The following is a 70,763-nucleotide window of genomic DNA, read 5'->3' on the forward strand; positions in this document are numbered from 1 at the left end:
TTGAGCATACCTAAGCTTTTTTTTTTTTTTTTTTTTTAATGAGACAGAGTCACACTATGTTGCCTTCAGTAGAGCGCTGTGCCATCACAGCTCACAGCAACCTCAAACTCTTGGGCTTAAGCAATTATCTTGCCTCAGTCTCCCAAGTAGCTGGGACTATAGACACCTGCCATAATGCCCAGCTACTTTTTTTTTTTTTTTTGGCCAGGACTGGGTTTGAACTGGCCGCCTCTGGTATATGGGGCCAGGGCCCTACTCCTTGAGCCACAAGCACTGCCCCTATTTTTTTTTTTGTTGTTGTTGTTGCAGTTGTCATTGTTGTTTAGCTGGGGCCTGGGCCAGATTCGAACCTACTAGCCTAGGTGTATGTGGCCAGCACCCTACCAACTGAGCTACAGGCGCCACCATACCTAAGCTTCTTAAAAGGATGTTTAAGACAATTCCAGTTCTTGATAAAGATTCGTTCAGATGAGGAGGGGGAAAAAAAAATATATATATATATATACACATACACACAAACACATATATACATACACGCTAGCCATGTGATATGAAAATAAAAGGCACATACGTGGCTGGATACTTTCCAAACAGCCCTTGTGTGTGTGTGTGTGTGTATGTGTGTGTATATATTTGTCTTCTCTAAACTTTTTTTTAATTTTTTTTTGAGACAGAGTCTCACTTTACTGCCCTTGGTAGAGTGCCGTGGCGTCACACGGCTCACAGCAACCTCTAACTCTTGGGCTTACGCGATTCTCTTGCCTCAGCCTCCCGAGCAGCTGGGACTACAGGCGCCCGCCACAACGCCCGGCTATTTTTTTTGTGGTTGTTGTTGCAGTTTGGCCGGGGCTGGGTTTGAACCCACCACCCTCGGCATATGGGGCCAGCGCCCTACTCACTGAGCCACAGGTGCCACCCTTCTCTAAACTTTTTTAGTTTGTATGCCTGGTATTTAAAAGGGTTTGGAGACAGATGTTTATTTTATATTATGGAGTAGAACTTGAAGAATAATATCTCTTCTTTCTTTTAGGTTCTGGTTTTAATTTGGTGTTGATTTTTGCTGGCTCCGGTTCCCCTCTGGATCCCTGGGTTGCCATGGTGACATTTTGGCCTTTTTCGTGTTGTTGTTATTTTTGGGCAGGAGCTCCACTGAAATGAGTTCTTACACGCAGGACTAAGGAGTTTGGCACCAGGTGCAGGGAAATCAGTGTTCGTGTGCCACGTGAGTAAGATGTGGGGTAAACTGAATATATGGCAGCCTGGCTAGTGGGACTTAAAAAAATGGACAAAGGAGAAAGGATGCCCAGTGCCAGGGAGCTAAGAGCTCTCCCAGAGGGGTCTTGCTCCAGTTGTCCCTGCAGAACCTGCCAATGGACTTTGTCTAGATCAAGGGACCTGCAGTGGTTGGAACCTTGTCCAAGTGTCAGTTTCATATCATGATGTATTTTGACAGTATAAGGTGCTCCAATTTCTGATGGCATTAACTGTGGTTTTTGCATCTTTTTGGTGTTTTTAAATTATAAAAGTAGATGAATTCACAGCAGCAACAACAAAGAAAACCAGAAATATGTCACAAGGACAGCAACAAAAATCTTCCTTTCTGGATTAAATTTTGAAATAAAGTTAGGATGTTCACAGTGATTAGTGTGCTCATTTTGAAAAATAATTATAACAAGACATAATAATTGCAACTCCGACCCCAAGGGAGAAAAAGAAAAAACCATAAAGAAGTAAAATCTCTGCTCTCCTTACACCTCCCATCCTCCAGCCCCATCCTACTGCCTGTGTGTAATGTGCTGGCCTGTGTCCTTTCAGATACTCTAGTAGCAGGGTCATACACTGCGCATGTGTTGCTCTTAGAATGGAATAATATGGGCTTGGTGCCGGTAGCACAGTGGTTATGGCGCCAGCCACATACACTGAGGCTGGCAGGTTCGAGCCCGGCCTGGGCCAGCTAAACAACGGTGATGACAACTGCAACAAAAAATAGCCAGGTGCTGTGGCGGACGCCTGTAGTCCCAGCTACGTGGGAGGCTGAGGCAAGAGACTCCCTTAAGCCCAAGAGTTTGAGGTTGCTGTGAGCTGTGATGTCACAGCATTCTATCGAGGGTGACATAGTGAAACTCTGTCTCAAAAAAAAAAAAAAGAATGGAATAATATGAATGATCAAAATCCTAGTTACACCTCCAAGTAAAACTAATTTTCCCTGCATTTTAAAATTTCTGCCTATGAGTTGCCCCAAGAGGCAACTTAGGAGTGAATGCTTAAACTTCTCTCAAACTGTAGTTGGGCTGAAATCACACTCTGTTTTGTGCAGTGTAAAAATCCGCATTTCTTTCTATGGATGCCTCTGTCATAAAATCTTTGTACATTTAAAAAAAATATGCCTTTGAAGGCCATTGGGCACAGAGAAATTTGGGGGAGTGGTTACTACCAGGAGGGGTTGAAGGCTTCTGTTTCCATGCCACTCTTTTTTCTTTTTTTGAGGAATCTTGTAAAGGTTTTCAGTTCACCTCTCTGGGGAGGAGGCTGTTTGGATTGCCTGGGCAGGTCTTGTGTGAAAACCAGGGAGGACCCAGTAAGGAAGTGCAGCTTCTCTGTAACTCTAGTTTCTTTCCCCAACCTGTCACGGTGATCACAGTGGGGCCCATGATTTTAAGCTTATGGTACAGTCAGCAATCAGCATTTATTTCTGTGTTTACAGTCAGAAGACTGTATTTTACCGGGCTGGTGTGTGCGTGTGTGTCTTTAACCTAAGTATTTTGCCTCTTCCCTTAAGGCAAATACCATGTGATAACCAAGGTACAAAGAAATCTTTCTGGCACTGGAGGAAGACCCCTTCCCCAAGCCCATCCTCCCTTTTTCTACCCCAGAAAATTCACTGCCTCTGGTTCAATTTTAGCTGGCCCCGAATCCCTCCGATGGAAAAAGAGGCCTAATAATTCACTGAAATATTAATAGTTCTGATTTTAGAAACTAAATTTAAAAAAAGGTCGTTTGCTAGTAAAAGATGTAGACTATATTTAAATAATTTTTGATGGAATGAGTCCTATGAAGTGCTTGTTATATACATATGTAAAGATCATTTAAAATACTAAGGAAGATCCCTTTCAAATGGAAAGTTTATCGTTTCCAAGGGGAGGAGGGCAGGAGGGCCAGGGAGGAGGAATGAGGATCTTTCAGGTGAGTCTTCCAATCGCGATAGCTCGTTTTGGTAGCGAATTCCCCCCCACCCCTCCCCCTTCGGTTAATTAAATAAACGCTGGAAGGGAGTGTTTACAGCACAGGACTCGGCCCTTGGGGAGCTCTTTTCCGCGTTGCTCCTTCTGTTAAAAATCCCTAATTCACAGGCTGAAGAGCTGGCACCATGAGTTTCCAGTTCCTGAGGGTGAGAAGGGAGGTGTTTGGGTGGAGGGCAGATGCGATTCTGGCTACTGGCCGGGAGGGAGGATAGACGTGCGGGTGGACTGGCTGTAAAGGGTGACGATGGCCGCTAGGTGGGACGCGCGCCTGTGGGGGATACAAGGGGTCCCGAGCGCTGCCCCGGGCTGCCTCTCTCGTCCAGTGCTGGCGCAGGAAAACGCATCAATGCGGCGCAGCGCCGGGCCACAGTGGGCCTCCTCCTCTCCTGGCGGCGACCAAGATAAGTAAGTTGAAGCCGCTGGGCTTAGCTAGCCTGGAGGTGCAGGTGACCCTGGACACCAAGCCGAGAAAGCCTCCGGGGACATGGAGCTCCCGCCTTAGTCCTGGGGCCTGAGCTCAGAGCGGTTAGGTTGCGGTCGGATGAGCCCAGGGATGTTAGTGGAGTGGTGACAGGTAACTCTGCAGACGTCTACCTTCCTGCCACCAAGCGTGCGTGGTCTATGGCGGGCGGTGGTCCCTCGGGGCAGGGCAAGCGAAAGCCAAGCCTGTCTCTAACGGGTCCCCGAGAACTGCTAGGATGGTATCCTTGAATTCTAGGTAACTGTGACTTTCAGGTAAGTTGGACAACTAAAAATTCACCTTTGGTTGCTGTGAAATGGGCCAGATGGTTGTCAGGTTAGAGACTACGCCTGAGAAGTCTCCGTTTGGGGAGCGCTGTGCAAATTAGCCAGGACGGACGGGCTCGGGCCATATTCGGAAACTTGGACCCGCTCAGCCTCGCGCCACTTTTGCCCTTTTATAAAAAGTAAAACCTAATGGCTGGGACGCCACTTTAAGCACGCGGTCTGGCGCGGGACGCGGAGAAACGTGCTGTGAATGGAGTTGGGTCACACTAAGTCCAGCGTCACCTATGTGTGTGCAGCCGCTGGGCACGCTATTTACTATTCTCGTTATTATTTTGGAGTAGTTGTGAATAGACCTCTGCGGTGCCCCAGGCCGTGTACCTTACTGGAATTAAGATAGTTCTGGGTGCTTTTTGACACCAAGTATCTTTCCAGCGGTTGCCAGCGTCACCAAGGGAGAGTAGGTGCAGGAATGGCAGCCCTCCTTCCTGATTTTGTTACTGGCCTAGCTTATCCGTCCTGCTCGATCCTGGCGGATCTGCCACTGACCGAGGTCCCTACGTGAGCCCGACCTGATGTTGTCTCGAGGGTCGGGATAGTGGCCCGCGCGTGGAGCGGCGTCTGAGAAGGCGCTCGAGGGCCAGCACCTTGAGCTCGGGCGCCCCCTCCCTGGGGCGGGAATCGGAGTCGCAGGTCAGCCCTAAGCCAGCTCCACCCGCCCAGTGGCCTTCTTAGGCCCGGTGGGTGGGATTGGAGTGGGGGTGGGGGCAGGGGCGGCGGACTACGGCCTGGGGTGGGGGCGCCTGGTTTCCAGAGGCAATCGCCCGCGTCTCTTAGGAGGTGGTGCACTGCGGGCCCTGCTGTCCTTGCAGACACGTGGTCATCTCCTGTGTTTTGGGGGACCATCCCTAGACTCCTAACGGGCTAGGGCATGGAGCCAGGAGCTTCGAGAGTGTGAGTGCAGGCTCCCTAGGGGGCGGCAGAATGGAGCCCCGGTACAACCTTCCGCCCCCGTAATCCTGCTTCCGTTAGGCGTGTAGCGAGGCTGGCCTCGGATCCTTACTGTTAGGTGGCTGTGAGGCCTCCGGGGGTCCTCGAGGGGCACGCGTCCCGAGGCGCACGCAGCCAATGGGCGCAGCCACGCGGTCCTACGTCCTCACGTGGGCAAGGGGCGGGGACACTGGCGGGAGGTCTGTCTCGGGTGCCTGAGCCATTGGTTCCCTCCTGTCGGTGGAGAAGAAAACTTGAGCTCAAGGAAGGACTGAGGTTTCCTGGCAAGGGTACGCGCGTGCCTGGGTTTCCAGCCCTGAAGCCGAGAGTGTGCGTGTTTGGGCAGGGTCTCCTGAGCCGAGAAAAGCGAGGATTTATTCCATTTGTTTCCTCTCCGGTGCGCGGAGGTTGCCCTCTATTTGAGGGCGTGTCCCTTGTAGAGAGACCAGCGCCACGGTCCAGGGCTATACTTCAGGAATGAATGGCCTTGTCAAGCTAATCCGAAGCCTCTGGATCCTTGGGAGCTCCCCAAGTGGCGGAGCACGGACCCTTCGTGCTCATTGGCTCCCTTCCCCTCCTCTGGAGACGCTCCCGGGCAATGAGGAATCTCGGTTCCTCCGGGCAGCATCGGTAGGAGCTGCTGCAAGAAGGAAGGACAGCCAGGGCTTGGGGTGAGGGGTGTGCACCTCCTGGCCCCAGCCTGCGGGGGATAAAGTTGCCGCCACAGACGCGGCAACTTGCTCAAGTTGCACCCCGGACTGAGTCTTGGAATAAAACCTAGGGCTAGAAGGCCCGGTATTAGAGAGCTCAGCGTCACCCTCCAGGGAGTCCGACGCTCCCGAAGGAGGCGCCGCAACCTCCCTCTCGCGAGAGCCTGGGACCCCTGTGGCCCGCGTTCGATTTTTGCGTCCGTCCAGGTGTCCCCCTCCCTTAATAATACCGGGAACGCTGCTTCCGCAGTTATTTCTTAATTTTATTTACTGTAGACCTTGTGTTTTGAAAGCGAGCTGTCAGAGTTTTGTGTTTAAAAATACACTGTCCTCGGGCTGCGCCTGTGGGCTCTGTGGGTAGGGCATCGGCCCCATATACCGTGGGTGGCGGGTTCGAACCCGGTCCTGGCCGAACTGCAACAAAAAGTAGCCGGGCTATAGTCCCAGCTACTCGGGAGGCTGAGGCAAGAGAATCACCGAAGCCCAGGAGTTGGAGGTTGCTGTGACCTGTGACGCCACGGCACTCTACCGATGACGATAAAGTGAGACTGCCTCTATTAAAAAAAAAATATATATATGTATATATATAATATGTATCTATGTAATATACACACACACACTGTCCTCGGTGCTTAGCGCAAAGCCCCCCGAAGACATGCTTGACCCGAAGTCCCAGTGATTTCAACTTCCAGATTTTGTTCTCCCGTCTCATCAGAAAATCACCTCGGATCTGGCTGCTCTCTAAGGGAAGATGGCTATTTTTATTTCAGTTATTTCTTTTAGGCCCATTTGGGTGTAAATAACTGCTAACCTTCAAACAAACCCGGGGAGAAACAGGGAGGCCGTTAACCCCACCATTCTGTGAATGGCGGGGAGGGTCAAGTCCACTCTGGGTTGAGGGTGCAGTACCGATAGGTATTGATTATTGCAAAATCGGGTTCGATATCAAATAAAAAGCCCCCCTTCTCCAGTCCCGTCAATGTTAAAATTCAGCCCGGCGAGCCAGTTGGGACGTCCCCAAAAAATTTGCCCTTGAAAGTTTACCAACTTTGTGCGTACAATGAAGAGAGCAATTACTGCATAATAATTGGGCCAATGGATTTCGTTTAATTTTTTTAAATCAACAGGGCATTCTGCTTTCGAGTCTGACTGGCAAGTACACAGGTGGGGGCGGGGCGGCTGCGTTTACATGGAAGGTTCCGTTTTCTGCCTCCACCTGTGGAAAGGGGGTGTCCACATCTCCAGCCGCGGCCTCTCTGCGCCCCTCACTCCCCTGCCCCGCGGCTGTCTTGGTTTAGTCTCTGCCCGACCCTTGTTTCCCAGGCTGAGTTGAGGTTTCTGAGTGACCGGCTCGCCGGGAGGCAGCTGTCTAGCCTGCGCTCCCCAGGGCAAGGCAGGGTAGTGGGCTGGGCCAGGGAGCACTGGTGCCCCCGGTCGCAGTCAGCCCTGCGGGATGCAGCTTCGGGCGACAGCGGCGAGACGCCGATGTCCCCGACTTCAGGGCCAGTAGAACGGTCTGCTGCCTCCGCGGTGCTTGGGGCAAACTCCCTAGAAGGCCTTTCTTCCTCCCCTCCCTCCCAGGGGCCGGGATCGTGCAGTTCCGGCAGAGGGAAGAGGGGGGCCTTTGTGGCGGGTTAGGGCTCCCGCTGCCAGATCTCAGTCTCTGACCATGGATGGGGAGGGTACGTGTTGTTAGCAGATAAGGGGAGGCCCCCCTCCCCCAGCTGTTCAGACACCTGCCGAAAGGGGAGTTTCTTAACTCTAGGTGTCATCCGTCTTTTGGAAAATAAGGTGAAGCCTCTTTAGGCGAAAGAGAGGCTCTTCGTTACTTGAATCCCAATCCTCAGCTTTGCCAATCTCAGGTGTGTGCAAGGTGGGGGTAGCAGCAGGCAGGCTCGTCGGGGTACGCAGGCTTCGCAGGTCTGAGGCTGTCAACGAGGTACCGCCCACTGACTCGCCTGCTGGCCCCTGGAAGCGTGGGGCTGGGCGCGGCGCCAGGCCAGGGTAGGGGCGGAGCGAGGCTGGGACTGGCTGGGGGCGGCCCCGCCCGGCGCCGGGGCCTTCGCGCGGGCCCCCGGGGAGGAGTTATGATAATTTCCTTCTCATTAAGCGCTCGGGTCTCCCGGCTATTGCCGGGACGCACAGTTCGGGCGCGGCTTTCCCGGTCCTAGGCAGCGGCCTCTACACTTGCGGCGGGAGCATCTACGCTCTCAGAGACGCCGATGCGCGTCCAGTGACCAGGCCAGCAAGGCCCGCGCGCGGCCGGGGCAGCGGCACACGCCTGGTCACCGTGACCCCGATTTTGGATTTACCGCTCGGGGGGTGGGGGGAGCCTGGATTTAACTGGCGACTGTTTTGGGGGACGCCGGACGCCATGTTGTGGAAAATAACCGATAATGTCAAGTATGAAGAGGACTGCGAGGTGAGCTGGGGCGCAGGGGCGCAGCCCCGCCCGGCAAGGACAGTCCGGGAGGCCGGGGCCACTGCACCGAGGTCAGGGACCAGGGTGCAGGAGCTGAGGTCTGTTGGTGGGACGGGAACCACTTGGACACCCCTTAGTCCATTTTTTCCAGGCCCCCCTTCCTGTATCGGGCCTTTTACTCTTTAAATATCCAGCCCTCGGGAACAAGGCCTGGGAGGAGAATGGCATATCCACCCAGAGAGCTTACCGGTCGGTTTCATAAGAAGCAAACAGCCTTTCTTCCCGTTTTCTCGGAAGAGCGCCCAGTCTTCAACCCTTAGACGTGGCTTTTACGCACGAAATCTCTGTCCAAAGGGGTCAAATGAGGCTACCTGTCGGCGACACCTTAGCGGAGTCTGCTCCGAGACGGGCTTGTCACCTGCCCCGCTACCTCCTCGGGAAAGCACGAAAACAACTGAAGTTTGGCTTTCAAGAGAAATGGGGGCTGGGAGTGTTGGGGGGGCGAGGCCAGATGGGGCCGTAAGCGCTCCCGAGTGCTCCAGCCTGTCTGACAGGTTGAGCTAGAGTTTCGGAGAGTGGGAGGGAGGGAGGCGGCGAGCGGGAAGAGGAAGAAGACGCAGGCGGCGGAGGCGAGCTCCAGGGCGCTTGGAGAGGGGAGCCCGAGCCGCTGAGACGCTGGAGCTCGCGGCGCCTCGGAGACCTCCAGGGGCTGCCCCTGCTTGCAGAGTCTGGCACTTCCGCTAGGGGGCGACAGTGCCATGTAGCTCCTGGTTCCGGCTACCCACCCGTGTGACCCCCTGGGCAGAAGGAGGCAAGGCGTTTAGAAGTTAAGTCGGGCAGGCTTGGGGCAAGGGGGACATACGCAGGCGAGGCTGCCCAATTTTGAAGGCCCTGCAGCATTCACACTCTGCGCCCCGATGTGTGGGGACACGGACAGCCGTGCAGGGCACGGTTAGCAGGGAGGGCAGCCCGAGCCGCATCAGATTCCCTCTGCAGCCTCCCGGGCGGCGCCGGGTGGCAGGCACTGCCTGGGAGCACCACCCGCCCGGAGGTCTTTGTCCCAAGGGCGTGGACGGGAGGGCCCCTGGGGCGGGGGAGATGCGCACTTACCTCGCTGTGCTCTTTATCCGCGCCGGTTCCTCGCCGGGCTCCTCTCGCCGCGCGGCTCCAGCATGTGCGGGCTGGTGAGCGACCGCGATCTGCGCGGAGGGCGCTTCAGGCCGACCTATTCCTCCGGTCCGGGCTCGCGTTTTTCCCGGCACAACACCTGGGATTGGGGCTTGGCGCGTCTGAACGCCTCCGGCGTCCGAGCACCCAGACCTTCGCCGCCGAGCTTTGAGGACTCGTTCCCCCAGGTCTTTCGTTGGCTTTTCCTTCGCGGGCTGGAGGTTTACAACGAAATCCCCCAGGCCCATTGCCCCCGGGTGCTTTCCGACTCGGGCACGAGCCCCGCGGGTAGGCCAGGGCGGCGTCCCCGGGGCGCGCCGCGCAGCCCGGCGCTGCCGGCCGGTTCGCGGTAGCGGGGTTTCGCCCTAACGGGGTTTCCCATTTTCCTTCCCCAGGATCGCCACGACGCGAGCAGCAATGGGAACCCGCGAATCCCCCACCTCTCCTCGGCCGGGCAGCACCTCTACAGCCCCGCACCGCCACTCTCCCACACTGGAGTCGCCGAATACCAGCCGCCACCTTACTTTCCACCGCCCTACCAGCAGCTGGCTTACTCGCAGTCGGCCGACCCCTACTCGCATCTTGGGGAGGCATACGCTGCGGCCATCAACCCCCTGCACCAGCCCGCGCCCGCCGGCAGCCAGCAGCAGGCCTGGCCAGGCCGCCAGAGCCAGGAGGGAGCGGGCCTGCCCTCGCACCATGGGCGCCCGGCCGGCCTGCTGCCCCACCTCTCCGGACTGGAGGGCGGTGCGGTGAGCGCCCGCAGGGATGCCTACCGCCGCTCCGACCTGCTGCTGCCGCACGCGCACGCCCTGGACGCCGCGGGGCTGGCGGAGAACCTGGGGCTGCACGACATGGCGCACCAGATGGAGGAGGTGCAGGTGAGCAGCGCCGCGCCTCCGCAAGGACCTGTTTGCCCCTCCTTTCCTCCCCATCCCTGGCCCCTCCAGGCTTTCCGTACTTAGAGGAAATTTTGTCATTTGCCCCCGCAGAATGTCGAAGACCAGCATTTGCTGCTGCATGATCAGACTGTTATTCGCAAAGGTAAATAATCATTTTCTTTCCTCTGGCCACACGCAACCTGGACTTGCTAGGTGGGGGTATTTGGTGGCGAACGTGGGACATTTGTGATGGGGGGTGTCGGTGGGGACACAGGTAAGGTTTTTAGGAGTGAGAGGAGGGAATTTCTGAAGAATTCTCAAGGGAATTCTTGAGTTGTCTCTTAATCCCCGGATTTGTTACTGCCTAGTTCACTACTGAGAAAATGTTACTCCGGAGACAGTTTTACAATGTTGGAGAAAGTTTTTCAGAGCGAGTTAAGGCTGATTTAATTTGGGGGAGGGGGGGAGACGCAAATACCATAGTTGAGGTGTTGGTTCTGTGACAGTTTTAATGGTGGAATGAGTTGCGATTTTTATTTTTAATTTCAGACGTGGTTGTGGGAAAAGATTTTTAATTCTGAATGCAAGAAAAGTTTTGAAACTGTTTGGCCTACTGAATTAACAGCTGGAGTGATCTGTCAGGTTGGAGTGTGCAGGATTAGGGAGGGGGGATTTGGAAAATTGGATTACTTGATGAGTGAGTGAATCATGAAATTAAGTTACATACTGATAGGATTACTAGCCTGCCTTTTTTTTCTTTTTTTTTTGGTGAAATGTAATGGATCTAAAGGTTGTTACTTGAATTGCTTAAATAGATTGGGGAGATGGATTTTGAAGAAAAGTCTAGAAAATAGATTTTTCAGTAAGCTTTTGACAGAATGGGTTGTTTTATATTTTTAAGTTTACTGTGATCAGTTGCATTGAAGGGTTTTGGCAGAAGATCTGAATATGTCCTGTGGTTTGGGGGTAATCCTTGAGTGAGAAAATCTCACCATTTATTTAGCATTAAAGCAGGCTTCTGGAAAAAAATTCTAATTAAATAGTTTCAGCAGTGGTTAGGAAATGAAAAAACCTGCAAGCTTGGGATCTTGATTAATTAACTTCCCAAGGTGTTAACCTGTGAACTTCAGATTCGATTTTTCTTGAAAGAGAATATTGCTTTAAAAAACCAAAGTCTGCTTGGAATTTATGGTCCAGCATGAAATGTTATTTGTCCAAAGTTCTCTTTTCAGCTGTGGGTTAGTGGTTTTGAAAAGGTCTTTTGCTTGGACGTGGCTCTCGCGACTGATGGTCCCAACCTCCATTCACTCACAGGTCCTATTTCGATGACCAAGAACCCTCTAAACCTCCCTTGTCAGAAGGAGCTGGTGGGAGCCGTGATGAACCCTAGTGAGGTCTTCTGCTCAGTCCCTGGAAGATTGTCCCTGTTAAGCTCCACATCTAAATATAAAGTAACAGTGGCTGAAGTACAGAGGCGATTGTCCCCTCCTGAATGCTTAAATGCCTCATTACTGGGAGGTGTTCTCAGAAGGTACCAGGGGACCTATTCTGGACAGGGTGGCTGGGTAGTTGAAGGTGAAAGTATAAAAAAGGGCTGAGAGGTATTTTTAACACTTATGTAACTTTATGCCTAACACTGAATTGTAATTGGCTCCGAGAGAGATTTTAGTTCATTTCTTTTCTTTTAGAAAGTGCCAAATGAAGAAGGAAGTGCTAAAACAGTGCTAACAAGTTATCATTTGGTTAGAATTTAGTTCCACGAATGAAGTGGTAGCATTTGCAGGAAGGATGGGGGGATACACCGTGGATTTTGTTGCCCCCAGGAGTTTCTGTGGGGCTGCTGCACTTTTATAAGTGAATATTTGTCTGCTCTGATACCATTCAGGATGCTTTGTGATTTAAAGAAAAAAAAGTTGATGGTGCTAAAGAAAAGGTTTTTGATTTTTGAATTTTGTAAGGATTAATTGAATGAGTGTACCTTGTCACTTTTTTTTTTTTTTTTTTTAAGACAGTCTCACTCTGTTGCCTGGGCTAGAGTGCCCTGGCATCAGCCTAGCTAACAGCAACTTCAAACTCGGTTCAAGCAATGCCTGCCTCAGCCTCCTGAGTAGCTGGGACTACATGCCCCAACCACCATGTCTGGCTAACTTTAATTTTTTAGTAGAGATGTGGTCTGTTTTGTTTAGGCTGGTCTTGACCATCATAGTTGGCCTCCCAGAGATCTAAGATTAGGCATGAGCCAACCACACCCATATCACTTTTGATTATAGTTCTTAGAATATTTGATGTCTTTGATTGATGAATTTCAGGTTTGACAGCAGCATTCTAGGAATTTAGAATTTCTGAAGTGTGGTTTCTTGAGAGTAGCCAGAATCAATTTTTTGTTTTTCACTCAGAGCCAAATCAAAAAATGGAGGCCGGTCCTTGCGGGAGAAGTTGGACAAGATTGGGTTGAATCTTCCAGCCGGCAGACGGAAAGCTGCTCACGTGACTCTCCTGACATCTTTAGTAGAAGGTCAGTGGGGTTTTGTTTTCGTTTTGTGTTGTGAATTTGTGCCGTGCCTTTAATACTTATATATGTAGCCGGGCGTTGTGGCGGGCGCCTGTAGTCCCAGCTACTCGGGAGGCTGAGGCAGGAGAATCGCTTAAGCCCAGGAGTTGGAGGTTGCTGTGAGCTGTGTGAGGCCATGGCACTCTACCGAGGGCCATAAAGTGAGACTCTGTCTCTACAAAAAAAAAAAAAAAAATACTTCTATATAGAAAAGCTGGAAATCAGTCACAAGTAGAGAGATGAAAGCAGTTCATCATTTGAGTTGTCCTAAGTTCATTGCAATGAATGACAATAATTTTCTCAAATAAGTAAACATGTAAATATCTGCCGTTCAAGTATTCTGTTCTGGATTCCCCAGAAAAATCACTGTCAAATTAATGGTTCATCTGAAAGATGAAAGGAAACATAAAAGTCCACAAGAAAATAGAATAAATCAAAACAAAAGAAAATGGTTTTTCTAAGAAATCACATGAAAAGGGTGTTGACATTTCCTGTTAAAAAGTTGCTACAGGTCAGTTGGTGGCACTTTAAAAGAGCTGGGTGCTTCTTGGTGGGCAGAAGGGCTATTTCTGGATTTTATAGCTGTGGATTACTCGGATTATGGTCAGTAAAGAAAAGCCCTTGTATATAAAGACCAGAAAGTGTGTGTTGGCCCAAATCACGACTCTCTCCTTTCTGTCCTCTCCTCAAAAGAAAAAAGTATTAGAACCCCTGGGCCATGGATGAGTCCTAAGATAGTAGTACTTGGCATTGCAGTGTCTTGAATGGGGGACCCTTCCCCCAACCTGGAAAGTAGCCAAGAATGCAATACAACCTTTACAAGGGGCTGGGAAAAAAAGTAATTAAAAAACAAAACAAAACAAGCACATTGTTAGTGCTCAGAGAAAGACAGTTGAACACTTGAGAGGCTTAGCCAAAGCCTCCACCAACCTCTCGGCAGTCTGCACCCTCTACAGGGTGCTGGGCTTTTGCAAGGGGCTAGGGAAGCCAATGAGAAGTGGGCTCCTGGTAGGCAGCAATGCCATCTTTTGAAGATTTTTCTTTCCCTGGTCTAATGGCGTGACTGTGGTGCAAAAAGAGACTTGGCAGAACCCCTGCTCTACCTTTTTACGAGTGCCTGTAGAGGTCAGGGCAGGGAGAAAGGAGCTGCCTGTCTGAGACCAGCTGTCCCGCATGGAGAATGGTGGGTTCTGTGTGCAGGGAGCATGAATGTGCCACTGGTAGGCTTTCTTGCTAGCCAGGCAGGGGTGGTTGAATGAGAAAGTGTGTGTTGGAACAATGGCCGTCTGCTGATGCAGTAATCCAGGGGGCCCCTCCACCATCTGGGTTTTTGAAAGGCTCTCCTGTCTTGCATCCTGGATCTAGGAAGGGCACCTTTCTGGTGGGAGGTGACCCCCCTGGTTGTCTCCCACTGCCGTCTAGTAACTGAGGGTGTTCCTGTTGGCAGTTGGAGCTCCTGATGTTCATTTCCAATAGGAAAAGACCACTCCTTTTTCTTTTTTTAAAGAAACATTCTAGAGATTTGCCTCCTTCAGTAATAGGTAGAACATACTAGTTTAAAAAGAACATAGGTATCAAAGACTTAATCACCTTTCTGTAAAGAGGAGTGACCAGTTTGCTTTTGTCAGACATGTTTGCCCTCAAATGGTCCCATGTCACTCAATAATCCTATTATTTATCATTAAGAGAAAGTGTGGTGTGTCTGATTATCAGTTTGTTGAGCAAGAGACTCCTTAAAAAAGTTTTTCAAGTCCAGCCCCTTGGTATCCACAGTGGATTAGTTCCAGAACCCCATAGATAGCAAAATCAGAGAATGCTCAAGTGCCTTATATAAAATGGTATTGTATTCGCATGCAATGTACACAGTCCTCCTGTATGCTTTATTTTTTTTTGTGTATAATTTTTTTAAAGTTCAGATTGATATGGGGGTACATACGATTAAGTTATATAGTTTCCTTTTGTAAAGTTAAGATCCCGGTGGTTGTTGTGCCCTTCACCCAGGAAGTGTGCAAATGTGCCCTTTAGTTTGGAATTTACCCAACCCTCCCCTGCATACTTTAAATCAGGGGTCCTCAAACTTTTTAAACAGGGGGCCAGTTCACTGCCCCTCAGACCATTGGAGGGGCTGGGCTATAGTTAAAAAAAACAAACTATGAACAAATTCCTATGCCCATTGCACATATGTTATTTTGAAGTAAAACAAAACAAAACAAGAACAAATAGAATCACACCACTGCATGTGGCCCGTGGGCCATAGTTTGAGGACCCCTGCTTTAAATCATCTCTAGGTCACTTAAGATAAATAGTTACATTTACATTGTTTAGAGAATAATGATTAGAAAAAGTCAATACATGTTTAGTATAGATAAAACCATCCCTTTTTTTCCCCTGAATGTTTTGATTTGTGGTTGGTTGAATCCACAGATGGCCCAGAACCCACTTATGGAGGGAGGGCCAACTGTACACATTTCAGGGTCTTTATTGTGCACATTGTATGGTCTTCACCCTTGGTCTTCCTGGGGTAGAGCCGGGAAGTTCTACCTATCAGTGAATCATTTGTTCTGTGTCGATGATTACAGTTCAGAATGCAAAGCAACCAGGAGACAAATTGAGGGGGTAAGGGGCAGTTTGCCTGCAGTGACCACGGTCATCCCCAAACCTGTTGCTGATAATTCCAGGTGAAGCCGTTCATTTGGCTCGGGACTTTGCGTATGTCTGTGAAGCTGAATTCCCTAGCAAACCCGTGGCAGAATATTTAACCAGACCCCACCTTGGAGGACGAAATGAGATGGCAGCGAGGAAGAACATGCTGCTGGCGGCCCAGTGAGTATCCAGACTTTGACTTACGGGACACCAGACCCTGAAGTTGAAGATCTGGCACAGTCCTTATGGTTCAAAAAAGAAGTATTCGTGGGGCGGTGCCTGTGGCTCAGTGAGTAGGGCACTAGCCCTTTATACCCAGGGTGGCGGGTTCAAACCCAGCCTGGCCAAACTGCAACAAAAAGTAGCCGGGCATTGTGTCAAGAGAACCGCCTAAGCCCAGGAGTTGGAGGTTGCTGTGAGCTGTGACGCTACGGCACTCTACCGAGGGCGACCAAGTGAAACTCTTGTCTCAAAAAAAAAAAAAAAATCATGAAATTAATTAGGGTGTAGCCAAAGAAAGTGGCAAGGAAGATGGCTTTTACAAAGTCAGGTGCATTCACTTGTTTGTATGATTTAGACAAAGCAAAAAAAGTGTGTTGCTCAGAGTGCTTAGAGTAAGAGTGTTTTTGAGCTGCTTTGTTATTCAGCTCAAAATAGTTGAGCTATCCTTTCATTATTGTTGCTTATCTTACAAAGCTGTGTTGAAAACAGATTTGTTTTGTCACATCCAGTAAAGAGATATGTGTGTCTTCCACCTCCTGATAGCAAGACTGTTTTTGAGATGTGAGGATCAGGGTGGATGTGTGGCAGATATGTGGGCAAATTAAGCTACTTAGCACAGCTGTGGAATTTCTCATAGAAACCAACAATAAGATGATTTTAAAATCATGGTAAATGAAGCTGAACTAGTCAAGTCAGGAAATCGGGCAAAAGAGAGTACAATGTACCGGCCTATGTGAAGGGTGAGAGTTTCGGGGTAGGAGGATGTGTTTCTCTGGAGTCCTGACAAAATTGGTTTATTGGAACCTAAGTATGGACCCAGATGAACTTCACCTCAAGGATTGGAATCCTGCCCCCACTTTAACCAGTCCTGGTGACCTTGGCCAGTAGACTGGGGTAGATAGAGATAATCCTGTTATCTCTTCTAATTGCTATGAGGATTAATAAGATTGTGAAAAGAGCTTAACTCTAGGCCTGATGCATAACGGGGGCTAAGTGCAGCAGTTGGGTATCAGTACTAGTCAAAATTGTCCCTCCTTGGTTAAGGCAAGGGATTCTGACTACCTTCCAGGTGTTGTCATCTGGGTGATTTGTTCTGTAAAACGCTAGCTAGAGAAAACTCAACTGGGGTCCATTGATTTGTGTTTACAGGCAAGTGTGTAAGGAATTCACAGACCTTCTCAATCAAGACCGGACGCCCAACGGAAACAGCAGGCCCACCCCAGTCCTGGAGACCAACATACAGAACTGCTTGTCTCACTTCAGCCTGATCACCCACGGGTTTGGCAGCCAGGCCATCTGTGCTGCTGTGTCTGCCCTGCAGAACTACATCAAAGAAGCCCTGATAACCATAGACAAATCCTACATGAACCCCGGAGATCAGAGTCCAGCGGATTCTAACAAAACCCTGGAGAAGATGGAGAAGCACAGGAAATAAAATTAGGGATGAACAAAGGACCTGAGAGTCAGGAAGGAAATCCTCTCAACCCTTGGCCCGGGGGAAGTTTTTTATCTACCTTACTATTAAAAAGGCCTCCCTTGGTTTCTGGATTCTGGATTGGCAGCGATGGTCTTGCACGCCCTCCTGGATTCCTTAGTTGTTTCTCTAGCTCTGCAGTGTCTTCTAACTTTGAACGTTATCTGAAGGTGACAAGTACTGGTTCTTTTACTCATTAAACTTTTTTGTTTTTTTAAAACCCTATTCTTTTCTCTGAAAGTGGTGCTATAAGTTCTAGAACCTTTTAACATAAATTCTCTGGGCTAACAACAAAAAGAATACACACACACTTAAGTCATTGAAATGTCAGTGTCAAATCGAGGCCAGGCATGGCTCATGCCTGAAATCCCAGCACTCTGGGAGGCTGAGGCTTGTGGCTCACCTGAGCTCAGGAGTTTGAGACCAGCCTGAGCAAGACCTCTTCTCTAAAATTAGCTGGGTGTTGTGGCAGGCACCTGTAGCCCCAGCTGCTACATGTGCTCCAGATCAAACATAACTTTTTTTCAGTGTTAAGGCAACGGCTGGTTTTTATGTTGAGGATATTTACCTAAAGAAAAAGTATTTATCCAGCTTCTTTTGGAGATTAAATCCTCCAGTAGGAGGCAAAGGTTCTGTCTGTTTAGCAATTATTTAATAGGAGGTATCTGACACACTTTAAAACCCGTGTTCAAAGGGGCCCTTCTGGTTTTAGCAAACTTGTAGAAACAAAGCCTGCTGATTTTTTTTTCTTTTCTTTTTTTTTTTTTAACTTTGAAAGTTAACTCCTTAAGTAGGAGACTCTTTAAAATGACATGATCCTTTAAGGTATTGAAGCTTTATTTGAATATTTATTTCAGATGTTTTGAGTAAACTTGAAAAGGGTAGGCATGAAGCATTTTGTTTGCTGCCTGTCGTCCCCAAGTCCCCGTGGAGGCTCTGTATTTTGAGAAACAGTGCGTTGAGTGTACAGATTTTATTTATGCATAATTTAATGGGGTCTGTAAATACTGGTGCACTTCTTATGACTTTTTGAGAAATGGGATTCGATTTTAATATTAAACTTTGAACGGTGTTGGGGTAATCTATAGCACATCTTAAGGTTTTATTCATATGTACACAGGGTATTAAGAATTAGGAGGATGCTGTTTTTGGAATGGAAGATTCTATTTAATTGAAGCTCTCTGTTCAGAAAGCAATAACGTGTCTTGTTCCTGTTGGGGTAAACCCTGAGATGAGTGTGCAGTGTGTGTGGGTGGAGTGAAGATTTGGAATTGAACTCCATACCTGTAAATGTTCCCCCAGTAATTGTTGTGTGTATGATACCTGTACAATAAAAGTATTCTGGATAGAATATGTGAAAGTCTGGTTATAACTTGAGTTTTTGAAAGGTGCAGAGCTAACTTGTGGCTCGAGTAGAGTTTAGTTAACAGACTCGGCAGCCGAAGCAAGTTTCATTTTCTCTCCCTACCAAGACTGTTCAACTGCCCCGGGTTCTTTCACTATCATGAGTGTCTCTCAGCTGCACAGGGAGTCATCCTCCCCACCCCAGGGGTGTTAGGAAATGTGCAAGGGATGGCTTTATTGACATGGAAAGGGCCTCATATTTTGGAAGCAGTGTTTTGTGGAAGGATGCCATTGAGAACAGCAACTTGACTGTGTCACCATCACAATACCGTATGCTGCTCCAAATAAAAATGAAATGATTGCAGGAATTCATGGGCAGATATTCTTTAGGAGGACTAAGTGTTCAATCAAATGCAAGCAATGAAGTGTGGGATAGCAGTGTTTTCAACTAATCAAAATTCTCCATCTTTGGAAGCATGATGGTGCTCTTCTACCCAGGTCAGATTGCCCGGCTGCGGGGTGAATCAGAGATCAGGTCTTGGTCATACAATACTTAGAGCAGAGGAGTCTGGCAGGGGTTATGGGCTCGCTGGATGTTTGCAAGGATCTTGGATGTACACTGTGGGTACTTGATTTCAACTTGAAGTGGCCTGGCATGTCCTCCAGGAAGTGATATGTTTGTAGTTTGGTGTGTGTGGCCAGGCTTCAAAGGGAAGTGGAGCCATAGGATTTTCTACATTGGATAAGGCCACTGCTTGACTCTAGTCATATAATCCTTAATTCATAATTCTCCACCAAATGCTGAGCAATTCCTGACTTAATGTTGGCATTAGATGTTCTTAAGTAATTTAAACTCTGCCAGCTTAATACTTTGCTCTTGGCAGCTTGTCCTTGGCCACTGAATGTTCCCATTAAGCTGGATTTATCTGGTTGATGTGTCAAGCTCACAATTGCTTTGCATTAGAGCAGCGAAAAAGAGGTCTGAGGTTGACAGTTATTTCCCAATCAAGACTTGTGAATAGTGGGTGTTAGGAGGAAGTTAGAGGGGCAAAGGGCTAGAGGAGAAAGGACTGCGTTTTCTTACCTCTATCTTACTTTTGGACAAGAGTCTGGCTTTTAGGAGCTGTGCCAAATTACAGTGCAAAGACAATGTTCTGGAAAGGCCCCAGAGTCAACCAAGGATTGGAGTGAGTCACAGCAGGGCTCTTGCTGCCTGACTGTGTGCTTGCCTCTCTTTCAGCCTTGCTCCCACTGGCAGCCCGAAGGACACCACTGGGTGCTTTGGGTCGGATGCCCAGTAACAACAGGTTTTCTTCTGAGCTGGTGCCGTGGCAAACCCAGTACCTTCAAGAGGATCCTACTGAAACAAGTCCCTTGCAGGTTTTCCACCAACCTCTTGCTTGCTTATGAAAGAAGGGGGCCCTACCCCAGGTTGGCATCAGGTTGGGAAACCTTTGCTTCTTATGGGCTGGGGCAGATTTGTTTCAAGCCCCATGTTATTGAGGATCACCCTTCGGCCTGTGGCATCGTTGCACGCTGGTTGTAAAGGCTGGTGATGTCACAATGAAGATACTGCTTCTGCTGTTTGCATTGAAAGACCCGGTCAGGTGTAGGAAGCACACGCTGTCTGGAAGTCTGTTTATGGGAGAGGCTTTTCAGCAGGATGGTCTATCTGGAGACAGGAGACTTGGCCATCTAGGCACCTTGCACCTGGAAGATACCTTCCTGCCCCATGAAGGGTACACCTGGGGGTCCTCTGAAAGGTCAGAGAGTTGTCGATAGCAGCTTATGATCGTCTTACTGTCCGTGAGTGCACATTTTTTTTTTGTAGGGACAGAGTCTCACTTTATTGCCCTCGGTAAAGTGCCATGGCATCACACAGCTCACAGCAACCTCCAACTCCTGGGCTGAAGCAATTCTTTTGCCTCAGCCTCCCTAGTAGCTGGGACTACAGGCGCCCGCCACAACGCCCAGCTTTTTTTTTTTTTTTGGTTTGCAGTTCAGCCGGGGCTGGGTTTGAACCCGCCACCCTTGGTATATGGGGCTGGTACCCTACCAACTGAGCCACAGGCGCCGCTCTGTGAATGCACATTTTAAGTTGTGGGTTAGGAAAGGGATGGTTAGTATGTTTCTCACTTGGAGAAATATCAAGGTCTCCTGTTTTTGGAAACCTCCTGTTGAAATGAGCTAGGAGACCAAAATTTCCTGGATTTGAGTTAAAAGCCAAGAAAGGGCCGTGGATGATTGGGAAACAAAGAGAAATTTCTCTCACTGCCTGGCAGTGGCTGGGTTTTGGGAGCCTCTTCCCTGGGGAGCCTCTTCCCTGAGGAGATGTTGGCTGGCTGAAGAGGTTGCTGTTATTTCTGAGGACTTTGAGTATTTCTCCAATCTTTTTCTTTTGTAGCTATATGTAGAGTGGTGTCATGACGTGGCAGTTTAATTTGCCTTTCTTTGTAAGTAAGTGGAGACCTTTGAAGTAGCTGCCATTGGCCCCAGTGGGAAGAACAGTCTGAGGTTTTCACAGGTGGTAGGTAGAGCATTGACCCTTAGCAGAGTCTTCTCCAGCCAGCTGAGCTCAGTGGGTGGTAAGGGGTTTCCCCTCTGCTGCAGGTACAGGAAGGCTTACTTTCGACATAGCAATGCTGCAATGCTTATATATGCTTTTCCCAAGAGCTGGTGTTGCTCTTGGACGATAGTGGTAATTGTTGACTTAACCTTTTTCAGATCTTGGTATATACCTGCATTTCTCTTCTAACTGACAACAGTCCTTATTTCCCTCTCTGACATCTTCAGGTCACTACCCTGGGAGGCTTGTGCTTACTTGGAGCCCTCCAAACCTTACTGCTTCCTGGGTTTGCCAGCCCAGCTGCCATCATGCCCAGGGCCCATCCTGGTACAAGGCAAATCACACCTTGACAGTCTTTGTTAGTAACGTGCATGGAACATGATCTTTTGTAGACACTAACTTGACCTTATGATTTTTAAAAATGACTATCACATTAGAGCCCATAGTTTCACGGAGGCTCAATTGTTTTTGGCATAGTCATAAACACTAATTTCTCAGTTTCTTGTAGATAACAACTTGATGGCAGAGATGGGTAGAAGAAAAACCTGGAGACCAATTAAGGTTGAAATGCATAATTCCAGGGACTTGTCCAGGGAACAGCTTTGTTAAGAATATTTACAAGCTCAAATAATCTTAGTGCTGTTTTTATTAAAGACATGTAGTGTTACTTGTGGCTTCTCAACATTTTCCAAGGAGATCTCAGCCTTCAGGAATGACCCTCACAGAGAATGTGAGAGCTGGGTAGGCTGAGGACCCTTTGGCCTCTGATTCTTGATGAGGCTTGAAAGCATTTGAAACTTCATAGGTGTTGAAGGTTGAATTACGTCCCCCCAAAAGACAAGTTCAAATCCTAACTCCTAGCACCCTAGAATGCCCCTTATTTAGAAATATGGTTGTTGTGGGTATTTAAGATGAGGCCATACTGTCAGGGTGGGCCCTAATCGAGTATGAGCATGTCCTTATGAGAAGACGAGAGATAGGAGGGAAAATGCCATGTGACGACAGAGTGGAGTCTGAAGTGACACAGCTGTACACCAAGAAATGTCAAGGATTGCCAGCCACCACTGGAAGCCGAGAGCGGAAAGGAAGGAGTCCCCCCTCCAGATTTGAGAGGGTGCGTGGCCCTGCTGACACTGGGATTTAGGAATCATGGCCTCTAGAACTGTGAGGCAATACACTGCTGTTGTTTTGAGCCACCCAGTTTGTGGGGCAGCCCCAGGACCCTCAGGTAAGTAAACTTTTTGCCTTATTATTTGCTTCCCATTGATCTGTCTGTGGGTCCCTTTTTTTTTTTTTTTATGTGAAGTTCTTTCTTCATGAGAGAACTTCCTCTATGGTACAGCCATCCAGGCCAGGTCCATCTGCCAATGTGGGGCTCTTCCCTGTTAAATGAAATGTAATCTCCCACTGTCTCCCCTTAATGACGACAGACATGTGGTGCCTTTTCCTGCACTAGCCCTTGACCTCATGTTTCCAGAGGAAGTCAGCTTCTCAAGGATGACTCCAGCATCTCTGTCCAAAGCAAACCCGAAACTCTGAGATCCCCCTTTCCCCTGCCTTCTGCTTATTTATTTTAACTGGATACCACTGGGTATCTTCTCTGAGCAAGTTATCATAGGCACTGGAAGGATGATGTACGATGCCCTTCTCTTGGCCTTGACCTATGGAATCAGAAATTTTAGGCAAAGGATTCAGGAATTTGTATTTTATTAAAAACAAATTTCTCTTGATGATCTTGACCATGAGCTGAGTTTAGGAATCCCTGCCTTCTGGTATCTTCTAGTTCAGGTTTTTTTTTTTTTAACAGAATCTCACTCTGTCACCCTGGGTAGAGTGCAGTGGCATCACAGCTCACAGCAAGTTCAAACTCTTGGGCTCAAGAGTTCCTCTTGCCTCAGCCTCCTGAGTAACTGGGACCATAGTTACCCACCATGATGCCCAGCTTGTTTTTCTATTTTTAGTAGTGACAGGGTCTGCTCTTGCTCAGGCTGGTCTCGGGCTCTTAAGCTTAAGCCATCTACCTGTCTTGGGCCTCCCAGAGTGCTAGGATTACAGACGTGAGCCACTGCACCCAGCCTGTATTTTAGTTCGAAAACTGTATTGAGTTGCATCCATTTTGCAGAGGGGTGTGACTTGCTCTGTGTCCCGATATCTTCTCCTGGTCACGTTCTGCTTGTGGGTTCCTACTGCATACAGGAATCACCAAGACCTTGGAGATACTGGGGTTCATCTTTGTGGTTCCTCCAGCAGACCCTAACTGAGCTCCTGAGGGCAAGGCCCATGTCTGGTCTGCTCTCCAGGGCCCACCATGCACTGACTAGCTCAGCACCTATTACTTTGGAGATGCTCAGTGAGACCCATGTTGAACCTCAGGCCTGAACTGGGGCTGGGTGAGGTCCTTGGGGTGGTTCCTACAAACAGCCCTTCTCTGGATCCTCTTCAGAGTTCAGGGCCAAACCACCAAGGCATTTTGTCCTCTGCTTTCCTAAGCTCAGCCGGTGTACACAGGGTATCTCTTCTGGGGGAAGGCCTGTGTCAGAATCACATAAGCAGCACCCTTTTCTTTCCCCCGAAGCATGCTAGACTGTCAGAACCTTGGAGATTAACTGGTCTGATCATGTAATTTTGCAGATGGAGATAATGAGGCCCAGAGAAAAAGGGCCTTCCCAAGGCGCCACACGTCCTGCAATTTTATTCTATTTGGACCCATAGAAGGGCGCAGGGCTGAGTATCATTTTCCTCACTGTACAGAGGAGAGCAGTCTTGCAGGTTCTGTGGCGGATCAGGAGTGCTGGATTCATGTTTTTGTTTTTGTTGTTGTTGTTGAGGCAGAGTCCCACCTTATGCTCTGAGCAGAGAGTGCAATGGCGTCATAGCTCGCTGCAACCTCAGACTCAGGCTAAGGGCATCTTGCTGCCTCAGCCTCCCGAAGCTGCTGGGATTAAAGGTGCGCACTGTGGTGCCAGCTGGGTTTTTCATTTTTTTTTTTTTTGAGACAGAGCCTCAAGCTGTCACCCTGGGTAGAGTGCTATGGCATCACAGCTCACAGCAACCTCCAACGTCTGGGCTCAAGCGAGTCTCCTGTCTCTGCCTCCCAAGTAGCTGGGACTACAGGCTCCCGCCACAGTGCTTGGCTATTTATTTATTTATTTATTTATTTATTTTGGGTTGCAGCTGTCATTGTTGTGTGGCGGGCCCGGGCTGGATTTGAACCCGCCAGCTCAGGAGTATGTGGCTGTGTCTTAGCCGCTTGAGCCACAGGCGCCAAGCCAGTTTTTCATGTTTTTAGGAGTTGGGGTCTCACTCTCACTCAGGCAAGTCTCAAACTCCTGAGCTCAAGCAATTCTTCCTCAGCCTCCCATAATGCTGAGATTACAGGTGTAGGCGTGAGCCACAATGCCCAGCTGGATTCATGTTTCTTTCTTTCTTTTTTCTTTCTTTTATTTTAGAGACAGTCTCACTTTGTCACCCTCGGTGGAGTGCTATGGTTTCACAGCTCACAGAACCTCCACCTCTTGGGCTTAGGTGATTCTCTTGCCTCAGCCTCCCAAGTAGCTGGGACTACAGGCGTCGGCCACAATGCCTGGCTATTTTTTTGTTGCAGTTTGGCAGGGGCCGAACCCACCACCCTCAGTATATGGGGCCGGTGCCCTACCCACTGAGCCACAGGCGCCGTTTGGGATTCATGTTTCTTATAATGTCATTGTTACTTAGGCCCAGGTGCGGTGGCTCCCACCTGTAATCCCAGCACTGTGGGAGGCTGAGGTCGGTGGATCACTTGAGCTTCGGAGTTCCAGACCAGCCTGAGCAAGAGCAAGACACATCTCTACTAAAAATAGCAAAACTAGCCTGGCATTGTGGAGGGTGCCTGTAGTCCCAGCTACTTAGGAGGCTGAGGCAAGACAGTCATTTGAGTCCAAGAGTTTGAGGTTAATGTGAGCTGTGATACATGGCACTCTACCCAGGGTGATAGAGTGAGACTCTGTCTCCAAAAAAGGAACAGTCGTTATTATTGAGCACCCGTGATGGGTCAGGGACACTTCAGCTTTAGGCGCCTGGGAACAAGAGTAGAAGATCCTCATTTCACCTGTGTGGAGTTTACGTTCTACAAGCTGCAAGGCAGCAGATGGGGGTCAGGTGCTGATTAGAGCTATGGGAGGGTCAGGGCAGCCTTGAAGGTCAGGGAAGACATTTTTAAGCTGATGTAGGATAATCAGACCATCCACTCTCGGTGGTTTTGGAGGACAAGTTCGGAACTGGCCTCAGAATTCCCACTTCTGGAGCCCATTCTGCCCCTGCAGCCTCACAGGATAAATTTCCCTGGCTTCCAAATACCCTGTGCCCCCATATGTGTGTTTTTAAACTGCTATTGTGCTTTCTTCAAAGTTTCCATCTTTTTCAGACTTCTAGAATTTTTTTTTAGCTGGTCCCTATGTGCCTTGGTTTCTACAATCTGCCCCTTTTAAAAAATGGTTGGAGAAAAGAAAAATGAGTGTTCTAGATGGAAACACACACACAGAATTGAGCAAAAACCTGAAGAAGAGAAGATGAGCCGTGCTGATGCACCTGGAAGAGCGAATTCCAAGGGGGGCATAGCCTATGCAAAGGCCCTGAGGTGGGGGAAGGGTTGGCACGTTGGTGGGAGAGCCCGGAGGGCCCATGGCTGGGGTGGAGTGGGGTAGGAGTGAGTAGCAGCCGTGGGGAGCGCAGGAGTTCTAAATGTTACTCTCAGTGATGTGGAGAAGGCAATAAGGTCGGGCCGAGAAACTTCCTGAGTTTGCATTTTGAAAGAGTCACTCAGCTGGCGAGTGGCGAACAGGCTGGGTCTGTGTCTGTGTGTGATTCTGGCTCCATCCTCTTCCCCAGTCCTGAGCCCTCTCTTCTTTCTTTATCTTTCCTTTTGTGGAGGGGCAGAGAGGCGTGAAGTCTTGCTTGTTCGGTTCTATTTATTTAAGAAATATTACAACAATGACAGCTGCGACCAAAAAATAGCCGGGCGTTGTGGTGGGCACCTGTAGTCCCAGCTACTTGGGAGGCCGAGGCAGGAGAATCGCTTGAGCCCAGGAGTTGGAGGTTGCTGTGAGCTGTGACGCCATGGCACTCTACCCAGGGCGACAGCTTGAGGCTCTGTCTCAAAAAAAAAAAAAAAAAAAAAAAAAGAGGGGCGGCGCCTGTGGCTCAGTGAGTAGAGCGCAGGCCCCATATACCGAGGGTGGCGGTTTCAAACCCACCCCCGGCTGAACTGCAACCAAAAAATAGCCTGGTGTTGTGGCGGGCGCCTGTAGTCCCTGCTGCTCTGGAGGCTGAGGCAGGAGAATCGCGGAAGCCCAAAAGCTAGAGGTTGCTGTGAGTCCGGTGACTTCATGGCACTCTACCGAAGGCTGTAAAGTGAGCTCTGTCTGTACAAAAAAAAAAAAACAAAAAATTAGTGAATGCCTCCTGGATGCAGGACTCTGTTCTGAGCGTGGAGGTATAGTTGCCTTCTAAGAAGAGCATTTCAGATGATAGTCGGGCTTGGAAGAAAATAAAACAGAGTGATTGGGAAGCAGTCAAGGCAGCTTCCTGGAGGAGGTGACACTTAAGCTGAGCCCTGACTGACGGCAAGAGACTGGTTGCGCAAAGGTCTGATAGAAGCTACTGTGCGTGCACTTGGCAGCTAGGTCCTCATTGGTGGCTAACAGTCATACAGCCACAGCCCAGGGCTCACCTTTGCCTTCCATGAGAACAGCCACAGGTTCACTTTCTCTGCCTAAGGCTCGCTGCTGCCCAGGAAGGCAAGAGGGAGTTGAGGCCATGTGGTACCTGGGCCCAACACTTGGAAGCAGTTATTAAACTGCATTGTAAGAGCCCACATGTTAAATCCTGCCCAGATCAGTGACACGGCTGATCCACAGCCGTGTGGATCAGCCACAAAGGCTTTTAGCCTTTTGTAGATAGTGATGCTGAAAGGAGAAGACTGCAGGGGTCCTCAAACTGCGGCCCACGGGCCACATGAGGCGGTGTGATTGTATTTGTTCCTGTTTCATTTTTTTTACTTCAAAATAAGACATGTGCAGTGTGTGTAGGAATTTGTTCATAGTTTTTTTTTTTTTTTTTTTTAACTATATCGCCCTCCAACGGTCTGAGGGACAGTGAATTGGCCCCTTCTTTAAAAAGTTTGCAGATGCCTGGAGGGGTATTCCACCCGCTGCACCTCTCCCTGCTGGGTGAAGGAATGAGAGCTGTTTCTTACCATCCCCTGAGGCTGAGTCCTTGGTAGTTCTCAAGGGACAAGTTCTTCCCTCAGTACCGGATGAGAGGAGACACCAGAGGCCACTGCAAGACGGTGGGCAGCCTCCTAAGTAGGTCACGTGGCTCCCAGAGTAGCTGCTCCCTCTGGGAAGATGAGGATTTGATGAAACAACAATACATTCCTCCCCATCATTATCTTCATCATACTATTATATAAGCTTTCAATAACGGAGGGTTTACTTTGTACCAAGAGTTTTGTTTTCTTTTTAAAAAATATTGTTCTTTAAGGCCGGGCGTGGTAGCTCATGCCTATAATCTGGGAGACCGAGGCGACTGGATCACCTGAGGTCACAGGTTCGAGATCTGCCTAGCCAGGCATTGTGGTGGGCATGTGTAGTGCCATCTACTCAGGAGGCTGAGGCAAGAGAATTGCTTGAGCCCAAGAATTTGAGGTTGCTGTGGGCTATGACGCTACGGCCCTCTATGGAGGGAGACAAAGTAAGGCTTTGTCTCAAAACCATGAAAAATTAAAAAATAAAAATATTGTTTTTTGAGTAGGTATTATGTTCTGAGGGCTTCAGATTCACAAGGGGCCAGTGAGAAGTCTTCCTCTCCTGGGCCCCAGCCTCCCAACCCCCTTCTTCAGGGACAAGTAGTGTTTCTAGTTTCTGGCGTCTCCTGTTAGAGACATTTTATGCAAATATAAGAGAATACATGTGTGTTTTTCTTCTTTTATTTTTTTTTTTCTCTTTTTTTTTTTTTTGTAGAGACAGAGTCTCACATACCGCCCTCAGGTAGAGTGCCGTGGCATCACACAGCTCACAGCAACCTCTAACTCTTGATTACGCGATTCTCTTGCCTCAGCCTCCCGAGCAGCTGGGACTACAGGCGCCTGCCACAACGCCCGGCTATTTTTTTTTTTGTTGCAATTTGGCCGGGGCTGGGTTTGAACCCGCCACCCTCGGCATATGGGGCCGGCACTCTACTCACTGAGCCGCAGGCACCGCCCTTCTTCTTTTATTTTTTTTTTACAAAAAGGGTAGGGTATTATATATATTTCATAGTTTGCTTTTTGTTTTTTTTTGAGACAGAGCCTCAAGCTGTTGCCCTGGATAGAGTGCTGTGGCATCACCGCTCATAGCAACCTCAACCTCCTAGGCTCAAGAGATTCTCCTGCCTCTACCTCCCAAGTAGCTGGGACTTCAGGCGCCCGCTACAACGCCTGGCTGTTTTTTGGTTGCAGCTGTCATTGTTGTTTGGCGGGCCCAGGCTGGATTTGAACCCACCAGCTCAGGTGTATGTGGCTGGCGCCTTAGCAGCTTGAGCCACAGGTGCCAAGCCTTCATAGTTTGCTTTCTTTCTTTCTTTTTTTTTTTTTTGTAGAGACAGAGTCTCACTTTACTGCCCTCGGTAGAGTGCCGTGGCGTCACATGGCTCACAGCAACCTCCAGCTCTTGGGCTTATGTGATTCTCTTGCCTCAGCCTCCCGAGCAGCTGGGACTACAGGCGCCCACCACAACGCCCGGCTATCCTTTCTTTTTTTTTTTTTTTGAGACAGAGCCTCAAGCTATCACCCTGGGTAGAGTGCTATGGTATCCCAGCTCACAGCAACCTCCAACTCCTGGGCTCAAGCGATTCTCCTGCCTCCGCCTCCCAAGTAGATGGGACTATAGGCACCTGCCACAATGCACGGCTATGTTTTGGTTGCAGCCATCATTGTTGTTTTGGCAGGCCCAGGCTGGATTTGAACCCGCCAGTTCATGTGTATGTGGCTGGAGCCTTAGCTGCTTGAGCCACAGGCGCCGAGCCCATAGTTTGCTTTTTAACAATGCATTACTCAAATCATTCTAGGAGCTTTCTTTCTTTCTTTCTTTTTTTTTTTTTGTAGAGACAGAGTCTCACTTTATGGCCCTCAGTAGAGTGCCGTGGCCTCACACAGCTCACAGCAACCTCCAACTCCTGGGCTTAAGCGATTCTCTTGCCTCAGCCTCCCGAGTAGCTGGGACTACAGGCACCCGCCACAACGCCCAGCTATTTTTGGCTGCAGTTTGGCCAGGGCTGGGTTTGAACCCGCCACCCGGCGCCTTACCGACTGAGCCACAGCTCCTAGCATTCTAGGAGCTTTCAAAAAAACAACAATAATAGGTCCTATTTCTGGGAATCTTCCAGGTACTTAAATGGTGATATATACTATATATTATATTCAGTGATATATCGTATATGATATTAAGATATAGTACCTTGTGTTGTATTACTCACAGTGATACAGATGTATAATGATAATATTTTATTTTTTGCAGTTTTTGGCCGGGGCTGGGTTTGAACCTGCCACCTCTGGCATATGGGGCTGGCGCCCTACTCCTTTGAGCCACAGGTGCCACCCTATTTTATTTATTTATTTATTTTTTTGTAGAGACAGAGTTTCACTTTATGGCCCTTGGTAGACTGCCATGGCATCATACAGCTCACAGCAACCTCCAACTCCTAGGCTTAAGCGATTCTCTTGTCTCAGCCTCCCAAGTAGCTGGGACTACAGGCGCCTGCCACAATGCCCGGCTATTTTTTGGTTGCAGTTCAGCCGGGGCCGGGCTCAAACCCACCACCCTCGGTATATGGGGCCAGTGCCCCACCGACTGAGCCACAGGCGCCGCCCCCTATTTTATTTTTTTGAGACAGAGTCTCACTATGTCACCCTTGGTAGAGTGCTGTGTCGTCACAGCTCACAACAACCTCAAACTCTTGGGCTTAAGCAATTCTCTTGCCTCAGCCTCCTGAGTAGCTGGGACTACAAGTGCCCACCAGAATGCCTGGCTATTTTGTGTTGCAGTTGTCATTGTTGTTTAGCTACCCCGGGCCAGGTTCGAACACGCCAGCCTCAGGGTATGTGGCTGGTGCCATAACCACTGTGCTACCGGCGCCAAGCCAATGATAATATTTTATATGTGATACAAGGTGTATGATTGTGATAGATTTTATGATATATACGGTATAGTGATATATGATTTCTACTGACATGTTACATGTACGATATAGTGATATCGTCTATGTGATATGTACTATAAATAGGGCATATAGTGAGAGCCGCATGTAGCTGTGGTCATGACAGCCTCCTACAGCTTCTCAGGGCCACACTATTTGCTGTGTTGTATGAATAGACACAATTTACTTACTCCTTTGAGCAGAGATTTTTTCCTGTGTTTGACTCTGCTTGATTATAAACCATGCTGGGATGAATATCCCAGAAGGGAATCTTGGCCATTAATCTTACTTCTGGGACTCTGTCCTGAGGAAATAAAATCCATTCATTCAGGAGACACATTTATAATTATGGCTTTTGATAAGGGCAATTCCATCATTCACAAGAATGTGCCCATTTGCTCATCTTCCCATCAGAAGTGTTGAAAAAGGCCTATTTCTTTTCTTTTCTTTTTTTGAGACAGTCTCACTATGTCACTCTTGGTAGAGTGCCATGGCGTCACAGCTCATAGCAACCTCTAACTCTTGGGCTTAAGCGATTCTCTTGCCTCAGCCTCCTGAGTAGCTGGGACTACAGACACCCGCTACATGCCTGGCTATTTTTTGGTTGCAGTGTTGTTGTTGTTTAGCAGGCCCAGGCCAGGTTTGAACCCACCAGCCTCGGTGTACGTGGCCGGCGCCCTACTCACTGAGCTATGGGCACCACCGAAAAGGCCTATTTCTTCACATTTCACCCATACTAGGTATTAACTGTGTGTGTGTGTGTGTGTGTGTGTGTGCGTGTGTGTGTAGCAGCCTATATAGCCTATGGCTAGGAGGAGTGAGAATTATAAGAAATACCTGTGTAGCTTAATAATGGAACACCTCGGTGGAAAGGGCATGGAGAGGGATTTAGCTCTCCTAACAAGCATGAGAGCTCGCGAGATGAGATCAGTGGTGAATTGGCAGTCTCTACACCCGGTGTTAAGCGGCACGAGATCAGCCTTATATTGGGCTGGTGGAGCAGGCAGTCGGGAGCATGCGTATTCTATGAAGGACCCGCTTACTCTGACTCTGTCTCCCCTCCTGCCTGCAGAACGCCAGCACGGCGTCTCTCTGCTGAAGATTACCAAGCTCTACTAAAGACTAAGATCTATCTTTCTAAGAAGACTGCTTTACTCTTTCTAAGACACTCTCTCTCCAGCTAAAGTAGATAGTCTTCAGGCACCTAACAGACCTGAGCAAGGGAATTTAGCTGTCCGTGTCCAGAACCTAGTTAAGCTGGGCCCAAGACCTGGCCAGTCCTGGGCCCTGACAAGTGATGTCAGAAGTGAGGTGTGACATTTTTGAGACAGTCTGACTCTGTCTCCTGGGCTAGAGTGCCAGGGCATCAGCCTAGCTCACAACAACTTCAAACTCCTGGGCTCCAGCAGTGCTCCTTCCTCAGTCTCCCAAGTAGCTGGGACTACAGGTGCCTGCTACACCAGCTGGCTAATTTTTCTATTTTTAGTAGAGATGAGGTCTTATTCTTGCTCAGGCTGATCTCGAACTGCGAGCTCAAGGGATCCTCGAGCCTCAGCCTCCCAGAGTGCTGGGATTACAGGTGTGAGCCACCATGCTCGGCCTATTAACAATTAAAAAAAAAGTTTTTACACTTTTTCCCTTAAAAAAAAAAAACACAGCTTTATTGGGGGGTATAGCTTATATGTATAAACTACATGTATTTAAAATGCACGATTTAATGTTTTGTGAACCTGTCACCACAATCAAAATAACAGACATCCATCACCTCGAAAAGCCATTTCTGGAGTTCTTTCTTTCACCCTTCCCTCCACCCTGCCCCGCCAGCCGACTGCTGACCTGCCTCTGTCACCGTGGATCAGTCTGCCCTTCCCGGAGTTGGACGGACATGAGGCTGCACAGTGCGCGCTCTGTCTGACGGCTCTCAGGGCTTCGAGATGCTCCGTGTTGCTGCTTGTATCCGTGCGTGGTTCCCATTTACGGCCAAGCTGTGCCCTGTTGTGTGGATAAGCCGGAATTTATTTATCTAATCCCCAGTTGATAGACACTTGGATCTTTTCCAGTTGTCTATTACAAACAAAGCTGCCGAGAACATTTCTGTGAGCACCTCCGTGTGGACATGTGTTTTCCTTTCTTTGGGGGAAATAGCTCAGCATGAGCTGGCTGAGTCACATGACCTGGGGTTGGCATTTTTACCTCTTGCATTGATTTTTTTTCCAGCTGGGAGCTCAGGGTTGGGGAGAGGCACAATGAAGGGGAGTGGTTGGGTTACCATACTCCCTTTCTCAGGGTTTGAAACCCATTTTGTTATCTTGGCAGTTTTTGTTTGTTTGTTTGTTTTGTAGTTTTTGGCCAGGGCCAGGTTTGAACCTGCCACCCCTGGTATATGAGGCCAGTGCCTTACTCCTTGAGCCACAGGCATCGCCCTATCTTGGCGGTTTTGACCTTGCTCTGGAGCCTGGAAGCCAGCCTCTTCCTTTTTTATGGTCTTTCTCTTTTTACCCCCCAGACAGTTGGGGTTAATGAGAATCAAGTTTTACTTTGGAATCAAAGAACCTGCCTAGGGTTTATTCCGGCTCCATCACTGGGCAGCTTTATGACTTTGAGCAAGTCCCCCGCCTCTCCCAGCCCAGCTGCATGATGATCTAGGTTTATTTTTTTCACACGTATAGATAATACCATATCTACCTTGCCAAGGTATTGAGAGAATCAAATAATAAGAAAAAGGCAGAGAGGGGATATTGTGGGCTACCTGAGGAAGAAAACAAAAAAAAAATTAAAAAAAAAAGATTTGTTTTAGGCAAAACACAGTAATTGGTCACTGGAGTGGCTGTGGTGACTTGGTCATTGCTGCCCTTGTGAACTTAGGCAAGTCCATCATTTTCTCCTTTCTCAGTAGGGTCTGCTCAGGTCCCCTGTGTGTCACTAGTGGCTGTGAGAGTGAGCTGGAGCAGGTGGGAGGACCCAGCCAATGGGCAGGTCAGGCAGCCTCTGTGTAGCTGTCCCTCACTTGGACCTTTCAGGAACCTAGATGGAAGGCATCAGCCAGTGCTGTGGCTCCACATCTGGGTCCTGTGTGAGCACAGCTGCTTCTCCCCCTCCCCACCTGTAGCCGCTGCATTAGTTCCTGTCACCAATAATCCTGGCCATTGCTCCCTCCCCTGAGTGCGCTGGCTTCTGTGTGGCCTTTTCCCATCAGGCCATCCCAGGAACCCTACGGAAACTGAACCAGGTCTTGTCGCACTGCAGCTCCTATGCCTAACTCCTCACTCAGATCTGCGGTCAGAGAGAACAGTGACCCTGTGGCTAAAGGGCTCCAAGTCACTGTCTGTTCTCTTCACTGCAGAGACCAGGATCGGCAGTGGCCTGACTTAGGTTTTTGTGTTTGCACAGGCTGTCCCTGCCCTTGAATGTAAGCTCCAGGAGGGGTTCCCTGCATCACTCAGGTCATCAGGGCCTGGAACCAGGGTCAGCAAACTGTTCCCGTAAAGGGCCAGATGTTAAATATTTGAGTCTTTGGGGACCAGAAGGCCTCTGGCATCACAGCGCAGTCTGAGACCATCTACAAAGGGGGTGGCCATGTTCCAGTCAAACGTAAAGACACTGAGAATTTGAATTTCACATCATTTTCACCTGTCAACACATACTCCCGTTTCTGTATTTTTTCAGCCATTAAAAAATGTGAAGATCATTCTCAGCTCATGGTCTGCGCAAAATCGTGTGTTGCCAACCCTTGGTCTAAGTTACTATTGCTTAAGTGGAGACAATCAAAAATCTGCCTTGTTATGGAGATCACAGGTTAAACCCCCTAGTGATCTCACAGTTACAAATGGCTCACACTTGTAATCTTAGCACTCTGGGAGGCTGAGGCGGTTGGATTATTTGAGCTCGGGAGTTCAAGACCCGCCTGAGCAAGAGCGAGACTCTGTCTCTAAAAAATTAGCCAGGCGTTGTGGCAGGCACCTATAGTCCCAGCTACCTGGGAGGCTGAGGCAGGATTGCTTGAGCCCAAGAGTTTGAGGTTGTTGTGAGCTATGACACGATAGCACTCTACCCAGGGTGACAGAGTGAGACTCTATCTCTTTAGAGTGTGCCATGAAAATAAATCACAGAGACTCACAGAAAAACAGGTGGCAGAATGAATTTGCTGAGCCCTAGCCTGGGGGGCAACCTGGCACATGGCAGTCATCAAGTCATTGGTAAATCTCAGGGATGAGTGAACTTTGGGCATCGTATGAATCCCATTGGTGGAAATGTAAAGGCCTAGAGCCTGAATGGGACTTAGGATCTCACCTATTTCTGACCCAGAGCTGGGCACTCTGGTCTTCAAGTTGCGCCTGGGCAGGGTATGGGGGGTGTGGTGGTGGTGGTGAAGTGGATAGTCCCCTTCCTTCCAGGACAGCAGGCTGGCTGGTTGGGGTGGGACTTAGCCACTTCTTGACTGTTTGGCCTTAGGCAAGTTTCTTCACCTCTCTCAGTCTCAGTGGCCTCTTGTCTGAACTGGAGATCTTAGTTGCCCCCTATAAGGATACTGGGAGGAGGGATGGCCCAGAGCGCAGTGGCCTGGTGGGAACTCTGCACACGACCCAAACAGGTGTCATTATCTTGTTTGTTGCCTGAAGGATTTGTAAGATGTCAGGATGGTTTCTGGGTGTTTAATGGCTCTGAAAATGCAGCTGACATTTGGGCTGGGACCTTGCTGTGCTCGAATCTCACCAACGCCCTGCCACCAGCTGCCCCGGATTAGGTGGCACCACCACTGTGGTCTCTACCGGTGCTACTTGGAAGCACTGGGGTCTACTCCAGCAGGCTGGGTGCCTCCCCCACCTTCCTTAGCCCTGCAGTGACATGGTTGGAGCCATCATCTTGCAAGAAACTTTTTTTTTTTTTTTTTTGTAGAGACAGAGTCTCCCTGTACCGCCCTCGGGTAGAGTGCCGTGGCGTCACACGGCTCACAGCAACCTCTAACTCTTGGGCTTACGTGATTCTCTTGCCTCAGCCTCCCGAGCAGCTGGGACTACAGGCGCCCGCCACAACGCCCGGCTATCTTTTTATTGCAGTTTGGCCAGGGCTGGGTTTGAACCCGCCACCCTCGGCATATGGGGCCGGTGCCCTACTCACTGAGCCACAGGCGCCGCCCGCAAGAAACTCTTAAAATCTTTTTTTTTTTTTTTTTGTAGAGACAGAGTCTCACTCTATCACCCTCAGTAGAGTGCCGTGGTGTCACACGGCTCATAGCAACCTCCAACTCCTGGGCTTAAGCGATTCTCTTGCCTCAGCCTCCCGAGTAGCTGGGACTACAGGCGCCTGCCACAACGCGGCTACTCTTAGAATCTTTTACAAGACCAAATCAATGCCCAATTTGGGAAGGGATCCTATAGGTGCTCAGGTTTCGTATCTGGGACTTAGCTCCTGAGCATTCCACGATTGATTTCATTAATGACGACCTGGCAAGGGCCTATTTGAAGCCATCCAGGATTCTAGACTGGGTAGGGGAGTAGCAAACAAGCACCCAAAACAGACAGAGCTCCTCAGACTTTACTGCCTCCTGGGGAAAGCCCGAGACATCAGTGGGGAGAGAAGTTTCTAGCATGCTAAGTGCTCTGATGCAAATTACATGAGGACTTGTGACAGAGAGGGGGCTGGAAGAGATGGCAGGCAGTCCCTTAGTCAGTGTGGGCAGGGAAGGCTTCTCAGAGGGGGAGCATTTCTCTGAGCCCTGAATCATGGGAGTGAGCCAGCCACAAAAGCTGGGGTGGGAAGGAGCCTGGAAACAGAGACAAAGCCAGGATGACAGCATGAGAGATGGGACAAGCCCAGGAGACATGAGGGCAACACCAGAGTCAACTCTTGGGGCTTGTTGGCCATGGCAGGAAAATCAATTTTATTCCAGTTGTAGTTTAGTTTTAAGCAAGGAAGAAGTGAGGTCTCAGCTTTTAAATAGATGAGTCCAGCTGCTGTGGGGGAAAGAGATTGGTGTGGCTGAGTGGAGGCAGGGAGGCCAGGTAGGAGGCTCTGTCTGTCCTTTGGAAGTGGTGGGGGTATAGGTGGGGGCTTCTAAGGAGAGGGGAGGGGACAGCTGGGTGCTCACATGTTTTGCTGAAGGATGTGATGGGACTTCCTGCCTGCATGTTGGATGAGAGACATTTTTAGTGCTTTTGAAGCACTTGTAAACTCCATATAGTAGTTTCTGGAATTTGGCAGTTCTCCTGGGTTCTGGGGATGACAGAGGCAGGGCCATGGATTTATGCTTCACTCAGAATGGCCAGCCCCCCTCCTGGGCCAAATACTTCCCAGGAGAGGGTGGGACAGATGCATTTCTCCCAAGATGATGACTATGATAACAGCAACAAGTGCCTGTGCCTTCACTCTGGCCCCAGGCCACAGGCCCTCCCGACCAGTTCACCTCCTTCTCCTGTCCCCGCAGGAGGGATGGGGGCCTGGAGTGGGAGCATCCCCCTTTCCTCACAGCTCCACCCAATAGCTCTTTCTTTGTGAGCCAGATGACTGGAGACATTTTGGTTATCATAAGGCGGGGAAGGGAGCTGTCAAGGGATTTGCAACTGGCACATAGTGGGCCATGCAGCACTTTCAACAAGGCACAGGACCACTCCCCACAGCAAGGAACTGTCCAGCCCCAAAGGCCCACAGTCCAGAGGCTGAGAAATACTGTATGAATATAGACAAAAATCTGGAGGCATTATTCAACCTGGGTGGAGTGCAGTGGCATCAGCCTAGCTCACTGCAACCTCCAACTACTGGGCTCAAGTGATCCTGCTGCCTCAGTAGCAGGAACTACAGGTGCCTGCCACAAAACTCAGCTAATTTTTCTATATATTTTTAGTAGAGCTCAGGCTGTTCTCCAACTCCTGAGCTTGAGGGATCCTCCCACCTTGGCCTCCTTACCGCCCACTTATGAAGCGGCCTCCCTTCCCCTACAGAGCCCACTTCAAGGCATGGGGGACGTCATTCTCCCCTGTTTCTCTTCAGCCCAGGGATACTGGTTTTCTGCAAACAGAAGACATCGTTCTACTGCTAACATGCATTAACATTCTTTCCCCATAAGACAGAAAAATTTCAGTGGTGGAATGCATTGACCATTCAAGAAAATTTGCAGGAAGACAATTTTCTCAACTGTCTCTTCCTAATTGTGTGCCCTTATCTATTGCCGCTAGCTAGTTTTAGCTAATGACAGAATGATCTAAGGTGTCACAATTCCTTTTTTATTTTTGACAAAAGTATTGCACATTGTGTGTCTGTATATACTTAGGATATCTTTGGGAGGACAGAGGAGCATGTAAGAGGTCACCACCGGGGAGGGCGGGCTGGCCCGAGTCTGGGGGGGGTCTGAGGCAGCAGGGAGGGTGACCTTTTGTTGTATATCATTTTGTGAAGTTGGTAGGATTTAATCAGTGTGTGGTCAAAATAAATGAAAACTGCTCTCAACCCTGGAGAAAAACTAGGAAGGGTAAAGACGCCAAAAAGTAGTAACCACGAAACAGAAAACACACCCACATTATGTCATGTAGTTTCCCATTTTACAGATGAGGTCCTGGAGGATTGGTTAGAGGTAACCAAGCTTTTTAAGCAGAATCGCTTTCAAGGGTAGGGCTGGCAGCCTTCAAGGGCTGTCTTATGACCCCAATGCTATGCTGACCTGGAATGATAAGAACTTACATTACTGGGCGGCGCCTGTGGCTCAGTCGGTAAGGCGCCAGCCCCATATACCGAGGGTGGCGGGTTCAAACCCAAACTGCAACCAAAAAATAGCCGGGTGTTGTGGCGGGCGCCTGTTGTCCCAGCTACTCGGGAGGCTGAGGCAAGAGAATCGCTTAAGCCCAGGAGTTGGAGGTTGCTGTGAGCTGTGTGAGGCCACAGCACTCTACCGAGGGCCATAAAGTGAGACTCTGTCTCTACAAAAAAAAAAAAAGAACTTACATTACTGAGTGCTCCCTACATTCCAGCCACCGATGTAGACACTAATTTTTTCCTCCAAACAACCCTGGGAAGCATTATAACCCCCAATTTCCAGAAGGGAAACCGAGGCACAGAGAGGTGAGTTGCCTGCTCAACGTTCCTCACTTGGTAAATGGTACAGCCCAGATTGGACCTCCAGCTCCAGAGTTCTGTTCTTGGGAAACCCCAGCCTGTTCCTTCTGTGGGAATGACTGTGCCTCAGTTTCCCAGTCTTTAGGGTCGCTGTGAAGATGAATGCTTTTCCTCATGCTGAGGGCTAGGCCCGGCGCCTGGCAAGCAGGGAGCACTCAGGAGAGGTCAGCGTTTATCTCCTCTGTGCTGGGCAGCACGGAGTGACCTCTGGTCAGAAAGAGAAGGAGAAGAAAAGGAAGAGAGAGGGAAGGAGGAAGGATGGAGAGACGGAGAGAGGAGACAGCAAAGGCAAGAAGCCCCTCTGGGGTCCTCTGCCCGCTCGTTCCCCCCTGCCGCTCTCTACACAGCATGGAGAGGCAGGGCCGCGAACCAGCCCGGGAGCCCTCTTTGGTTCCATGTTGGCACCTGACTCCCAAACTAATGGGGGAGATTATAGGCTTTTATTTTATTTATTTATTTACTTATTTATTTATTTATTTGAGACAGAGCCTCACTATGTTGCCCTCGGCAGAGTGCCATGGCATCACAGCTCACAACAACCTCCAACTCTTGGGCTTAAGCGATTCTCTTGCCTCAGTCTCCCAAGTAGCTGGGACAACAGGTGCCTGCCACAGTGCCTGGCTATTTTTTTGCTGTAGTCGTCACTGTTTTTTGGCAGGCCCGGTCTGGGTTCAAACCTTCCAGCCCCAGTGTATGTGGCTGTGCTATGGGTGCCGAGCCCCTTATTTTATTTTGATTTATTTGTTTTTTTTGAGAGAGACTCTCACTTTGTCGCCCTTCATAGAATGCCGTGGCATCATATCTCACAGCAACCTCAAACTCTTGGGCTCAAGCTATCCTCTTGCCTCAGCCTTCCAAGTAGCTGGGACTACAGGTGCCTACCACAATGCCTGGCTAGTTTTTAGAGACGAGGTCTCCCTCTTGCTGGTCTCGAACTCCTGAGCTTAGGCAATCCACCCTCCTCGGCCTCCCAGATTGCTAGGATTACAGGCGCGAGCCACTGCACCTTGCCTTAGATTACAGGCTTTTACAGGAGGGTGCACGTATCTTGGGGCAGGTCTGGGAGCACTGGGGGCAGGTTGTGGGGGATGGTGAATCTTGTCAGGACGTCCGCACAAGAACCTCCAGGATCTCAGCTCTCTTGTCTTGCAGAAAATTCACCATTTCTGCAAATCAACTCAAAAGGCCCAGGAGTTAGTTCAGGGAGAGAATTATGCAGGAGTCATTGAAATTTGTTCAGTGAGGGCTGGTTACAAGAACATGTTGAGGGAGAGAAGAATAAGAGTCCAAGTTGTCTCCACGGTTCTTGTTCTGGGTGTCTGGAAGGCTGACTGTGATTGTGCATTAGAAGGGCCATTGATGGAATTAAAAACACCCTCCACCTTGGATATAGTGAATCTAAGGTGCCTCTGGCCATCCAAGTGGAAGCCAAGTGTGCGTATATTTTCTTTGTGTTTGCTTGTTTTTTTTTTTTTTTAACCTAAGGATATATCTTGAGATCTTTCTTTCTGTTTATCCACAAAGAAATGCCTCATTCTTTTTTTGTAGTGGCCTATTCCCTTGTATGCATGGGCCAACTTATTTAAGCAGACTCAGGCACATTTCCAAATGCTTAGATGAATGAAACTGTCTATAATGGTTGCTCTTCACTGAAGTGAGTGCCTGCTAATTTTTAAGTGCTTTCTGAATGCCTGCTCCTGAGAAGAATGACTTCCCAAGGAGGTGATTTGATAAAGCGGTTCACGGGCTCTAGTTTCAGAGTCTCACCCTGTGTGAAGTAGGGTTGCCCTGATACCTAAAGAGACAACCCAGCAAAGCCCCAAGTGAAATATTTCAAACGGGCATCATGCACGCTGTGTCTTTGCTACCGTTTCTCACGTAACTATGTTGCAGAGGCCTGAGACGTGAAAGGTGTTTTGTGGGTACCAGTTTCATCTTCCCTGGAAAATGGCTTACCTGGTGCAACTAGTCCTTGTTGGAGGTTCATAATCCTTATTAGCACATTGAATGCTCTGATAAAATATGCAGCCAAGACAGTTCTGATTACTTGAGTGTCACCCAAATGTCTTTGAGGACATCACTTCTCCTTCTCCAACTGCTGTCAATATCTCAGGAAAAATACCACAAATACCAGGTTTGCATTGTCTTTGCAATGGGTGATGCCTTCTTCACCTTCAGGTGGAAACTCTTGACTGTTTTTTTTTTTTTTTCTTTTTTCTTTTTTTGAAGACAGAGTCTCAGTCTGTTGCACTGGCTAGAGTGCCGTAGTGTACTAGCTCATAGCAACCTCAAACTCCTGGGCTCAAATGATCCTCCTGCCTCAGCCTCCTGAGTAGCTAGGTGGGACTATAGGTACCCACTACAGCATCCAGGTAATTTTTCTTTCTTTCTTTCTTTCTCTCTTTTTTTTTTTTTTGCAACAGGGTCTTGCTCTTGCTCAGGTTGGTCTCAAACTCCTGCGCTCAAGCGATTCTCCTGCCTCGGCCTCCAGAGTTCTAGGATCACAGGCATGAGCCACCAACCTCATTGGTCGTTTGAGTATCCAGGTTTTTCCCCATTTCTTGCTTGGAGATAATAAAATACCAGATCACCAGGCACTGGCTCTTTGGGGCTCCCAGCTATCCCCCACCAGCCCTCTATTCATCCCGTGGGGAACCGGGGCACAGAATGCAAATTAATAGCATCCTATCCAAAGAGTTCCCTCCAGGGTGGAATAGGGGCTGACTTGGGCTCCTCAGGAGAACGTTCTCACCTGGGGGTCTTCTGCAGTGTACCTTTGGGAGTCAAAATGTAAAGCAAATAACCTTAAAAATTTAGTCATGCAAAGAAACTTTTTGGGGGATGGGAATATTTTAAAACTCGATGTGATAGTTATTTATTATGCTACTGCAGAATTTGTTAAAAGAGAATTGCACACCAACTGTGGATAAATGTTATGGCAGGTAAATTCTACTTCAATAAAGTTGTTTTAAGTAAACCAACAAGGGAAAAAAATCCACCCACCCCTGTTCCTGGGCCTTCAAAAATGGTCTGGTTGACCTCTGCACATCACACGTGATTCTGTGACCCGCCAGAGGAGCCCAGGCAGGTGAAGAGAAAGTTCTGGATTTTCTCCTGCAGAGAGGTTGAATTCAAAGTAAAATGGTGAGAACTTCCAGTGGAGCTGGATCTGATCAAATGACCACTCCCCAAAGAGCATAGGTCATAGGTGGCCAGAAGTGCCTCAGCTGGCTCTTTGCTATGATTTTTGGTTGGTGGTGGCTTCTAAGGAACAACAATTGCAGTAATTGGGGCTCTCAGGAATGGCTGGCCTGCCTACCACCCCCACCGGACCTCTCCTGGTCTGTGGCTTCTAGCTTCCAGAACACAAACGAGTTGACTTGGGTTCCAGAATTCCTGTCAGAGGCTCCCTACTGGAGCTAAGGTTTCTTTTGAAATCATTTAGATGCTGTTCCATAAGAAAAATTGATGACTGCAGTGTAAGGAAAGGACTTCGCTGTTGATAATCGGAATGACCCAGCTTTCTCCCACCTCTCCCCTTCCCTCTTTTAGCTCATCCAAGCAGTTTGTAGGCGCGTCTCCTCTGTGCCAGGCCCAGTGCAGGCCCCGAGGATGCCGGAGAGCCAGCCACTCTCTTCTTGCCTGGAGGTTAGGCCCATGAGGGTGACACCCTTGCCCACATCAGCCCCTCTATCCCACTGTCCCTTCCCAGAGTGTCCCATGACTGGGCTTCACACCTACCCCATTCACAGCAAAGCATACATGAGCCTTCCTGACTGATCCTAGAATTTTAAAATCACCTTTCAGGAAGTCTCTGCAGACTCCACATTGTCAGCCCTTATTTATTTATTTATTTTTGAGACAGAGCCTCAAGCTGTTCCCTGTGGTAGAGTGCTCATAGCAACCTCCAACTCCTGGACTCAAGCAATTCTCCTCCCTCCGCCTTCCAAATAGCTGGGACTACAGGCGCCTGCCACAATGCCTGGCCATTTTTCGGTTGCAGCTGGCATTGTGTATGTGGCTGGAGCCTTAGTCGCTAAGGTATTTATTGGACCACCTCATTTTTAGCATAATAACATTGATGTTAGTGAATAACACTGATGGGTCTCCTGCCATGAAGGAGACAGTTTAGCAATGATGACAGCTACAAGCTGTTACTGTACCTATGACCTTTGCCCTTTGCCTCTACTGCCATGGCATCCCAGGTTTGAGATCATCAAATAGCGAGTGGGAGGGTGGATACCACCCAGCCCACCTCCTGTTACAGGCACTGAAATACTCAAGCCTCCCTGCTGAGAGCCTGGTGGCCCCACCCTGCAAACTTCACTGAGAAAAGCTGGAGAATCCTCCTGTCTTGTCAGGGTGGGGAATGGATACATTTGCATAAGAAATGAAAATCCTATCTGGGCCCCTGCCCTTCCTAGAGATTGACAACTCCCTCACAGTCCTGGAAAGGAAACTGGAGAGTACTGGTGGGGGCTGGGTACTGCTGACCAGGCCAGCTGGGCTACCTGGAGGAGTTGCCCTTAGAGTGTACCTGGAGGAGTTGCCCTTAGAGTGGACACTTGCCAGATGACAAAGACCTGCCATGGAAAGTGAGTGGGAAAAGCATTCCTGGCAGAGGGAACAGCATATGCAAATTGCTGAGATGGGAACCAGCCTTGGCCCATATTGAGCAGCCATCTGGCAGGTAGGGTTCCTGTGCTGGGTGGACAACGGGCAGGCCTTGGTAAGGCGGATCCTTGTGGGCCAAGGTATAATCCTTGTGTGGACTTAATCCAGGGAGCACTGGGGAGCTGCTGGATGGGTTGGGAGTCATGTTTCAGATTCCCACTCTCAGGCGGAAGATGGATAGAGACTAGTAAGGAGCCCAGCTGATGCCTCAGTAGAGAATTAAGGAGTGGATGGGGCTAGGGGTCATGGTGGTCATGGGCATGTACACAGTAGGTGCTTCATAGACTATTGGGAGTTGATGCCTTCAGACAGATATTTACGTTTCAGGAACCATATAGGGGTAACCTGATGGTGATGGGCCCCTTCCACACACACACACACACACACACCTGGTGCCCATGACAACTGCTTGGCCATCTATCTCGGGTGGGGGCCAGTTCCATTTACTTCCAGTCTGTCATTAATGTTATTTATTTATTTATTTTTTTCGTAGAGACATGGTCTCACTTTATGGCCCTAGGTAGAGTGCCGTGGCCTCACACAGCTCACAGCAACCTCCAACACCTGGGCTTAAGCGATTCTCTTGCCTCAGCCTCCGGAGTAGCTGGGACTACAGGCGCCCGCCACAACGCCCGGCTATTTTTTGGTTGCAGTATTTGGCCGGGGCCGGGTTTGAACCCACTGACTGAGCCACAGGTGCCGTCCCATTAATGTTATTAATGACATTAAAGTGTCATTAACACTTTTGTCTAATACAATAAAAATGCATGACTTCAAAAAATTAAATGGAAAAAGTCCATATTAAAAGTCTAAATCTTTTATTGTTAGACTCGACACACATGATCTTTCAAATTGCTTTCAAAGTGGTGAATACTGCCTCTCCAATTTTGTCCTCTCTCTGGAGTCCAGACAAAAGTCCAGAGCTGGCCACCGGCCCCCAGACCCCACATTTGAGCAGTCTTGCCTTGACTTAGAGCCATGGTCTTCTGTCCTCAGGGCAAGAATCCAAGGGATCATGATGTGCAGTGGAGAGGGGCAGGAGGAATGAGAGTTCGGGGGAAGGACTCACGTAGTCAGGGGTGTGATCAGTAGCCTCCCTGATCCTCCCCTGCCCGGCCACTGCTGGGCTCAGGGGTGATGAGAGGCTATTTGGAAGGGAATGTGCAGAGAATGCTTGAGGTGGGGTTCACCTAGCAGGCCCTGGTGGTAAGACAGACTCTGTTTGAGAAGCCCCCTGAACTCCTAAGAAAAGTATGTTCTTTTTTAAAAATTGTTTTTATTTATTTGTTTACTTATTTATTTTTTTGAGATAGAGTCTCAAGCTGTCGCCCTGGGTAGAGTGCTATGGCATCATAGCTCACAGCAACCTCCAGCTTGGGCTCAAGTGATCCTCTTGCCTCAGTTTTTCTATTTTTATAGAGTCAGGGTCTTGCTTTTGCTCAGGCTGGTCTCAAACTCGTGAGCTCAAGCAATCCACCCACCTCAGCCTCCCAGAGTGCTAGGATTATAGGTGTGAGCCACTGCACCCAGCCAGAAAAGCATATTCTTTAGGAGGGAAATGAGTTGATTCTGTGTCCTCTGTCCCTGTCTCAGAGGGACCCTTCCTCAGAGACATTGGGTAACTGTGGGCAGAGTGTGGACCCAAACCTGGGAGAAATCTGAGCTCAAAATGAAAAGCAGAAGTGAAAGACCATAAGCTGCTGATAAAGTAAGAAATGATACGTCTCTACTGGTGTAAATCAATCAATAAATGTGGAGAAGGGACAGCTCTTCCACACACTAGGATGCCAGTAAGCAATGTGGCTGATGGTGGAATCGGATAGCCACCGTAGGCCGTTAGTGACAGGTTTCTCCCACCAGACCCAGGACAAACAAGGAACCAAGGAACCTACCCTCCCTGGGAGCCCCTGGAGGGAGTAGGGCCCTGCTGACACCTTGATTTTAGACTCTGATTTCCAGAGCTATGAGAGTTTTTGTTGTTTTAATTTGCTAGGTCAACCCGGGCTAGCAAACTAGGATAATAGAGAGGGTGAAGTTGGAGAGTAACAAACAGTCGCATAATCTCAAAGTTCCTTCCCAGGGGAAACAGAGACAATGTCTTGACCTGGGGGCCAGCGCTGATGCGTGGAGGAGGGAGGACCCGGCTCTGGTCAGTCTGCCTGAAGGCAGAACCAAGTCTCACCCAGAGCTGCCCCCTCTGAGGTGTCGGCAGGAGCCCGCATGCCCCAGGTTTCAGGAGCACGTCCTCCTCTTGCGCAGTGTCTCGTTCCAGTTGCAGACATCTGGGGCCACAGGTCAGAGTGAGGTCCTGGGCAGGCACAAGCACAGGACAGGCACCTGATGTTCCCTGTTAACCAGAAGGAGACGCACACGTGGAGCGCAGTATGCTCTGCAGGAGGGCTTCCCAGTAACCCTGCATGCTCCCCAGCTTTGCAAGGGACCCAGACAAAGGTCCAGAGCATGTCTGTTCCCAAGTGCACAGGGCCAGTGAGCAGCAGAGCCGTCTTCCCATCTGAGCTGGGTCGGGGAGCTCTGGGGCCTTTGGGAGCAGGGAAGGGCTCTGAAAAGCCTTTCTTCCGGAAGGTGCATTCAGGCAACGTGTCTTTGCAGCTAGGGGTGAATCTCCATGGGACCACAGAGGTGGCAAAGGGTCAGATGACTCCATACCCTTTGTTGGATGCTCACTTTATGCCAGAAACCCTGCCAAACAACTTTCGTGCATTATCCCCTTGTTTTTGATGCTACAGTTATTGTAGCCGCCGTTTTGGCATTTCACCATACCCAGCTGCCACCGGGAGCCATGTCTTACCCCATGGAAGGGAAGTACAGTAAAGCCCAGGTGCAGTTGCTCTGCCCGTATTACTGATGTCCCTGAGATGCCAGCTTAGGTGTGCTAGGTATAGATTTTTTTTTCCCTAATTCACTTTATTTATTTATTTTTTGAGATAGAGTCTCACTTTGTTGCCCTTGGTAGAGTGCCCTGGTGTCACAACTCACAGCAACCTCCAACTCTTGGGCTTAAGTGATTCTCGTGCCTCAGCCTCCCAAGTAGTTGGGACTACAGGCACCCACCACAACGCCCGGCTATTTTTTTGTTGCAGTTGTCACTGTTGTTTAGCTGGCCCTGGCTGGGTTTGAACCCGCCAGCCTCGGTGTCTGTGGCCAGCACTCTACCCACTGACCTACGGGCACCAAGCCTTCCTAATTCACTTTAAGATGAACATAGTGCTATTAAAATGCAAATTAAAATAGTTATCAGAATACTGTTTAAAATATTTGTGAATGATGTAGATGCTGGTTCTCAAAGTTAGCTGCTCAGTGGAACCACTTGTGGAAATTCACAAAATCCTGATTGGGGGCACCCCAGCAGATTCTGAAGAATGGGTATGGGATGACGCCTGGGACGAGGAGGTTTTGGAAGATTCTTCTAGGGCAACCGGGGTTGAGAATCCTACAGTTGACAAAGAGGCATGAACCAAGGTCAGATCTTTACAGAGGATGAGGAGGGATCCCCTAAGCTCACTCCTACTCCACGAAGGCTCTTGCCCACCCTGCTCTCTCCTTTGAGAGTCAACAAAGTCTTGATGACATGCTCAACCATGGTCTCACTTGCTAATTGCCCCTCAAGGAGATTACAAGAAGGTGGCTAAAGGGAATGGTGTCCCCACATCATTAGGGGAAAACACGAACCACAAGGCTGTGAGCAGCCCAGGTCATAGGAGGCACTTAGTAAAGACAGAAGCTGGTTGATTAGGCGTTGAAGCTGCGCACCATGCTTGGCTGCTTTCATGGGATTATCATGCACTCCCAGAAATGCTGATTATAAACCCAACCAAATGTCGAAAATGTCCCTTTTCAGGTTTCCTGAGGAATGGAGCTCAGTGGCATCTCAGGTATTCTGGAGGTCATGGAGCTGTTTCCTGCCCTGAACCGTGAGCATAGGAGCTGGGAAGGGGAAGACGCACTTCCTACCTGCAGGAGGGGACGGCGCCATGGGAGGATGTTGGTGGCTTTGCTGTAGACTCACTATGTACCAGGCCTGGAGCCTGCACACATTTTCTTATTTAATCCCCACCCCTCAAATCCCTTTATGTCAAACCTAGAGACAGAACTCTCATTTCCCAAGCTGGGTCAGAAGCTCTGGGGCATGGAAGCATTTTCATTGCTGTGGCTAGAATGGGTCTGGTGTGTGGCGGGTGGCCAGGACCTATCTGGAGGAGTGAGTTACCCTCAGTAGGTGTTTGTCGAATCAAACTGTGTCCACCCCAAATACACATGGTCAGGAAGCGGGCAAGATGACGGCTACATCTGTGTGTGCCCAGACCTAGTCTGGGCTTGGCCAGTCTTTCCCAAGTGTAACAGGGCAGGCGGGGACGGAAGCCAGACAGAAACTCTGTCCCTGGTGGCTAGGGTGGTGGTGCAGTTGGTGCCAGGAGTTGGGGTTTTAAGCTCTTGCCTTAAAATTCCTGAGACATGCAGAGACTAGGACACAGAGGAAGCGTGGGAGTCCGGGGAGGACTTCGGGCTAGGGCAGGGGTCATCTGTTTGGCAAGTCTGGCTCCATTTGGAACTGTCCACATGGCCAGAAGGAGGAAGAATGTGTTTCTGCCTTTAAGAGATTTATCAGTTGGAGTTTGGAGACACTATTCTGGACTGTTACTTTTAATTTTTTAAATTTCTAGATTGAGGGGGTCATGGTGGCTCATGCCTTTAACTCCAGCAGATTGGGAAGCAGAGGTGGGTAGATTGCTTGATCTCGGGAGTTTGAGACCAGCCTGAGCAAGAGTGAGGCCCCATCTCTACTAAAAATATAAAAATCAACCAGGTGCTGTGATGGATGCCTATAGTCCCAGCTACTTGGCAGGCTGAATGACAGGACCTCTTGAGCCCAGAGTTTGAGGCTGCTGTGAGCTATGATGCCACAACACTCTACCCAGGGTGACAGTGTGAGACTCTGTCTCCCCCCCCAAGATAACTAACTAAATAAAAATAAAATAAGTTTTCTAGATTAAAAAAATTAGCATCGCGGTAGAACAAAAGGACAGATTTGCTGGAAAGTAAGTTTCCTTTTCCACCCTGTTCCTGTTTTCCTTGGAGGCAGCCACCATTATCTGCTAACACTTTCTTTCTAGAAAGTCTGTGCAAATATAAGCATGGTACAGACTCCTTTTTTCTTTTTCTTCTTTTACTTTGTGAGACAGAGTCTCACCTTGTCACCCTGGGTAGTGTGTGGCATCGTAGCTTACAGCAACCTTAAACTCTTAGGCTCAAGTGATCCTCTTATCTCAGCCTCCCAGGTAGCTGGGACTACAGGACAGGGTCTCACTCTTGCTCAGGATGGTCTTGAACTCCTGAACTCTGGTGATACACCTGCCTTGGCCTCCCAGAGTGCTGGGATTACAGACATGCCAACCTCAGACTCCTTTTTTTTACTACAAATAGGCACACACTTTGAATACTTCCTTGTACTTCATCTATTTTCTTAAAATAACAAGACTTACAGATCTGTTATCATTTCCATGGCTGCATACTATTTCACTGTATACATGTATCAATTTATCAAATGTTTGACATTGGCATTTTGTCCTAATAAAAATTATGCTGCAGGCAGGCGCCTGTGGCTTAAATAGTTGGGGCGCCGGCCACATATACCGGGGCTGGTGGGATGGAACCCGGCCTGGGCCTGCTAGGCAACAATGACAACTACAAAAAAAAAATGGCCGGGCGTTGTTGTGGGCACCTGTGGTCACAGCTACTTGGGAGGCTGAGGCTAGAGGATCACTTAAGCCCAAGAGTTTGAGGTTGCTGTGAGCTGTGATGCTGGGGCACTCTACCGAGGGTAACACAATGAGAAAAAAAAATTATTCTGCAAAGAATCTATCTTGTACTTATGTTTCTAAAAATATAAGAATATATGCACATTCAATTATATAACTGTATGTATTATGTAGTAGTAGGAGTTCTAGAATAAAGGGCATGTGCCTTTGAAACTATTGTAGTTATTGCCAAGTTGCCTCTCTTAAGAGATTATATTGATGTTTGTTGCCAGAAATCTCATCAATATGACTATTTCTGCCAACCTTATAAAGACATATCAAATGTTTTGATATTTATAAATATGATAGATAAAAATGACATTTCTTCAGTTATGAGGTCGAGAACTTTTTCATATATTTATTTTTAATACTTGGAAAAATTTTTTTATTAAATCATAGCTGTGTACATGAATGCAATCATGGGGTATAATGTACTGGTTTTATATACAATTTGAAATATTTTCATCAAACTGGTTAATATATATTTGTTTTTATTTTTGTGAGTAGCTTGTTTGTGCTCTTTGCTCTTTTTTTTCATTTTCTTTCTTTTTTTTTTTTTTTATAGAGACAGAGTCTCCCTTAGTTGCCCTGGGTAGAGTGCTGTGGCATCACAGCTCACAGCAACCTCAAACTCTTGGCGTCACAGCTCACAGCAACCTCAAACTCTTGGGCTTAAGCGATTCTCTTGCCTTAGCCTCCCAAGTAGCTGGGACTACAGGCGCCCACCACAATGCCCGGCTATTTTTTGCTTTAGCCAGCCTGGGCTGGGTTTGAACCCACCATCCCTGGTGCATGGGGCCAGCAGCCTACCCTCTGAGCAGGAGCCACCTTGCTCTTTTTTCTTATTGTATTTTTTTTCCATAATGATTTGTACTTATGAAGGAGATTAATGCTTTATCTGTCATACCACATGGGACTACACACCTATTTAGAGGTCATAGGGTAGGGAAGGAGATAACCCTAGAATGATATGGGAGCAAAGACAAGGGGCCCACCATGCTGTATGAGTTTGCATAAATCCAGAAGACTTTGGGGAGGACGTGATTGGGAGACCGAGTTTTACAGGACGAGGTGGAGGCAAATGACGTTTCAGTAGAGTGGATTTTATGAGCTGAGTGTCATGCAGGAAATGGTGTGTGTGTTGGCAGGAGGTTGGGGAATGACCAATAGTTCTGTCATCGGAGGGCAGAATGGTAGAAGGGGGTGGCACGGCAGTGGGAGATGACGTTGAAGGGCAGTTATGAAGTCGGGTCACTTTCCGACTTCTGGAAGGGTTGGAAGTAAATGATCAGATGATCAGATTTGCATTTTAAGAACACTATTCTGGCTGCCTCTGTAGATTGGATTGCAGGAGAACAAGATTAGAGAGGGAAAACCAGTCGGGATACTATTGCAGCAAGGAGGTGGTAGTGGCCCAGGCAGGGGAATGACATGACACTAAAGCTATTCGTGCTTTTAGGCAGGATTAGCTGAGCTGGTGATTGGACAGGTGCTGAAAACAGACAATCTGTCCCATTTCTCTATGGACAGTGTGGGGGGTCATGAGAGGTGGACATTGGTGGGGATGAGAAGAGGTGAGGAGAGGGCTGAGGCATGCGGAGTTGGGGGAGGCTATTCCAGGGTCCTCTGCACAGTCCATGGATGTTCCAAAGGTTCCTGACCTTGGATTGGACATATTTAGGGGTATCTTCCCAGCCCACGTTTACTCCTCTGAGGCCTACCCTCCTTTCCATGGGCATGGGAAGAGTCCAGCCAGGTGACTTTGCCTCTCCTTGGCTACTTGGATCAGGTGCAGACACCTGACTCAGAGGATACCATCAGAGCCTCTTTTCTGGAAATTTGGGATCTGAATGTGGAGACACTGGGTCAGTCGGCTATGGGACCAGGGCTCAGCTGGCCTGTCCTGTGAGCTCCAAGTGGCTGCGTTTGTACGGTGTGTGACTGGAACAGAAGAAGTGGAAAGGAATCAAGTGAGGTCGCTGGACAGAGGACGTGAGGACCTCTGGTTCTACACTGACCCTGCTCAGGCATCCCAACAAGGCAGGAAGGGGATAAAGAGGTGCACGTACCCGGGCAGAACTGGGAGGGAAGTGACAGCACATCGAAGATTGGGATGATTGGGAGCAGGAAATGGAGTGGACAGATGACAACAGGTTTAGCATTCTAGATAATTCCATGAAGTTAACTTTGTGGGGCAGAGGGAGTAAACACATTCATTTCTAACCCAGAAATGGTTAGAAAAGTGATGTGTCAGGGGCCACCGGGGTAGACGTGTCAGCGACTAGAGGGTTTGTTGAAAGCTCTTATGACAGGCAGTCAGACTCTCAGAGCTCCCCCATCACTCTGGGCAACTGGGTGTCCACCATTTTTTATCCTAGGAAAAGACCGGTTAAGGCTTCCTTTAAAGGTTGGGGCCAGAGGAACCTAGATTTAGACATTCCAACGTAAACAGTGATGTTGGTCACAGACTGAAAAGAGGGGATTGGGCAGGTTGGGTCACACTTGTAATCCTACCACTCTGGGAAGCTGAGGTGGGCGGATTGCTTGAGCTCAGAAGTTCGAGCCCAGACCGAGCAAGAGTGAGATCCTGTCTCTACTAAAAATAGGAAAACTAGCCAGGTGTTGTGGCAGGTCCTTGTAGTCCCAGCTACTTGGGAGGCTGAAGCAAGAGGTTGCTTGAGCCCAAGAGTTTGAGGTTGCCATGAGTTATGATGCCACTGCACTCTACGCAGGACAACAAAGTGAGACTCTGTCTCAAAAAACAAAACAGCACAAAAACCCAGGGAATTTCAGGGAACTCCACCCATTGGGCAGTGAAATGCCCAGCATCTTCCCAGCTCAGCTTCTAGAATGTTGGCAGCCAGGAGCTCAAGTTTGGAGGATTCTTCTCAGGCGGATTTGCTAGATAAAATGGCCACAGATACTGCAAATTTTTATCAGTAAAATCTGGCAATGTTATTTAGAAGACACTAAGAGGCTCAAGAGAAAAATCCTAGGGGTGCCAACCCTGGTTCCATCCCCAGTGAAATGCTTTGGTCCCTTAGACCCCTGCAGAGAAGGCTATGAAGACACAAGCCCTATCCCTGCCCCCAGAGCTTCCCACCAGGATTTCAGATGCTCACCTTTAAACGTGAACAGACAGCCAAGATCACCCCACAGAAAAAGGAGCTCAGAGGCTGCAGGGACAATGCAAAGAGCAGAAAAGACAGACGGGCTCCGAGCCTCCTGCTGTCTCCCCAGTTTTCCATTTCAGTGGAGTCCCCAGCCCTGCCTATGTCTGGCTTCTGGGATATAGTCCTGTCTCTGCTCAGGGAACCCTCTGGGTGCGTAGGTGCTATGAAGGTGTTTCCTTCCCTTGCAGCTGAAGGGTTCTGCAAGAACCAGCAACTCCCAACCAGGATGTGCTTGCCTGGCCCCTCATCTTCCGCAGCTTGGAGAAAGATGCTCCCCTGGGCAACAGTCGACTCAGGGTCTCTGCCAAGTGACCGTGGCAGCTGCAGCCTCCTTGTGCGCCAGGAGCCGGGGTCCTGTCCAAAGGCTCCATCTGAGGTTGGCCTGGGTCCTGACGGCCCTCTCGGCTGGCAGAGAATGGAGCCAGTTGGCTCTGGTTCTGAGGTGGGCGCCATGAGCCCACACTTGGCTAGAGCTCTGCACCGATGGCCTCTGCTCCTTGCTTTGCTGAGCCCGGTAGGGCACATGCTTTTCCGCTTCTCTCCCTGCCTCCCTGTCTAGAGCCTCGGAGAGGGGCAGCCGTCTTGCTGAGCACAACGGTCTTCAAACATTCGTGCAATCCAATGGCATTCATCGGGAATTTTCCTCTCTGCCTGCACAAATGGGGACTTTTCTTTCTTCTTTTGTCATTAGTATAGATTTATCCTATTAAGTTCTAAATGCTAATATTGATAGTTTTATTAATTAATCAAAAAGAATGATGAGGTCATTTTAATAGTATGAACATTTCCAATAGGAGTTTGGAGATAGTGTGATCAACTAATTTATTGTCATCCTCAGGACATCCTCCTTGAGAGTGAAATGATGCATTTCCCAGTGATGCTGAGACAACAGGACTCAGCAGGGACTATCCCGTGCAGACTGGGGTAGATGATGTGCTCAGACCTTACCAACCCATTTATTTCTGAATTTCTTTTGATGATGGTAACAAGGGAGGGAATCTGAGTCACATGCTGAGTACAAGTAGCTACACATGGCAACAGGCTTTTGTTTTCATTTTTAGCTGGATTTACGACAATGGTTCTCAGTCCTGACTCACTTAGGGCAGGGGCTGGCACACTCCAAAATCCAGCTGTAGCCTGTTTGTATAAATAAAGTTTTATTGGGACACAGCCCTGTCTGCTCATTTCCCTTTGTTTGTGGCTGTTTTTTTGCAGTGTGGGCAGAGCTGACTGGCTGCAGAGACAGTGAGGTTTTGCTCCCACTCAGTATCTGACCCCGTGTAGGAGAAGTTGGCTCTTCCTCAACCTGGGGAATATAAAGAAATCCCAACATTCCACCCCCAAGAGACTCTGATTTAATGGCTGGGGGGATGGTTTGCACACCACTGGAGTTTGAAGAGTGCCTCAGGTGATTCCACAGTGTGGTCAGTGCCGAGAACTAGGAAAATAAAACCAAGGTAGGAAGAGAGGCTTAGTCTCTGCCCTCACCCATTCATTCTTTCTTACCAGGTAGCCCACTGGTGGTTACCATTGTTTTATCTTTTATTTTTATTATTATTTTTTTTGAGACAGAGTCTCACTATGTTGCCCTCAGTAGAGTGCTGTGGTGTCACAGATCACAGCAACCTCAAACTCTTGGGCTTAAGCAATTCTCTTGCCTCAGCCTCCCAAGTAGCTGGAACTACAGGTGCCCACCACAATACCTGGCTATTTTTTGTTGAAGTTGTCATTGTTGTTTAGCTGGCCCAGGGCGGTTTCGAACCCACCAGCCTTGGTGTATGAGGCTGGCGCTATAACCACTGTGCTATGGGTGCCAAGTCTATTTTTTATTTTTTGAGACAGAGTCTCACTCTGTTGTCCTGGGTAGAGTCCTGTGGCAGCATAGCTCTCTCAAACCCTCTTGGGCTCAAATGATCTTGCCTCAGCCTCCCTAATAGCTGGGACTACAGGTGCCCTGACCAGTGCCTGGCTAGTTTTTCTATTTTTAGTGGAGACGGGGGTGGGGGTCTCACTCTTGCTCATGCTGGTCTAGAACTCCTGAGCTACCTGCCTTGAGGTAGGCGTGAGGATTACAGACAAGTGGCCCGCTATCTCCAGCAGTTTAAATCTGGGAGAGGACACATGTGTTTTTACTTTCTGTTACACTTTGAAATGGTTTTAAGATTTACTTTAAAATGTAATGTGAAGGCTTGGGGTAGGCTTCTTATGGGTGCGGTCCCCCCACAGCCCTCTGGAGGCTGGATTCTGCCTTCCTCTTCACAGATGACAAAATAGAGGCTCCGTGGGGCAAGGAACTTGCTCCAGGTGGCATAAATCCCTGATGGCAACACCAGGCTGATTCCTTCCAAGGCTAGTGCTTAGCTGCTGGGGAGGGTTTCTGCCTTACCATCTTCCTCCATGAGAGGACGGTCAGAGAGGATGGTGACCTGCAGCAACAGTGGCATCCATCAGGCAGTGCTGGTGGGGACCCACTAGCCACGGAGCTGGGTGGGGTCCCGCCCTCACAGCCACCCACCAAGGGAGCCAGACACTGCAAGGATGGCGCTGAGTGCCTGGAGAGGAGAGGCCTGGCATGCTTCTGATCTCATCTGGGGGGGTCATAGGGGCTGTCGGGGAAGGGGCAGCCTGTCCCAGGTGTGTGGAAGAAAATTCCAGGCGGGGGAATAGTGTGTGTGAGGGCCCAGCTGGGGAGAGCAGTGCTAGGAAGAAGCCCCAGGTAAAGCAGAGAGGGCGGAAGTGGGAGGGTGGTTCAGTGCCACCCCCAGGGGGTTAAATGAGACTGGTGAGTCAAGATTCCAAGAAAATGAATGGCCCTTCTGCCAGAATTCTAGGCAGCTCCACATTCCAAGCCAGCCCACTGCTTCCTCTAACAGCCGCTGTTCCCATCCCTAGTGGGGGGAGGCAGGGGCTGGCCACTGGCTGGGATACTGCAGGTGAGAGGTCAGGCTGCAGGTGGCCCTCTGGGTCAGAGGGCAGAGTAGGGGTGTGGGGGCAGTCCAGGACATTGGAGACCATCAGGCCCAGGGTTCCCAGCACTGCAATGGTTACCCTGTCTGCATTTGTGTCATTGTGCAGGAAGTTTAGTGGGGAGTTTTCTCAGGAACCGCAGCTGTGAGGGAGGGCTGGTCTCAACCCATCCCCTGTCGGGGATCTGAGCTGGGTGAGGCCTTCAGAGATGTCCTGAATCTAGGCAAGGACTGTGTCTACCAGTCACTTGATACAAGCTGCCCCCCAGGGAAAGGGCCATGGGATCAGAAAAGGCTTCCTTCTGAGGCGGAGGGCAACTCCTGGGCAGAGCTGGGATGTGTGCTGCCAGCACCTCCCCTCCAGCAGCTGGAGGAAGCGGGTGCCTTGCTGGATCTTAGAGGGCAGATCTGAAACCACAGCAGCTACCACTGCAGCTGTGTGACCTTGAGCTCACTGCCTAACCTCTCTGAGCTTCTTTTGTGCAAAATGGAGTTAATGAGCTGCTGGGAGGATTGAAGATATTGTATGTAAAGCACCTGGGCCCAGTCCTGGGCCTCAGAAAGCACCTGAGGAATGTTTGCTTAGTTGAAAAGATAAAGGAAAAGGTTGCTTCATAATCTGAATGAGTCTGATAAACTTCCTTTCCGGTGGAAAAATTGTGGACCTCGGAGTCAGGAGACTGTGGTCTATTCTAGCAGTAATTGGTAGTGTGACCACAGGACAGCCTGTAGTTCTCAAATGTAACTCTTTGGGATTTAATTTCTCTATCTCATAAGCAGGGATAACACCCATGTTACCTCCTCCCAGGCCATCTCCTCCTGGGAGTGTTGAGAAACCAGTCGAGATCATGAGATAGGGAGGCAAAAGCTTTGAAAGGGAAAAGGTGTCATCAGTTGCCACAGGTGGGGTGGGTGTGGCAGCAGGTGAGACCGGGAGGAGCCCCACGTGAGCCGGAGTGCTGTCTGTGCAGCGCTGTACCCTGATAGGCACGCATGCACGCACGCATGTGTCCCCGAGCCACGCACCCACTCGTGGGGCTGCCTGTGCTGCAGCTGAGGCCCCAGCTTCCCTCCCTGCCAGTGAGCCCACCATGGAGGGCTGAGAACCCTGGTTGCCAAGAAGCAGCCCAGGCTGGGGGCCACGTGCCTGTGTGCAGGTCAGGCTGGCAAAGCCATCTGTCCACTGCTTGTCTCAGGCCACATGTCGGGCTGAAGAGGCAGAGCCAGAGGAAACGAGCCCCTCTAGAAACTGGGGTCCTCTGGAGAGCAAACAAGCAAGCATAACAAGTTCAACTGTTCATTTAAGTCATCTGTCACAGAGAACTTGGAATTGCACGCAGGACTTAATGGTGTTCAGGGTGAGCAGCGGCACTGGAATGCTTTCTATTTTTATCCCTTTGGTCCCACTCATTTTTCTACTGTCAGCATGTATTAGCTTTGAGTGATCATTGGGATCATAAATGGGGTGGGGTGACGACATCTGTGGAGGCCGTTTTTCCAGCATCCTTCCCCCTTACTGGCCCTCCTGTACTCCAGTGGTTTTGGTGGGGTAGTGGATCGTGGGAGTTTGGACCTGGGCTGCAAGGGTGGGCATGTGGGCCAGGCCTGGCCCGGTGAACCATAGCTCCCATCTCCAAGCCCATGGTCATTGTCACATAGGTCAGGCTGGGCCAGTCGGATTCTTCCTCGGGCTGGGCACAGTGGTGCATGCCCATAATCCTACTACTCAGGGAGGCTGAGGCAAGAGGATTGCTCAAGGTCAGGAGTTTGAGACCAGCCTGAACAAGACTAAGACCCTTGTCTCTACAAAATATAGAAAAATTAGTCAGGCGTGGTAGCATACTCTGTAGTCCCGTCCACTTAGCAGGCTGAGGCAGGAGGATTGCTGGAGCCCAGGAGTCTGAGGTTGCAGTGACACCACCACTCGGGGATGACAGAGCAAGACTCTGTCTCAAAAAAACATCAAAAACCACAATCTTTGTCATCTACCTGTGACAGGCAGATACTGGGAAGACAAGCTCTCCCCTTCCTCTGAAATCTTAGTGTTGTCTTTGGACACATTCTCTCTCCCCTCACCTCATGGAAGAAGCCCCTCTGCAGTGGGAGGGGCTGACACCCGAGAAGGGGGTGGAGGGAAATCCCTTTGAGTGTAAGACATACAATTCTTTATTTTATGTACAACTCTGATGGTTACTTTTGTGCGTCAACTCAACTGGGGTAAGGGCTGCCCACATAGCCAGTAAAACATTATTTCTGGGAGTGTCTGTGGGGGTAGTTTTTGGAATAAATTAGCCTGTGAGTCAGCTGACTGAATAAGGCTGCCTTGCTCTTGCTGGTGTGGCTGGGCCCCATCCAGTCCAGCGAGGACCTAGAAAAAGTGCTATCTACCTCATTGTTGAATATCACTGAGTTCACCTCTGAAGTGCTCCACTTGGCCATCTGGGGACCATAGTGATATTAGCAATCAGGTCGATAACACTTTTTTTTTTTTTTGTAGTTTTTGGCCGGGGCTGGGTTTGAACCCATCACCTCTGGGATACTCCTTTGAGCCATAGGCGCCACCCCCGATAACACTTTTTTAAGGATGAATTCAGGAACTTAATTGTCATATCTCTATATAACCTATTGGTTTTGTTTCTCTGGAGAAGCCTGATGAGTACAACACCTAAGAAAGAAAAAAAGTCTGCCAGTGAAGCCTAACATATCTCTCTGTCAGTCACATTCTAATTTCAGAGATAACAAAGAGCCTGACACTGGGATATGTTCAAAGAAACATATCTTTAGGCCATTCTGTCATTGTGTGGACATGACAGGGTGTGCTCACACAGGCCTAGGTGGCGCAGCCCACTGCTCACCTGGGCCATGTGGTGTGCACCACAGCCTGTTGGCCTGAGGCGATAAGCCTGGCCAGCATGTGACTGTACTGAATGCTGCAGGCCACACAATGGTAAGTGCTTGTATATCTAAGCTCATCAATTATAGGAAAAATTCTAGAAACTGTGTCACACCAATAGCACGGTACCTACTCGGGCACATAAAATCAATTCAGAATTTTTGGAGTTTCTAGGTCAGTGGTTCTTTTTTTTTTTTTTACAGTTTTTGGCTGGGGCCAGGTTTGAACCCACCACCTCTGATATATGGGGCCAGCACCCTATTCCTTGAGCCACAGGCACCTCTCCAGGTCAGTAGTTCTTAAACTTCTTGGTTTTAATGACTACTTTATATTTATTTGTTATTGCACATTATTGAAAATTTTTTTAAAGTTCTGTTTATGTGGGATGTAGTTATTTATGTTTACTGTTTTGGAAATTAAAATATAGACATACTTTTCTTTTCTTTTTTTGGAGTTTTTGGCCAGGGGTGGGTTTGACCCTGCTACCTCTGGCATAGGAGGTCGGCACCCTACCCCTTTGAGCCACAGGCACTGCCTGACATACTTTACTTTTCAATTTATTCAAAAGTAGCACTCATAAGCTATTACATGATAACATAAAATATATTTTAATGAAAAAGTAACTATATTTTCTGAAAAAGTTGTGAGCAGAGTGGCATTTTATTGTCTTGCAAATTCCTTTAATGTTTGGCTTAATAAACAAAAGATGGAATCTCAAAAAAAATAATGAACTCAGCTAAATGTAGAAAAGTTACCGTAAAAATACAGTATATATCCTATGTACTCAATCTTGATATGAGGACAATTAATGACAATTAAGGTTATGGAGGGGGAAGCAGAAAGAGGGAAGGAGGGAGGGGGGTGGGGCCTTGGTGTGTGTCACACTTTATGGGGGCAAGGCATGATTGCAAGAGGGACTTTACCTAACAATTGCAATCAGTGTAACTGGCTTATTGTACCCTCAATGAATCCCCAACAATAAAAAAAAAAAAAAAATACAGTATATGAGGGGCAGTGCCTGTGGCTCAGTGAGTAGGGCGCCGGCCCCATATGCCGAGGGTGGCGGGTTCAAACCCAGCCCCAGCCAAACTGCAACAACAAAAAAAAATAGCCGGGCGTTGTGGTGGGCGCCTGTAGTCCCAGGTACTCGGGAGGCTGAGGCAAGAGAATCACGTAAGCCCAAGAGTTAGAGGTTGCTGTGAGCCGTGTGACGCCATGGCATTCTACCAAGGGCGGTACAGTAAGACTCTGTCTCTACAAAAAAAAAAAAAAAAAAGTACAGTATATGAGATTTATTTATTTTATTATTTTATTTTGTTCATTTTGAGACAGAGTCTCACTCTGTGCTTTACGCAGAGTAGTGTGGCATCCTAGCTCACAGCAACCTCAAATTCTTTTTTTTGAGACAGAGTCTTACATTGTCACCCTGGGTAGAGCGCCATAGAGACACAGCTCACAGCAACCTTAAACTCCTGGGCTCAAATGATTTTCTTGGCTCAGCATCCCTAGTAGCTGGGACTATGGGCACCTGCCACAACACCTGGTTATTTTTAGAGATGGGATCTTGCTCTTGCTCAGTGTGGTCTTGAACTTGTAAGCTCAAGCAATCCACCTGCCTGGGCCTCCTAGAGTGCTAGGATTATAGGCATGAGCCACCGTGCCTGGCTCAATCTCAAATTCTTGAGCTCAGGCTATCCCCATGCCTCAGCCTTCTGAGTAACTGGGACTACAGCTGCTCACCAGAATGCCTGGCTAGTTTTTCTATTTTTGGTAGAGATGGGGATCTTACTTTCTGTTCAGGCTGGTCTCGAACTCCTGAGCTCAGATGATCCACCCTCCTTGGCTTCCCAGAGTGCTAGGATTACAGGGTATGAGCCTATCATTTTTATTGCTGATGAACATTGGTATTGTTTACAGTTTGGGACTTTGATGTATAAAACTGCCTGAATCTTTCTGTATATACTGTTTGGTGGACACAAATGCTCATTTGTGGAATTGTGGAATTTTTGGTTCAAAAGGTATTCATGTGCCTCACTTTAGCAGGTACAGACAAGCATCTTTTCAAAGAGGATGTATTGGGTGGTGCCTGTGGTTCAATGGAGTAGGGCGCCAGCCCCATATGCTGGAGGTGGTGGGTTCAAACCCAGCCCCAGCCAAAAACTGCAAAAAAAAAAACAAAAAAAAAAAAACAAAGAGGATGTATCTGTGTACCCTTCCCAGCAGTCATGAGCATTCCAGTTGCTCCATCCTCGTGTGTACTGGACACCGTCAGTTCTTTCAGTTCAGCTATTCTGGTGAGTGTGGGTTGTATCTTATTGTGGTTTTGATTAAGCCTTTATTTAAAAAAAAAATTCTGTTGGAGGAGGCCAAAAACAGACTCACATCTCACTTGGGAGGTTTCTTTATGAGGACGACTTCATGCTTCAGTTTTCGGAGAGAAGGAAGCTGCTATTTACCTTGTAACACTCTCTGCCAGGCACTGTGCTAAGAGCTTCACAGATTCTTAAAAGATATGGATGACCCTGGGGATAGTCTAGGCAGACATGCAATACTTCCAATCCTGAAAGATCTGAGCATGAAAATGAGACATCAGGTCTTCACCCCCAGGGAACTGATTCAACAATTGCTCCTGTAAAAGGCCCAGTGTGAATGTGACAGATGTCTCTGCAGAGAGAGAGCTGCTTTCAGTGGGAGCCGCTGTAGGAATCAGCTGGGCCTTGAGTGCAGTTCAGTGTCCCATTTGTCTCTGCATTGAGAGGGACCACTGGTGGCAGGATCAGGAGCTAATGCTTTCCCTGTGGCATCCACAAAGCCTGGTAGAGATGGCTGCTTCAGCCCTGTGGAATCAGGGCCTGCTGGAGTTCTGGATTTCAGAAGCCACTAAAGTTTTTTTTCCACTAACTTTTTTGGTGAAGGTTATTTTGCATTATAAAGAATTTTTTTAAGGAGTCCAGTCTTATTGGAGAAGACATTTGAATACTAAAGAGCAGGTAGGCAATCCCAAAATATAAGCTGATCTGGGCCAAGTGTGGTGGTTCATGCCTGTAATCCCAGCACTTGGGAGGCCAAGGCAGGTGGATTACTTGAGTTCACTTGAAACCAACCCGTCTCTAAAAATAGCGGGGCATTGTGGAAGGGCCCTGTAGTCCCAGCTAGTCGGGACTACTTGGGAAGCTGAGGCAAGAGGATCACTTGAGCCCAAGAGTTTGAGTTTGCTGTGAACTATGACGTCATGTGGCACTTTCCCCAGGGCAACAAAGTGAGACTCTGCCTCAAAAATAAATAAATAAATAAATAAATAAATACTGATCTGTAAGTTTTAACTTTGTCTATTGAAAAAGTCAAATTTTTAGTCCCAGCTACTCGGGAGGCTGAGGCAAGAGAATCGCTTAAGCCCAGGAGTTGGAGGTTGCTGTGAGCTGGGTGAGGCCACGGCACTCTACCGAGGGCCATAAAGTGAGACTCTGTCTCTACAAAAAAAAAAAAAAAAAGAAAAAGTCAAATTTTGTTTCTGCTATTTTCATTTTGCTGTAAACTAGCCGAACATTTGCCACATACTAGATTTTGTGAACCCCTAGGGTATCTATACAAAATTACATGGGGTCCCCAGGTTATAGATGAAATACGTTCTCAAGAATGAGTTTAGGTTGGATTTGTATGTAACTTGGACCCTTGATGAATAGCACATATGTGGTAGTAATAACAATATTGAAAGTATAGCAGCTCATACATGGTCATAGTACAATGTAATGCTGTTATAATAAACACCCCTGTACTGTAATGCAAAATTACAAAAACTACTGTACTCTATCTCTTAATTCAAACAAACAGAACATACAAACAAACTTTTACAAAAAGTTTAGATAGGAGACAGGAGACATTTCAAAGATTATTAAAGGCTAACCCTCACCTAATGTTGCATCAACATCTTGCTTACTGGAAGGGGCATTTTTCATGCAAAAAGGGAGGCTGACATTAATCAGAAGACGATGATGGGGTGGGTGCTGGAGAGGAGGGAGTGTGTCCTGGACAATCAGGATTGAATTCTGTTGCTGGAGGAGAGGAGCTTACCACTGAGGTCAGTTTCTTCAAAAAGATATCTAGGGTTGTTTGCTCATCCGTTTTCTTTTCTTCCTTATAAATGGCCTAGGAGCAGCTGATGTTCTCAGGAACTGCTCAGTAAACCCTGGTAAATGGTTCTATGTTAGGATCTTTTTTTTTTTTTGAGACAGAGTCTCACTTTGTCGCCTTTGGTAGAGTGCTGTGGTGTTACAGCTCACAGCAACCTCAAACTGTTGGGCTCAAGTGATTCTCTTGCCTCAGTCTCCCATGCAGCTGGGACTACAGGCGCCCACCACAATGCCCGGCTATTTTTTGGTTATAGTTGTCATTGTTGTTTGGCAGGCCCAGGCTGAATTTGAACCCGCCAGCTCTGGTGTAGGTGGCTGGCGCCCTAGCCGCTTAGCTATAGGTACCGAGCCCGATGTTAGGATCTTGCTGCTCAAGCTTAGCACATCCTGCTTTGATGAACCAAAAGGCTGCAGCTCATTCTTTTGTTGTGAACTTTCTTGGCTCTGGATCTTCTGATTCTTCCTGTTCTTATGTTTCTATCAGCTGCTTGGCTAGCTACGAGACCAGCCACTAGCACAGATGTAGATAACAAACTGCCTATCCCACATGAGTTTGTTGACAGGCATGGAAGAAACTGATTCCTGAATTACTAATTTAATTATTTGAATATAAGTTATTCTTATGGGGAGCCTTGGGAGCCTGTTGGTAAGTATGAAACATGGTAAGTCAGGTCAGCTGTAACCTGGTGGTTGCCTACACAGATTTGGTACCAAACTTAGGATCACAAACCTGGTACCTAGGCCTGTGTGACCTTGACAAAGTCACTTACGTACCTTTCCAAGATCCAGTTTCTGGGTAAAGACTCAGAATGTTATCTGTGGGAAGCATGTGGCAAACCCTCCCCCACGGTAGGGGTTCCATTAAGTGGTCCTCAAATGAATTTCTCTTGTATTTCAGGTCCATGATCCTTTAGTCACAAATGCAAAATCTAAAAATCTATGAAAGCAAAAAGTTTTTTTTTATGTTTGATGCAAATCCATTTGGCAGCAAAACTTGAAACGAGGCTATTTTGTGATCTTTAGCCCAACTGGCACAGGTATTCATCTGGTCTACTTTGGAATTATTAGCATATTTGATACCGGAGTGTTTCCCCAGACCTCACAGGGGTGTTATGCGTTGTCTAGCATATACAATGTGTTCCAATCTGGAATATTCCGACTATATATATATACACACACATATACATATATATATATATACACATATATATGCATACATATATATGTTTCGAGTAATAGAAGCAAAATTCACATTCACTTAGAAAACGATATATTATCTTATGGGCTTGAAAAAAAGGTTATTTTTGTCTTCAGGTGCAGCTGGATCAGGACTCAAGCAGTATCTGTCTCTCTCCTTACTCAGCTCTAAGTATTTCTGCTTTTCTTTGAGTGTTGGCTTCATTCCTCCTCTTGCCTCTAAAAGGGTCTCTACATCCTGAGAAAGAAGATTCTCTGCAGCTCTCAATTCAGAAGCAACAGAGACCCTTCCTCTCCTGGCAGCATAAATCAAACTTCAGTGAGGATTCTGATTGGCCCTTTGTGAGGCACGTGCCCACCCTCTGCACCAATCAGTATGGAGAGGGAATGGAGGGATGTAATTGGCTTAGTCTGGGTCACGTGCCTACTCTTGCACCCTGCTTAGGTGGGAGGAGCCAAAGCAGCATAGGCCCGCCCCATCAATTATAAACTAGCCCTGTGCAATCCATTCATTCAGCATTCCTGGCTTTAGGGAAGTCCAGACCAAGCCAAGGATGCCTTGGAGAGGGGTGAGCCTCCTGTTCCTCTAAACCTCTCCTTCGCTCAGGGCCACACTGCTCCCTGTCATGTCTGAATGTCTCTTGATGGCTTCACCTCTTCTCCAATCAGAATGCACGCAGGCCTCTCATTTTTTTTTTTTTTTCTGTCCTGGCTGTGACTGGAAGAGCACATGCAGTTCCCTCTGCTGGAGGGTTCTCACTGCCTTTCACCCGGCAAAGGGGATTGTCAGCTTAAAGGGCAAATTCCCACCCAATCCCTGCCCTTCTTTTCTTCATTGTTAGTCTCCTTTTGTGATTATATATTAACTGTGTCTGTGTAAAAGCCGTCTGCGTGGCTGGACTGTCACGATTTAAAGTCAAGTTCATGTTTGTATCACTCACACTGAATCTCCTAAGTGCCAGACACATAGTGGGTACCAAAAAACATTTTTTGAATAAATAAGAAGGTAAAACTTGAACTTGAACCTTGCCCATCCGACCTGGGGCTCATACTATTAAATATTGGTCCTCCCTCAGTGTCTTCAGATCCAAATGAGGATGCATGAGTCTGTCTTCTTCTAGAGTGTTCTAGAGCACTTTTTTCCTTTCTTTTTTACATCTATTTCACAAAACTCCCCCTGCAAGGGCCAGACTCCCACGAGTCCTCAGCAGCCTCAGTGGCTTGTGTCTGCAGCTCCACAGACATCCTTTTAGTCTCACTCACCGCTGGTTGGAACACAGTGTCACCTGGATAATTTCCAGGGCTGGCAGCCTCCTGGCAGATGTGTAGATTTGTGTATATTCCAGAGCTTCTTCTGACCTTCTCGGAGGACAGTCTCAATCCCAGGCACTACATAGCGCTTTCCCCTGAAGTACTCCCACTGGAGTGAGCACGGGACATATCTTGCTAGGTCTTCCTTGAACCGCCCTGCCATCCTTTTGGGAAACTGCTCTGTGATTCTGGTAGGAGTAACCAGTCACAGTATTTATTCTCTGTTTGAACCTCCTAACTGTGGTCAGGGGACCAAGCTGCACCAGTTGCCGTGGCCAATGTGGTTGGTCCAGGCCCAAGCTAAGCCAATCAGCGTCTTTCCCTGGGATTTCCTCATCTCTGGCCATGATGCCATAGGCCTATAAGCAGGACCTAGTTTGGCCATGTTTCTAGCCTCAGGGAGTCCGTCATTCTGAGTGACCAAACTGACTCACCAAGGCAGCAGAGACAACAGAAGGCCCTTCGAAGAGCATGACCCTTTTTCTCCCCTTGGTGCCAGCCACTCTGCACACATTTTCCCCTGAGTGCCCACCAGCATTAGTTTCCTCTTTTGTAAAATGGAGATGGTAAAGCTCTGGGAGGTTAAGTTGCCTGTCTAAGATTTCAACATGACAGAGCCAAGGTCCTGACACGGTGAAGTGCGCCCACAAGCCCTGTGGCCTCTGTGCTGGCTGGTGGGATGGCACCTGCCACCCCTCTTGGGGAGTCCCCTGCTCTAGACGTTGTTCTCGCCCAGGAGGACTGAGGCCATCCTTTGTGCAGCTTGTTTAGCTCAGTGGGTGCGGGTGGGCTCAGACCTGGCTGCGCATGGGGTGAACAATGGACCCAGTGCCAAGGTCTCTGAAGCCCTTCCTCCCTCCCTTAGGGAAGATGCATTCAGGACCACAGTGGAAGCTACTATTGTGAATACCTGTGGAACAAAGGGCTGCCTTCATGAAAGAGAAAGTCCCTTTGCCCAACACCAAGCCAAAAGCACCAGTTAAACAAATAGCTGCAAAACACACCCATTCCAAGGAGGTATTTAAAAAAAAAAAAAAAAAACCCTACAACACTCACTTGGTTAGCCACATCTCTGGGAGGCTGGGGCAGAGCTGGAAACAGCCAGGGAATGGCTGGTGAGGCTCTCAGAGTTGGAGTGCAACAGCTCCCGGCTCCATCGGCCAGAACGAGGGATGGCGTGTGCTCACGAGGGGGCTTGCTGAACCAGAAGTAGTGCTGGGGGGCTCTCAGGATGGCAGGAAAATCCCTGTGCGCCAAATTTTCAGCAACATCAGGATGTGGAGAGAGCCCAGCTCACCACATCCCCTTGGCTAACTATGAGAAGAAACGCACCAGCTTTCAACACGGCTCTTGTTCTCTGTCAATGGGTTCCATTGTAGGCATGAATTCTCTGGCTCTAAGACTTGGTTCTGTGCCCTGGCCAGAATCTCCACCAAGGAACCAAGAAACCTGGGCTCATCCACTCCCTTCCTCAGGGTTGTGAAGCATCCCCAAAGGCTGGCCACAGAGCTTCACCACAGGAAGTTTCCTTCTGCTCCCCAACAGAGGACAGAGGCAGGGAGGACAGAGAGCAGGGGAAACACTCACCCATCTTCCCTGGGGCACTAGAGCCTTTGAGATTTTCCCCATTGGCCACACCTCTCTGCTTTCCACCCCATGTTCCCCGTTCAAGTCTGGTTCAGAGACTGGCAAATTGCTACTCCTTGTGACCCACCCACTTGTTCTTCTAAATAAAGTTTTATTGGAACACAGCCAATACATAAAGTGAATGGCCATGGCTGGAGCTGATGAGAGATGAGAATGATCCCTTCTTAAAGACACCACAGTTTCCTTCTACCTTGTACAAGTCTCAATCTTAATGGCCATTCACTTTATGTATTGTTTATCTCTGCTTTTCCCTATGATGCAGAGTAGTGATGACAGAGAGTGTATGGTTCAGAAACCTAGAATACTATCTAGTCTTTTAAGGAAAAACTTTGCCCTGCCATGACTCTAGGTCCAAGAGGAGCCATACTGACTTTAACTTTAGGCATCTCTATTCTTAAACTCAATGGACTGATTCATTCATTAGACAGATAGTTCCTGAGCATCTAGTGTACATCAAGCTCTAAGCTGGGTGTTCAGGATACAGAGACAGATAAGGCAGATTTTTGCCACCCTCAAGGAAGCAGAGCAGGTGGGTGCTGTATAAGCAGCTCACTTGTTTTTTACAATTGTGCTGAGTATTGCAGAGGAGAGGGTGTTGCAGAGGAGAGGGTGTGCTTTGTGGACCCAATCTAAGGGTCAGGGACCCAATCTAGTGGGAATAATATGCTGGGTTGGATCTCGGTGATGAGTAGGTATTAGCCAGGCCCACAGGCTGGAGGAGAGAGAGGGTACAGACTTTTCCAGACAGAAGGTCAAGCTTGGGCAAGGCAGGACATGGCATGGCTCCCTCTAGGAACAGTGAGGGTCTGGAGGGAGATGGGAATGCTGGGCCTCCAGAGATGGGCCATCACTCTGCCATGGCTGGATCTGATGAGAGATGAGAATGATCTCTTCTTAAAGACACAACAGTTTCCTTCTACCTTGTACAAGTCTCAATCTTAACTCATATCAACATATAGGTTCTTTTAAAATGTTATCTCCCAATTTGGTAGCCACTAACCATGAGTGGTCATTGAAATCTGAATTTAAAATAAACTTTAAAATGTTCAGGTCCTTGCTCACACCAGCCCTATTGCAAGTGACTATCTGATTGGACAGTGCAGATGTGGGACATTTCCAGCATCACAGAAAATTTCACTGGCAGCATAGCCTCAGGAAGGGTCCCTGCCCTGTCCTTCATCAAAAAGCCACCATGTGGGGCAGTGCCTGTGGCTCAGTGAGTAGGGCACTGCGGCCCCATATACCGAGGGTGGCAAGTTTGAACCCGGCCCCGGCCAAACTGCAAAGAAATAGCCGGGTGTTGTTGCGGGCGCCTATAGTCCCAGCTATTCAGGAGGCTGAGTCAAGAGAATTGCCTAAGCCCAAGAGTTGGGGGATTGCTGTGAGCTGTGATGCCGCAGCACCCTACTGAGGTTGATAAAGTGAGACTCTGTCTCTTAAAAAAAAAAAAAAAAGCCACCATCTGGGGACTTGCCTTCAACTGAAAAAATTGGTCTGGGGCTTTAAGATCTGGCATCTTTTGCCCACAAGCTGTGGGATCTTGGGTATGTTATTTAATTTCTTTGAGCCTCTACTTTGACATCTGCAATACAGGCCCAGGGCAGCACTTGGTATGTTGTAGATAGGGCTTCCTGAATGGCAGCTGTAATAATTTCAACTTTTACAGTGGAGTGAAAAAGCAGTGGCCCCAAGGATCCCTATTAAGGTGAAAACTGGCTTTATGAGAACTTGCTATGCTAAGCTTTTGGGGAGGTCTCAGGGATGGGCTGCTGGGTCTGCACGGGAAAGTAGGACCCTGTGTCTGAGATGAATTGGGAGGAGGCTTAGAATTAGCACAAGGTGGGGAGCATGGGCATGGAATGGTTGTCTAGTGTTGCTGAAGGTCTTTCTGGGACAAGGATTTCTAAATATTAGTTAGAAGCTCTTTGTAGGTTGAGCTGTGAGCCAGTGCCCGAAGCCCACCTCCCCCTCAACCCAGCCCCTAACTCCTGCTTCCTCATGTCCATCTTAGGAGATTGGAAAAGGAGGTGGCACATGGAGTCAAGGATGGGGCTGCTTTTCATATCCGGGCCTTTCTGGTGTGACAGAAGGGACAGAGTGGCGAGAGGATCCACCACCGTAATAATTCAGGGGAGAGGAGCTCAGAATCAGAGCGGCCTTCAAGGATGTCAGCCAAGAAATTCATAGAAATCTGGATTAGGAGGGACTTTGGACTTTCACAGGACAGGAAATGGGAAGATTGGGGTCATCTCAAGGGTCAACAGGCCACCATAGGCATCTGGGTTACACTAGTCTCTGAACTCTCTGGGGGCAGAGTCGAAAGAGCCCCCAGTTTTAGACAAAGTGCCGTGTCCTGGGTGTGTGGACCAGCACTACCCATGGCCACCAGCTTGGACTGCAGCTTAGCTCTTCACCTGCCCATTTAGTCATTCGCTTCTTTTTTTTTTTTTTTAGGGACAGAGTCTCACTTTGTCACTCTGCCTTCGGTAGAGTGCTGTGGTGTCACAGCTCACAGCAACCTCCAACTCTTGGGCTTAAGCGATTCTCTTGCCTCAGCCTCCCGAGTAGCTGGCTCCTGCCACAACCTCCAGCCATTTTTTGTTGCAGTTTGGCTGGGGCCAGGTTTGAACCCACCACCCTTAGTATAGGGGGCTGGCACCCACTCACTGAGCCATAGGCGCTGCCCTGTTCATTCGTTCTTATATTGGGCAGGCCTATTTGTGTTGCATGTGTCCAAAAATCTAATTTAAAGCAAAAAGAGAGAGGAAAAAAAAAGAATAAATAACTCACGTAACAATGTAACCCAGGGGGTGAATCAAATCTGGCTCTAGAGAAAGCTGGAACTAAGGCTCGATCTACACAAAAAGGACTGAGTTTCTCTCTCCCCTTTACTGATTCTCTTTTTGGGGGCTGTCTAGATGGTTACTGGTAGCTCCAGGGGCACCTGGGCTTCCTGATCCAGAATAAAGGAACAGTGAGAGCTTTCCTGGGGTCCAGCTGTCAGTCCCCTTGTGATCATGGACTCTGCCCATCATGTGTTTATCCCTGAGTCCACAGAATGGAGCTGTCTGCTTAACTCAGTTTCTCAACATTCCCCATGGGCTGAGCAAGAAAAATTAAAGAACAGCAGAAACCAGGGGTCAACGAATCAAGGAAACAAAGGAATGCAGAGGAAGTTAGATGGAGGCTGGGCCTGGAACAAGAGATGTCCACCATTATGATTTCACTCAGCCTTACGCTGGGTTCTGGGGTGCAACAGAGGACAAGCAGGGGCCCTCGGCCCACATGGAGCCTACGTTCTGGCAGGAGGAAGGGTCTTGTCCCAATGGCGCTTCCCCTGTCCCCAAAGGGGGAGCTGGAGACAGGTTCCCCTCTCCCTCCCTGTGTGAGTCCAACCCAGGGAGAGGAATAAAATTAACTGTCCATTGTTTCTGTGACATTTCCTGAGAGCAACAAAGGGCCTTTCACAGTGAGAAAGTGAAGCAAGTAGATGCGGGAAGACCTGGAGTCACAGAATTTGATTGTCCAGGTGCCAGATGGAAAACACCCAGCAGGTCATGTTCAGAGGCTGGAGCTGAAACAGACGTGCTCTAAAGAAAAACAATCCATATATGGCTGGCATTTCAAGTACACATTTTTCCTTTTTTTTTTGACACAACTTTTGGGCTTAAGCGATTCTCTTGCCTCAGTCTCCCAAGCACCTGCCACAATGCCCGGCTATTTTTTTTGTTGCAGTGGTTTATTTGGCCGGGGTCAAGTTTGAACCTGCCACCCTTGGTGTATGTGGCCGGCGTCCTAACCACTGTACTACAGGCACCGAGCCATTTCAGGTACACTTTTTGAAGTGAAGGGTACTGGGCTGGATACTGAGAAACAGAAAGCATATGGAAGGTTCTGGAAAAGTCAGTGAACAGTGGGAGCCAGGTTCACCTGACACACTCCTAGGTGTCACCTTCCCTCTGCAAGCTCCACTCAGCTGCATACCAAGGGGAACTGAGGCACCGTGAATTTGGCCTCAATCCCCATCCCTGTCCCTGCCACCCAGACCCCCTCTCAATGAAAAGTTCTAGGCAGAGGGAGCGGTGAGTGATGGACTGTGGAGGGAGAGGCCACAGAGGGGACCACAGGACTAGGAGCAGAAGGCTGCATTAGAGACAGTGGAGGGAGACAGGGCAGCTGGCTGTGAGGCTGGGCCAGACCTTGGAGGCATTTGGAAGGGGAGATGAGCTGCGTCGCCGTCCTGGGAGCTCTGCGATGCTGTTGGTGAGAAGGAAGCCAGGGCGGCATGGGGAACGGATGAGTCTCCCAGGCTGCTATAAACAAAGGTATTTGTTCTCATGTGAGAATCAAGGTGTCAGCAGGGGCTGCTCCCCCTGAAGTCTTCAGGCAAGACTTGGTTGGTTGGCTCCTGGTGGCTGCCATTAATCCTTGGCGGTGTTCCTGGTCTGCAGCACCTCACTCCACTCTCTGCCCACATCTTACTTGGACTTTTGTGTGTGTATTTCCGTGTGTTTTCTTCCCTTCTCTCTCTCTTTCCTTTTCTAAGACAGAGTCTTTCTCCATGCTCCGAGTAGAGTGTGCTGGTGTCACAGCTCACAGCAACCTCAAACTCCTGGTTTGAGGATTGCTCAAGCGATCCTCCTGCCTCAACCTCTCAAGTAGCTGGGGCTATAGGTGCCCGCTA

The 70,763-nt window shown here is 48.7% G+C and overlaps 1 protein-coding gene across 1 annotated transcript; it reads left to right on the top strand.

The window, feature by feature from the left end:
- The first annotated feature begins 7,612 nt into the window (after positions 1-7,612).
- Positions 7,613-18,401, top strand: TFAP2C (transcription factor AP-2 gamma). The gene is made up of 7 exons (XM_053574051.1): positions 7,613-8,108; positions 9,671-10,156; positions 10,268-10,319; positions 11,471-11,687; positions 12,553-12,671; positions 15,386-15,530; positions 16,722-18,401. Exons 1-7 carry the CDS (start codon positions 8,061-8,063, stop codon positions 17,005-17,007), a joined length of 1,353 nt encoding a protein of 450 aa, XP_053430026.1. The 5' UTR covers positions 7,613-8,060; the 3' UTR covers positions 17,008-18,401.
- Positions 18,402-70,763: the final 52,362 nt, after the last annotated feature.

The sequence above is a fragment of the Nycticebus coucang genome, chromosome 21 (genome assembly GCF_027406575.1).
Source record: "Nycticebus coucang isolate mNycCou1 chromosome 21, mNycCou1.pri, whole genome shotgun sequence".
Taxonomy (NCBI): domain Eukaryota; kingdom Metazoa; phylum Chordata; class Mammalia; order Primates; family Lorisidae; genus Nycticebus; species Nycticebus coucang.

Excerpts from the sequence above, each read along its gene's own strand:
- TFAP2C (XM_053574051.1), top strand. The coding sequence starts at position 8,061 with ATGTTGTGGAAAATAACCGATAATGTCAAGTATGAAGAGGACTGCGAG. Across the intron at positions 10,157-10,267 it reads ACCAGATGGAGGAGGTGCAG|AATGTCGAAGACCAGCATTT; the intron begins GTGAGCAGCGCC and ends TTGCCCCCGCAG. Across the intron at positions 10,320-11,470 it reads TCAGACTGTTATTCGCAAAG|GTCCTATTTCGATGACCAAG; the intron begins GTAAATAATCAT and ends ATTCACTCACAG.